A 69,563-nucleotide genomic window follows, 5' to 3' on the forward strand; every position below is an offset into this window, starting at 1 on the left:
CAAGCAAGCAAATCTGTAGAAATCTTTTAGATCGGATCTGCCTCAAATCTGAAGCATACCAAAGGTGCATGTGAATTAAAGAGTGAAAGTCACCAGTGTAACTGCAGTAAAGATTAGGCTACGGTAATGTAGTTGCACAGATAATACATTTTGATTAATGTCTTTGATGACATAATAGAAGAGTATGGCCTTATCAACAAGCCTGACTGTACCATAAAAGATAACACAGCAGTGCCTCTAAAGTGAAGGTGCCACAGCAGTCTGTTGACACAGCAGATGACAGTGAGGACGAATTGGACAACCTGGATGATGAAGATTTGCGGGAGGATTTAGAGGACATTCCAAAGGCCAGCATACACATAGCCAGGTCAAGACAGCGATTATCTTGTGCTTTGCCCACCTCTCTTCAGTTGGTTATTGGTGATGGATTGAAAGAGGCTAAGTCTATATCCCTGGCCATAGCAAAAGCATCCAAGCTCACATCCCCACTGCATAGTAACACAACTCTCAAGGACTGCTTTGAAGTAGCTTTGGCAATGGGAGGTCAATACCAACTGCAAATGCTACAGGAATTCAGCTTTTCAAGCAACTGCAGGCTATCACAGCTCTTGACCGCAGAACCCTGACAGAAATGTGGTATTGACTGTGAAAACGTAGTTTTTGCCTTTCAAGAGTGGAAGAAGCTTCAGGAGTTGAGGGCAATTTTTTTTGGACTATTCTCAGAGGCAACAGACTTAACAGAAGGGGTGTTTGTGTGACTATGAGTATGTTGGTTCCTATCGCCTTAGACCTGAACACTCAATTCCTGAGAATGGAATAGATGAGAAGCCAGTGCTTGCCATTGATTAAGGGGCCTTCAAGCATCTATACTAAAAAGATTCTCAGTGATCTTTGTGAGAATAAAAATGGGCAAAGAGAGTGAAGGTCCTTCACCTTTCAGCCATGACATATACTTTCATGCTGCCATGCTTGACCCACAGTTTGGTCGTAACTGGACTGATCTACACATTACCAACAACAGTAATGGAATGTCACTAAAGAGAATCAGAGAGATCATGTGAGGAAGACGCTGACAAGGTTAGTGGAGGTTTTTTTTTTCTCGCTTATACTACAGGTTTTGCAATTGAGTAGTATGCAGGCTACCATGTACTGGTTAACATCAGTGTTAGTAGATATTTAGTTTAACATGGATGTCATGTCATTCTTGTTCATGCACCTCTAGATATGAAAGTCCTCAAGGTAAAATTTTATCATATCTTAATCCATTATTTTTGTTATGCTGTTTCATGTTTTCTAGTTACCTTGATCAATGCAGTTGAAAGCGTGCCAGGTGGAGACACTTCCCAGCATTCATGTGGAAAGGTTTCTACATCAAAGGATATTCCATCAGTCAAATATCCTCAGCTTTTAGCCCGTTACCAGGCCTACAAGGGCCAACGCAACTTGACAAGGGATTCCAGCATCAGAGATCAGATAAGAAAATACATCAGTGCAATCCAGAACTCTCCATCTGAATCAGCAGTTGTCTTTTCGACTAAAATCCATGAGAGATTTCCAAATCTGCATACACTAGCATTAAAATTGCTGTCATTCACTCCCTCCTCAGGACCTGTAGAGAGAATATTTGGCTGGGGAGGTTTAATCATGAGACCACACTGTGCCCATCTGGATGACAGAAAGGTCCCTGCCCTCATATTTTTGAAAAATAAATATACCCTACTATAGTAGCCAAGAACTGCAGAGGACAGTCACACATGGAATGATGAATCTGTTATAATAAATGCATTACTACGAGTTCCTAAGTTAATGGTTTAGGTGTAGCAGCAAACTGTAATCAACTGTTGAAGCTTGGTTAATATGTCAGAATGTTCTGTTTAGTCCAATACTTAAATGGAAGCTAAGTTGATAATGTAGCTACTGTAGCTGGTTTAGAATGCTGCTGCCACATTACCACATTACACCTGTTTGACCACATTACACTTGTCCTGGCTTCCCTTCATTGGCTCTCAATTCATGCAAGGGTAGATTTAAAGTCCTCTTATTAACATATAAAATTTTACATGGGCTTGCATTGGCCTACCTATCTGATTTAATTACACCCTTCAAGATTCTGGACTATTAGTCATTCCAAGAGGTAAAAAGAAGTCCACTGGCAACAGAGCCTTTTCCTACCACTCTCCCTTCCTCTGCAATGGTTTACCTACAGAAATAAGGGAGGCAAACTCTCTCTATACCTTTAAAACCAGGCTAAAGACTTACCTATTTTCTCTAACTTATGGATAATATAATTTTGATTTGACTTTGTTATAGATATGTAGAGTTTTGAGACTATAACTAGTGATATTGGGCTCTAAGTAAACTTGTATTATTATTATTATTATTATTATTATTATTATTATTATTATTATCAAGAAGTTGCCATCTTCTTGGTGTGTGCTGGCACACTGTTCACTCTGCAGCACGTATAATAACACTACATATACTTAAGATATTCCATTAATTTCAGTTGCTATTATCAACTGGGCATGATTTAAACCAACATGGGTCTAGATAAGACCAGTGATGAGTTCCATTACATTATTTGATTTATGAGTTGGTTGCCAGCTTTTGATACCATTTTAATAGAACATTTGTGTTAAAACTTTACATTTGGCAAATTCATGATGGTGGCATTACATTTATTCAACTGTTCAACAAACGGTCTTGAGTTAGTCTTACCCCAACAAACCTATTCCCAGATTCAGTCTCATTGAGGACTTGATCCTTTCTGGTCTCGGACTTGTCTCGAACTTGACCCCTGTGCTGCCGGGTCGATTCAGACTCGGACTAGACGACCAACACAGTTTTGATACACTTGGATTGCACATTGTTAATCAACACTTAGATCAAAGCAAGCTTTTTATTCATAAAATATTTTATTTCAAGGATTATCTACAAGTGTCTGGTCTCAAAAAACAAGCATGAAATCAACAGATAGTAAATCATCAATATTTGTCCTACTTGTGGAAAAAGTGTCAATATTTGAGATGGTTGCAGTTCTGTCCTTTATCCATTTGAGGCTACTATTTCTTGTTTTCATTTTCACTTTCACTGTAATCTCTCAAATCTCTTTCATTATAATTGTTTCAAAATGTGACAAATAATATTTTCTGAAAAGTTACTAATGGTAATGCTTTGGAGTTTTGTTCAGATCAGAGATATCTACTAGGTCACTTTTGACAGTGTTTGACATCTCATCCAATTATGAAACAAGCATGTTGTGTCCTCTATGTCAAATATAGATACTATCCATACAAATAAATTCACAGTGCTCAGTCTTATGAAAGAAAGGGCTATGATGTAAAGATAGGCAATATAAAATATTTCAGCTAGAAAATAACACATTTAATTATATTTCATCCAACCCTAAACAATGAGGTTGTTCCACTATTTATGGTAGGGTAATGCAAGTACTGTATACTGATAGGTATAATGATAAATCATTGTCACCCGAGCAATTGCCAAACTTTCAGGTCCTGCACAACTTTGCATCCAGATGGCTCTTTGATAATGAGGGCTACATATTTCATAATACTATATGTATCAATATTGTAACATAATAAGCATAAGTTTTGTGCTTAACCGTTACCATCTCCAAACATTGCACCTGAAGTAATTACTATTTTCAATGACCCTTTGCCCTTTCAGTGCTTCAAATAACGGGAGAAATGAGCAACTGGTGGGCCATGCTTAGGGCAGTCTCTCTGATCATTTCAATGGTAGTCCAGCAATTCTGATAAGAGAATAAGAAGAGGAAATGTATTATTTTTGGCCCATGCTCCCATTTATAAGTCCTGTCTCTTATCAGTGTGGTTTAGTCGTGACCCGCTTAACTCTGTCCATGAATTTATTGCCAGTAAAAGTCTGCACTGCAGATTTCCCAGCCCTGCGCTTTCAGAGAGGACTTCTTCCCCCCACCCTCAGGGGACTGATAATACCTCACACTTACGCTTAAAGTTGGGAAATTTGACGGAGATTCCCAAATTGCTTTTTTAAACTGTGACTATATATTATATAATTTCAATACTCCAAGGGCAAACCACAAACCCTTTGTGAACTAATGCATTTCTGTAAGCAGTTACTTCTGAAAGTTTAGCTGAGCTTGACAACAAAACATAGGGTTTTAAAGCCCTATTGTGTAAAAAAAAAATACTTATTTCACTCAGAGTCGTGGACCTGCTGTTTGCCATTACTTTGGTGACTTTATAAGTTTGGTGTGATATTGGGATGGCCCTGTGCACATTTACATAAAGGACTGGTTTTGTATGATTCATGTCAAGTATAAGAAAATATTAATTTTAGCATTTCTACTTAGTTGAAATACAAATCACCAGCCTCCCCTTAACTGAGGGGGTCATCCTGCAAAAGAGGTACCTGAAATGAAAGATTTAGAACTCTACTGCTAAGAGGAGTTTGCTTGTGACTTTTTAATTTATTTTTTATCATGACTTAACTGGGAATCTCTTAATACCTATGTATGGAACCACAAGCCGGATCATCCAGAGGTCAAGGGGGGTTATATTCTTCGTGGAAGCAAAATGTCTTAATGCACAGGTCTTCCTCTTTCAGCACACCAGAGTGATGACGGCCTTGTTCTAGATAAGGCCAGATCCACTGGTCTGATTTGTTGGCAGTGGAGCAATTTCAATACCCGTCTTTGAACTGATAGATGAGGCCTGCGTTTGATAAAGAGCCAATTTGCCATAGGGGCAATGGGGATGGAATTGCAGTAGTTGCCTCCTCAGTTTAGAGTGAAATAGGAAGGCAAAAATAACACAATGAGGCACAGGAAAAAGAAAACTTAAATTGCAATGCCTTCTTATCTGTGCCAAATACAAAGCTATTTTCTTATTAATCGAGTGTTTGGTTTTGGTGGAATTCTTCGCGTATTCAGCTCAGAGCCACGAAAAGCACAGTGAACAAAAAGGATCCCAGAGAAAGTGAGACCATTAGATAATATTGATGCATTGACAATCTAGCAGGATCATAATGTGACAGGAAGAATGTGTGTGGCTAGAGTTCACAAGACAAGACATAGATATGTCTCACTGCATATTTTTCAGTGTATTCAAATGGGTTGAAGGCCATAGCTGTGCATTATATATTGCCCAATCAGATGAAGAACCAAAGAGAGAAACATTAGAATGAAAAAGAGAAAGATGGTGGTAAGGGAATATCATGGTTGTAATATGGCATATTTAGGTTCATAATGAAATGTGCCCTTGTTAAAACAGAGGGATGAGAGACAACAGTATTAATGAATGTGAGATGCTGTATGAGTCTGAAAGCAAAGAAGGTGCAAACAAAAGACCTCCCTTTTTGTTATCAAGACAACTCTTCTCTGAAAATAGCTTTTCAGTCACTGAGGGTTAAACTCAAATTTTTTTTATTACCGCCATCCGTAGCATGCAGTCCTCTCCCATCTCATTTTATTTCAAACTCCAGTTTGAAACTTTGAAACTCCAGTTTGGAAGTTGCATCTTCCATAAAACTCAATTAACTGTCATATTCAAAATCAAACAGAGCTGGTTTTTTTAATGGGTTGGGAGAGAAACCACATAATTCCTCTGATTTCCTGAAGGTTTAGCAAGCCTGTATTTGCTCACACAAGTATACTTTTCTAAATCCTTTTTGTAGCATTGTGGCAATGCATTTACAGTACATCAGGCTAATTACAGCCCACAAATTGAGCATTTTTATTTACTGATTCTACTGCATAATATCCAGATGAAAACATGATTACAGAGTAATTAAGAAAATTAACAACAACAACAACAAAAATACAAACAAAATATAAAACCAAAACAGCTTGATCAGTGGGTATGCTCTTTTAACTGAAATCCTGAATAATTTTCGGCTTATTCAAAAACATCACGCTTCCTAACAAACCTAGAGAAAAGCTTTAACAAAAACCTTAGTCTTTAAATATACTTGAATTCAGATTCAGAATATTGTAAGATCAAAGCGCCAAGTCTGCCTAGTCTGGCACTGGTCAGAGTGTCCATCTAAAATGTATAATGAAGTAAAGATGACTGATTAGGGACGTTACCAACTTATGGATGTCCATGTGGAAAGCATGAAAAGGCAGGTTAGAGAGTAAGAGACTGGTTTGTTTGGGGCTTTTTTGGGGGTTTTTTTTGGGGGGGGGTCTAAGCTCAGGGATTTGAAGAGATTTAAATAAATAAAACAAATGCTGCCTTACTTTCAAATATGTGTCTTAAAGGAAATCAAAGTACAGCAACTGGGTTCCTTCAGGTTCAGATATCATGAGACAGCTTATGGCATTATCAGGCAGTCACTTCAAGTCTTTGAAGTCTATCAGGTGAGGGGATGCTGAAGGGTTATGTAATGCACGGGTGGAGCAGAACCATATTAATTCTCAGTTGGAATGAGCTGAAATTAAAAAGTGGATGTTGTAGATTAATCACTTGCACATTGCCTAATTTCCCGGTTGTGCAAAGTGTTCCAAGGGTATTTATGAGGATGAATGCACTTGTATGAAAAGGGGTGTGAATACACAAGGCAAATTACAGAGCCATTTCAGGGAATTTTACATAGTACATTAAAAACAGCATAGAACATAAAACTTAAAGAGCATAGACATACTTAATACTCATACATGCATGCCCACACCCCCCCCCCCCCCCTCTCTCTCTCTCTCTCTCAAACACACACACACACACACACACACACACACGCACGCACGCACGCACAAACGCGCGCGCGCGCATACAGTGGTGTGGCTCACCGTGCTAATGGGAAGGACCGTTATCGTTAAGAAGGCAACACTGCCATCTATCGCTGTAAAATAGAACTGCATCTGATTTACAGATTTGAGAAGGCTGTTGCTTTACGCAGATTATGGAGTTTACAAATAGATGTGATACGATTGGTGTTTATTTTGTACACAGCCCAGGGAACTCATAAAAAATTAACAATTAATAAAATATGTAATTTCGAGGCTGAACATAGGTTATGAGAGAACGTATTATGCATTGAAAACGAATTCATTACATCGGGGATACGGAGTTTCAGTTTGCATTGTTTCTTTTGAAGGACAAGCCCTTGGGCTCTCCTAGCGATGGCCCCACGTCCAGATCAAATAGCTTTAAAGTTCGACTTAAGCAAAATATGAAGACACACTGGGGTATTTCTCTAAGGAATCGTAAAAACTGAAAAGGATACATGATCTTAAGTAATTATACTCTTTTACAGAATTTTACATGCAGTAATTCCAGTACACCAGTATCTCCATCTATATTTTAAACCATTAGTGTCGCTGTTTTCTGTCCTATGCATGTGCGAGGGAGCACAGCTTGGGGAAATGACGTAATAAAACAACCATTTCCATTTTCTTAAGATGCAAACGCGGTATATTGGAACTTGGTGAAGAGGACGAAACCTCAACTTCAGCGCATAAGTGGGAAAAGGTGAATGTGAGCTCAGTTTCCATCACTTGTCACTATCGTTGCCATGATATAGCGACTAGGACATTACTCAGTAACGTCTTATTGTCGACTGATGTGTTATTCATCCAGCTAGGTTACTAGCCTTTCAGTTAGCTTTTTGCTCTGCATCTAGAACTACACAAACGCTACAGTTAGCTTGCTAGTTAGCAAACCCAGATAATGAAACTGAAGGTTGTCTCGTTAAGCAGTCTTTCAAGTAGTCACTTACGGTGTTTACTAACACTTTTAAAATAGAGAACACTTTAATGTAATTTCATAGCAGATTAATTGTTATGTAATTATTTCGATAGCAGGTTTGGTTCCATCAGCCACATTGTTCAGACTTAAAGTGAATTTACTCTGCGCTGTTTCTGCATTGCACATTGTATGACGTTCTTTTTTTCTCTATCTGTCAGGTGGATTGACTGTTAGCAGTGGTGTCGAGTTGGCTGAGCATTGTTAACGGTCCAGTGTCCATGGCCGCCCCTGTTCTACAGCAACCGAATTATCTTTTGGTACAGAATTGATATAAAGTTACTTTAGTGATGAAAGTCCGAGGATTACAAGGCACATTAATCTAGCTCACTTTTTACTTCTTAATCGTAGGCTAACTTGAAAGCTGATTGGACGGCAAAACCTTTATTCCAGCGATGCCAAGAATTAGCAAAGGTTATAGACGACTACCCTGCTAAGGTATACCATTTAAGTTTTCCATCATATGTAATTTGTGAGAAGATGGGTAAAGCTGATTGTTTGAAATTCAAAATTTGGTGGATAATGTGAACGAGACCTTTTGACCGAAAGCAGATTTTAGCAAGAAACTGTTGTTGGTGAAATAAGGTGGGGTGTGTCATTTGAAGTATGTGTCAAAGCAGCTGTCGCTGTGTTACGAACAGTACATCAGAGATAAAAGGAATTGGGATGGCTGCTTCCTCATGGCACGTGGTAGGAACCAACAGCTGCGGGCCTCCAGGCACCTCTGTGTGTTTTGCACATGACTGAACTTTGCGCCGTCTGTCTAGTATCCCTATTATCACAGTGCTGGTTTTAGAGTCAAGCGATGTCGTTTGTTTAAACGCTGAGCCAATACTCCTGAGTGAAGTGAACATACGTGCATGTTTATGTGTGTCCACATGCCTGTCTGATTGAATAATCCTGGAGGAAGCCCACTGAATCACATGGATCAGCTAAACGTCCCTGACCCCTGTGCCTTCTCTTGTTTTCTTTTTTGTTGGTGTCGTATAAACCCTGTGGATGATTGTATGAGCACGATTTATTTTATTGGCTAGGAGCTGCATCCGATCTTCCCATGGCTGGTGGAGAGTATCTTCGGGAGTCTGGATGGGGTCATAGTGGGCTGGAACCTGAGGTTTCTGCAGACCCGAATGAATGAATATGCTATTGTCATGAGCTTTCTGGACCCCAGGTTAGCAGTTGTGTGTGAGCAAGTGGGTTCTGTATGAGTGAGTGACCTTATTTCAGTGTCTATGTATTGTGTTACCGTTGTCGTTTAAGGTGGAGAAACAGTCTGGAATAGATTCAGTAAAACAGTGGAGAATGTCACACAATCTTCTGAACCCAAATTTTGTACCTTTCAGCGGACCAATGATGAAACTGGTGTACAAACTGCAAGCAGAGGAGTACAAGTATGAGATCCCCATTAGTTATCTGCCTGTAAGTCCAAATGAAATGATTCACTTTTATCTAAATGTGTTTTTTGCCATTTCTTCATGCAGTTTTTATAAGGACTCTATGCTCTGCTACTTCAGTAACAGATTTTTGTCGTCGTTGTTGTTGTTGTTGTTGTTGTTGTCACTCAGGGTCCTGTGAAAGCATCAATTCATGAAGGAGTTCTCCCAGATTGCCCACTTTTTCATAACAAGCTTCAGTTTCCAATGTCGGGCATGTTGTCCCTGAGTATGTGTCTCTCCCCACTCCGTTAAAATCTTTACACTTGTACTTTACACTTGTTATAAGTTTATGTGCGGTGTTCAGGCTCATTTTGACAAAAAGTCGTCCTCTTATTTTCTCCAGATCCATTTGAGTATTATATGTTCAATTTTGCCTACTGTCTCATCACACCAAAGGTGAGTGATTATATAATAACTGCACCTAATATTAAGAATAGCCACTGAGGTCTTGATATTACTTTATGGCATGTTAACTAAGTTCAGTAGTGAAAAATTCAGCTCTTTTTAAACACAACTTGTTATTCAGTAAAACATCTGTGTCTGTAAGTCACTTTTCAAATGAAATCTTTGAGTTAACTGGTTTCTGTGCGTTTCCTGTGCAAGAAATGAAAAAATTGTTTGATGACCTTTCCAGAACTGTCCTCCAGGGCTGCATGTGAGTTCCTCAGACACTGCTTACTTTGTGCTGGTGGACACCTACCTCAAATACTTTCTGCCTACTGAGGGCAGTGTGCCCCCCTCCCCTTTCTCTGACACAAGGGGTACTGTGTCTCCTCCTGCTCCAAGGTACTGAGCTGCAGGATGCTCTTTTGTTGTTTCATGTTTTCTAAAAAAAAAAAAGAAGAAGAAGAAAAAAAAAGCTTAGGCAAGTATGTTAATTTGGTTGTGTTTGGGTTGTCCAAGGTCTCCCGGTGTGCCTTATTTAGGCTATGGTGTCCATAGCTCCAGTCTGTTGAAACGCCACATCTCCCATCAGCCCTCAGTCAATGCCGACCCTTCTGCTCAAGAGATATGGAGGTCAGAGACACTACTACAGGTAATGCTCGTAATGTTGTCCTCTGATGTGAATGGAGGGGGAGGGGGGGGACTTGTCGGTAGCTCATGTGTGTGAAATGTCTGTTGTTCTGTTTGTTTGTTTGTGTTTTATTTTCGTTAAATCCATAGATGTTTGCGGAGATGTGGCTGCATCACTACTCTCTGGAGATGTACCAGAAGCTCCAGTCTCCCCAAGTGAAGGTAAGAGTCTGGCACAGGCCGCTAACCCCAGGCTTCCACTCCTCTACCACCTGCACTTCCCAACCGCACGGCTGATTGGCTGAATCCACCACACCACCCTTCTCCTAGTATCCCATGCTGCACTGGGACCACTGCACAATTTCCTCATCGATAGCCATGTGCACACTCTTCCACTGTCCCCCACCATCACTTCCCCCAACCCCTAATCCAGTCCACCGGATCCCTGCATCCTTCACATCCTCTCTCTCTCTCTCTCACACACACACACACACACAGATTCTGAATATTGTACATAAAACACACTCAAATCATTTCCATTCTTAGTATGAGCTTATTTTCTTTCAAATGTTACCGCAATACTGATAACGCTGATATGAGGCTTTTTTTTTTTTCTTACATGTCGGGTTTTCTGTATGCACACAGAAACAGTGGCCATCCATTGTTTTTTGTGACTTTTTACTTGTAAAGTAGCTATAGGGGCATCTTGCTGGTTACCGTTTCTAAAGCAATTTACCGCAGTCTTTCCTTTCTGGTGATTAATTGCCGTTTCAAGCGCTCAAATCAAGTTTTGCTTATCAAAGAAAAAGAAGACGTTTTCATACCCCCCCCCCCCTTTGAAAACTTCTGGTCGTAAAGGCAAAGGCAGAACAAACATTACTGCACCAATGTGGGCATGTGGTTCTGGTAGTAGTGCTTTTGCTTCCTCTGTTTTCGTTTGTCTGCATGGTGTGTGTCTCTCTAGCCCCTCTTGTCTGTTGTTTTTTTTGTTTGTTTGTTTGGGTTTTTTGTTGTTGTTTTGTTTTGGTTTTTTTGGCTGTTGATTCTTCTAAGGCCTTTTTTTTTATTTGTGTGCCTGCTGAGCTTTGTTGATGAGTGCTTTATCTATTTTTAAGCAGCATACAGAATGGATACCAGCTCCCTCGCTTTCAACCTCAGTCCTGTTAGAAGTTGTACCTCCCTCTCTGTAGCGGTCACTGTGCAGCCTATAGTTAGTCGCCAGTTTATTTTCAGGATGAATTCGTTCTTATGTTTGCTTAACCGAAAGAGAGGTTTGGAGGGGGGAAAAAAAATATGACACCATGACATCTGGAGTAGTGGTTATGTAGTAATGATGTATGAATGGAGATCCCCACCCAGAACAAATTAAGTTAAAGAATTTTGTCCAGTCATAAATAAACATCCAAAAACTATAGTAATAGTATATACTTTCAGTGATTTCTTTCACCATCAGAGGGAACTAATGCTGAAAGGCTTATGGTTTAAGTGAATGGATGGTTGAATTAGGACACACTGGAGTTTGTGGGTATTTACGTATGATTATAATGCCAGGCATTCTGAGTTATCAATTTGGTTATATTTTGCTGACTGAATTTTGTGTACATGTTCCTGCAGCACATTTTAATACAAAATGCTTTGTCAACTCTTTAAGAGTTCCTCTTATTCAAATTTCAAGACCCTTTGTTCACAAAGATACAACAATTTTAAAAAAAGAGTCTTTCAGTCAAGAGCAAGCTGTAAACTGAGGGTGATAACATTCTGAGATGACCAGAAACGACCGGTTTCAGTGAATCTCCAGCCAAACTAATAGCTAGAATAAGTTAGGAAGCACATCACCATCCGATTCTCCTTAAATCATTTGATGCATCTAAAATAAACTGGCGACTACATTGTGTACTGTAGTTTCTCTGTAAAGAAAGAGATGCAGTGTCTCCTTTTCCTCCTCCTCAATAAGATCTCACATCCAATCAGATTCTTCATGATCTGTTGATGATCTGTTACATACATCAGAAGTCAATACAAGAGGCCTAGCTCTGTTTTACCATTAGTTTAAAAATGGCAAAAGGAGCAGTACCCTTACAACAAAAAAAAAAGACTATGGTATGAAAAGGACTACTGCATCGTTAGAGTTACCATGGCATTTGTGTCCTTGTGGTCAATGTGTCTTTTTTTTTTCCTTTTTTTTTTAATCTTCTTGTTCACTCCCATTTCAATTCTTACTACGTCCAACTTTTTTTCTTGGATTGCACTCTATCCTTTTTTCTTTCTATTCTCATGTTCACCTTCCTACTCCTCTCCTCCTTTTCCCCTCTCTCTTCCTCCACTCCTCTTTCCCCCCCCACCCACTGTATTCCCTCTCCACTTCTCCTTCCTCCCCTGGTTGTGATGGGTCCTTCAGCTGGCGTTGCTGCAGTACCGCCTCAATATGTCCAGCATGCTGTGCCAACCCCCCGCCCCACCAGGCTCTGGGACCCTCCAAACATACCAAGTACTTTTACCTTTTCATTCAGTTCCATGGGCATCCTGGAGGTAACCTTAGACTAACCAAGAAGCAGATTATGGGGGTTTTTTTGTACTCACCTAATTCCAAGAGTAGTTGAGTTAATCGAATGATGGAAAGAATTTGCATTTCAATGGCATTAGCATGTATTAAGCTTTTTTTTTTTTTGCTTTTTTTTTTTTTTTTTCCTGAGTGTGAGTGAGTGAGATGTAAGTTTGCACTGCCAATATATTGCTCTAAATCCGCTGGATTTAATGTTTGTGAAGAGAAAAGCGTTTCTGTGGTGTCATTTCCTAGTTCCAAAGCAACTGGTTTTGTTAATGTGGTGTTTTATTTGTTTGTTTGTTTGTTTGTTTTTTGCTTTTTTTTTCCCTCCCATCGTGTTTGTCTTGATACTTGTGTGTGTGTGTGTCTTTGTCATGTCTCTTTGTCTTTTTTAGCAAACACTACTACTCAGTGTGCAACACGTCCAGACCAAATTGCCCTTTTACTTGTGTTACTGTCTCATTCTTTGTGAAGGATGAGACAGTCCAGAATCAAGATCAAATAACATGGGTCTGACCTGTCTGATCTCAATAAAAGCTGCAGAGAGAGAAACAACCATAAGTTGTTCAATACTGTTCACAGCTCAACTTAGACCAGAGGTGCAATTGGAAGGTTTTGTTTTTGTTTCTCTGTGTTTTTTGGGGTGGGAGGGTTTTGGTGGTCAAGGAGAGGCTGGTTATAGACTTGTTTACAGATGCATGTGTGTGATTGGCTCACTGCTTTTGGATTATGCGACAGGAACCTTTTAGCCCTTCTGAGGAGCACGTCCTGGTGGTGCGTCTCCTGGTCAAACACCTCCACGCCTTCTCCAACAGCCTGAAACCAGAGCAGATCTCCTCCTCTCCTTCTGCACACTCGCAGGCCAGCCCCCTTGAGGAGTTCAAGAGGTATGGGTGGACATGGATATCGGGGCGTCTGAAAATGCTCCACCGTAGACCTTAAACCCTCAGCTGGGTAAATCTGGATCAAAATCTTCATCCCAGTCTTCTCTCCCATAGGGTGGTGGTCCAGAGGTTTGTCCAGCAGAAGCTCTATGTGTTTCTTCAGCATTGCTTCGGTCACTGGCCTCTGGATGCCTCGTTCAGGGCTGTAAGTGTGTCCGTGCTCTTTAGCGGTGAACATTTCTATAATTTATATTTTTCATAGATATCCAGTTTCCATGTTTCAGTGCATTTAATATTTGGCTTTGTGCTTTTTGGCTTTCTACGCAGGAGAAAAAAAATTGTTGATGCTGTAAAACATATTAGCTCTTCTGTTTTCACCAGATATTTTTGGACTTTAAAATATTGTGTGTTGACTCATTGGAGAGAACTATATTTGAAGATTTTGATGTAATAAGTCATATATACGCCGCTTAATTAGTTTTTATCGCATTGTATGACACAGTAATAAAATTCTCCATCTTGGTTTCATTTCCTAAGGTGTTGGAGACATGGCTGAGTTACATCCAGCCATGGAGATACACTGGAGACAAGAGTAATCCACCAGCAGATGGCCAGACCAGAAATGTTCCAGAGAAATGGTAATTACTGTATCTGGGGCAAGATGCACAAAAATTGAGGGCACTCTTCCAGATGATATCCATACTGTGGCATAATGAGATGACTCACACATAAGTTCATTAATGATTCCTCCTTCAGTCAGATCAATCAGAGTGTCTCCTCCACAGGGCTTCTTTTGTGCAGGAGAACCTGCTCATGTACACCAAGCTGTTCCAGGGCTTTTTGAACCGGGCCGTACGCACAGACCTTGTCAATGCCAAAAATGCACTGATGGTGTTCAGGGTGGCCAAGGTGTTTGCACAGCCAAACCTGGCAGAGATGATCCAGAAAGGTAAGTGATGTAAATGATTAACATTAGTGTTCGGGATGTTAATCTCTGAATTTTTAACACCTGACAAATTATGGTCTTTACTGAGGCAAAGACATGAAAGAAATGAATATGAGTCAGCCCATAAAGTGTATTTAAGGTTTTTAAGAATATATGAATATCTTAAGACCCCAGAGACATTACACAGTCTTCTCTAATGACGTTCTGCAAAAAAAAATTTGTCTTTTAAAAAAAAACAAAAGAGCCGTGAAAGCTTCAGTCATATACTGAGGGAGTACATCTCTCTCTGTCTGGAACCCTGCTCTTAAACCATACTGCTGTGTGTGATATCCTCAGGAGAACAGCTGTTCCTGGAGCCGGAGCATGTTCTTCATCACCGCCAACCCAGGGGCTTTCTCACACCAGCACACGGTGGCAGCTTCCTGTCCTCACGTCAGCCCATGGTTACTGATGCCGTGTTTAAGGTCAAGAGTCACGTCTACGGTCTGGAAGGTCAGGACTGCCAGTACAAGCAGATGTTTGGGAGCGAGCTTCGTGGCGCGGTAAGCCAAGGGACCGGCACGGGGATGAAATTCAATATAAATGTTAATGTTTGACATTGGAATTACTGATGTATGAGTAATTCGTGGAGGCAACATTTTTATCTACTTATTTCGTTCATAGCCCTTGCCGTAGCTTGTGTAGATAGTTGGCTTTGAAAGTGGATCTTTTCCATAGCTTTAAATCAGAATATTCGTTTTTGGGGGGGGTGGGGGGGAAACAGGTGTTAAAACTGGTCCAGATCATCGGCCAAGCAAGACAGACAGCAAAACGAATATCAGACCAATCTGCTGAGGTGGCTGCCAACAGTTCCTTCCTGTCCTGGTTTGGCATGGGCTCCTCGGATCTTAACAACACCTACACAGGAGGAGAAATGGATGACATGGGAGAATGTTCTAAAAAGACTCACGAATTCCTGGACAAGGCTCTGGACTACTTCTGTCAGATCTTTCGGGTTAGTTTTTTATCAAACCACGTAACCTGAAATGAAGGCACCTTTGAAAACAAAGTAAAAATAAGAGACTGCTTTGACTTTGAAAATATTGTACTAGGTCACTGACTCTCAGTCCTGCTCCTCACAGTTTCCATCTTTCCCTGCTCTACCTACCTGACTGAACTCATCAGTGGCACTTTTGATTAGCTGAGCACACACGATTTAATGAAGAGCATGTTAATCGCACTAATTTCAGTCAGGTGTGCTCGGAGCAAGGATAGATAGAAGACATGCAGGACAGGGGGGCTCCGGGAGTAAGATTGAGAAACACTGTATTAGGTGATCATTTTACATTTTGTTGAATACTTGTTGAGTATTTTCTCTTTTTTTTTTTTTTTTTTTGCCTTGTCTAGTTGAATGCCGGGCAGCTCTCTCAAATGATGGAAAACTTTGCACTGATACAAGACGACATGGGCTCTAGGCAAATGCCAGACTGCATACAGGGGGAGAACGGACCTGTCCTCACAGATCTGGGCAGGATGCAGGTTAGTTTAACATTTTAAAGTTTGGATAAGAAGTAACGCTCCTCAAAAATGAGGAGAGGGACGCGGCGTAATATTTATGAAGATCGATTTAAGCTTTAAGTAGCTTTGGTGCATCTTGTTTTTGTAGATCATCAATGGCCTTCGCAGATTTGAGATTGAGTATCAAGGAGACCCAGAGCTGCAGCCCATAAGGAGCTATGAAAACGGCTTTTTGGTTCGCCTGTTGTTCCAGCTTTCCTCATTTATTAACGAGCGGGTAAGTAATGTGATTATTTTTTGTGTGTGAGGAGACGTGAGACTGCAAAACAGACAGTCCCATTCATAATTCTGTCTCTGTTTGAAAGGATTATTCTCATTCTGTGTCCATGCAAGGCCTTGACATCATTTTTTTTAGTGTCATCTCCTGAGGTTTGATTTTTCCTGTTTGTCTAAGAGATGGTATTGTTTGTCCTGTCCACAGTTAGGAGATCGCATGGTAGCACTTTGCGCCCGACAAGACGTCCTGGGTCGCGTTGGGAGACATTTCTTGACCGGCCCCTCGGTCGCGAATGATCGACGGCGGAAAAGCCCAGTGACGCATAGAACGGCACAACCCCTCCAGCGACCCCGTCTGAGTCTACGCGTGCTGGCTAGCTACCGCACTCTACTCACGATTCTGCTGCTTTACCTGGTTTTAGCTCTGATGTCCTTCGGCCTGTTGTCCAGCACTGGACTCATCCTTATTGCTAGCCTTCTCTATGAACTCCTTCTGAATATGCTTGCCGATAAACTGAAGTCGCAGTAGCTGATGATTTATCCAGCATTTTTTTTTCTTTCTTTCTTTTTTTTTTTTTTTTAAACTCTGTAGATAGAACTATGACTGTTATTATCTCAGCCAGATGCTTTCGATATTTTTAATCTTTTTTTTTTTCTGAAATTTGAGAGCACATATAATATTTATTAATGTCTGACCCAGCAGCTGAACAGGGATTTGATGTTGATGCCTTTTTAGATTAAGAGAATGCCCATTTGCTCTTACGAGTTTTCATTCAGGTTGTTTAAAATCATGAACAACTATTGTGGACAAATCAAACATGTATACATTATGGTCTGGCATTTTCCGTGTTCTCCGGCTCATTACTGCCCTCTCAAATGTACCACACATGTTCAATACACCAGAATTTGTGCTTGATCGCTTGCTTTTTGGGGGGGGAAATGTTCTGCTCTGGGTTTGAACAAGATTCTGAACAAAATGGTCTAATTTCAGTCTCTATCATTTAGTGAAGCACCTGCTCACCAGTATTCAGCTCTAAATACAGTTTTGTATGTTCCCTTGAGTGGTATTTTGTTTTGTTCTGCTATGTTTCATTCTGCTGGCTTAATTCAGTTGGGTTACCAGTATTTAGCAGTGGGATTTGTGTGAATGACCAGATAAACAACCGTCGTGATTTAAAATTCCCATGTTGTGAAATTTATAAATGGGCAGCTGTGGAGAACCAGGCTTGTGACTTGACCCTAACGCTCCCCAGGTGCAGAGGAATGCTGCCCACTGTTGTGTGTGTTCACTACTGGTGTGTTGGATGGGTTAAATGCAGAGACAAATTCACTGCTCACTGTTCACAGTGTGGGTGTGCAATTACAGAGAATTTAATTTTTAATTTTAAAGAACAATACTTATTGTCATTACTCATTATATCAGCCTTTCAAGGCAAATATAAGTAGTGCAGTTATATCTTATTGAAAGGCCCAAAGCCAGCCACTTTTAAAAGGTCCATTTGTTCCTAGTTCACTAGTCCCCGCAGTCTGGACATTGTAGGTTCACAGCAACTAAGACTGAAACCTCCTTCAGTGTAGTCCTTTGTCTAACAGATCTTAATTTACCTGGTTACTTCACTTGAATGGCAATTTTAAGACAAATCCATAAGTAATCCTAAACCCTTAAGACTTTCTACAAATGTCAAACAGTGCACAGGTGATGAATGATGGATAATAATAAAAAAAAATTTGAATTACAGTGGCCTAAAAGATCAAAGTCAGAAACGGAATCATCAAAATATTTTACCTTTTAATGATTAGCAACTAATAGTTTACTTTTAAGTGTCTATGGCAGAAATGCACTGGATCAGAAACTGATGCTAAATTCTGCAGAATTCATGTCTGACAAACTTGCTTAAGAAGAAATTATATATTTAGCATAGGCTAACTTCCACAGGGGAGAACGGCGGAGTTAAATTCCATTTTTTCCTCAGGAAGACTTTATATGGAAGACTTTATTAAAAATTGAAGAATTTGGAAACTGTGCGCCAACCGCGATTCGGACTGTTTGAAGGCGAATCATCTGACGGGTTACTGTGGAAACGTTTATGGTGCTTGGATTACTAGTTTTGCCTTGCTAGGTAAGTTCAGTGTCATGTAAAATAAAAGTAACACGCTTCTTCTTAGCAACAATTTATCTGTTTTTTATATGTTTAACTAAGTTTTCCCTATTTGAAGCGGCAAATACCCTACACAATCCGAAATCTCTGCCATAACAGAGATTTGTGTGACTTGTGTGCAAATTCAGGAAACGTGCAAGACTTCGAGCAAACATACGGACGCAATTTGTTATGAGTCCTTACAGGCAGACAGTTATTTTAATGTTGGTGTAAAACCTATGTATTTGAGTACGTCGTTTGTAAACCATCGCTGCGTATGTATAATGATATAAAGGACGACAGTCTATCCACTGTAAGACACTTGTACACGTCGTCACCTTTCCTAACTGGTGTCACAGTGCAGCCAGGTGAACCTGGGCACCGACAGACTATCAAGGACAGATTTCAAAACCCCACGACATGGATACGCATATCGCATCCCTGGAGAACACTATTCATTTCTTGCAAGAGCGACACAGGGGTACGCTTGAGCAACTTCACCGTGAAATAGATCATCTGAAACGGAAAAATAAAGGCAAGTTGTTCTTATATTCTTTGATCAAATTTACCATACCGACTTCCCATGAAACTCATATTTTTGCTTAATTGATCGTCTAACCCACCCTGGGGTTAAAGAGCATTTCTAGTTTAGGAGCAGGAATAGTTTGCTTTTCACTTTTTAAAGAATCTTTCACATTGTTGCTTTCACAGAAAAAATACAGATGCTTCATTCATATGATGTAGAACTGTTTTGATACACTCGAAAATGTCATAGGCCTCTTTTACAGTAATAATTGAATCGCAAATAAATTGTGTTTCAGCTAAATGTTTTATTTCGTTACTGACTTCGTTGTTTCCCAACTGAACTGAAGATGGGGTGCCTGCTTACACAGGTGACACCTTATCGTAGTGGTTGCATGGAGACGCGAAGTTATTGAATGAGGAAAATGAAAGAATGGTGTATGTAACCACGGTGGGTGGCAAAGTGTAGTGTCGCCTTACTGACCAGACGAGCGTCTCAATGGCTGTTTAGTGCCCTAACCCCACTAGGAGATTTCAGAACAATCGAAAGGATCATCTTTCGGTTTCTTTTTCCTGATGACCGAAGGATGACAGACATATGTATCATTTTTGTTTAGAGAGCCTAATGACATGAGATTAGATGCTATTAAGCACTACACTGCCCTTCTTTCACTGACTTTCCCCCCTTCAATACGTGATTACAGATCTGCAGTTTAAACTCATTATGGAACCACCGAGAACATGCAGAAAAGGTAAGAGTCGTCTTTCCAGTGAGTGGAAACTTAATATTGTGAGGTCCTTGTTTACATGTAATACCTTGTCCATTTCAAACCTTATTACAGAGCATTTAGTCACGCGATATAATCATACTAATACCTATTACTTCATAGCACCAATTATAAATGTGTTAGTATGGTATTTTTTTCCACTTACTGTTTCTAACAGAATTCAGTAGGAGAGGCCTTAAGACATGCACAGAAACACAAACATTCCAGTCAGAGAGAGGGATCTACCTAAACCAGACACTTGAGGACGCCTGCCTGCCACCAGACACTCATCTCAGGTGCCGTGCTAAAGCAATTTAGTTTGAACTGTTTAGGGCTTTTCACAGTAAACACTGTAACTAAAGTCAATAGCATGGTCCTGGGCCTGAGATCTCAGTCAGCAGGCCTGAGGCGATGGAACAACTCCCTTTAGCTATTAAGAGGAAGAAACTTTAAGAGTAACTATGACTAAAGAATGCAGATTCCTTTCTTTCTGGCTGGCCTGAACTAGTTGGAGGTTTGGAATTGTACTTTGTATTGTAAGGAACTAGCAGATAAAAATGACAGGGAGGACACTGAAATGAGAGCATTTATTGCAGGTCTTGATGGAGTAACCGTATCCTGTTTTTATCAACTGGCTTGATTCACTGAACATGCTGACGGAACAATGCCAAACTGTCCTGGTTGAATATTCATGATTGGTTGAGTCTTGCTTCCAACGCTAGCGAGTTATTGACCATTGGTGCACTTGCCAGAAACTTTTATTACATTTCTCAATCAAGCATAACGTTTGCTATTATCACCTTTCAGTGAAGGGAACAAGGAGACACCCACACCTAACGGTTTGAGGGGTGTGCCAGAGGGAAATGGGGGACTCATCACTTCTTTAGAACCTCTGCGGATCCACAGTGACCCGTCCCTGCCTCCCAGAGCACCCACCCTAAAGGAATGTGAAGTCATCATCCGGCAGCTGTTCAATGCCAACAGTCTGCAGTCTCGGGAGGTGAGACCATTGTTTATTTCCAGCAGTCAACCAGTCCCCGTCTCCTGTGTGGTTACCTCCATTTTAATTATTAAGTAATACAAGAGAGTAGATACACTGTTTTTGAGTGCGTGTGTGTGTGTGTGTGTGTCTTTCAGATTGTACGCATTAAGGCTGTTCTTAGAGACATTATCGTCAATAAGAGAATCACCCCTGAGAATTACATACTGACAAAAGCCTATCTCGCTGGTGACAGCGGGTAAACAGGACTATACCCATACGCTCCATTTTCTTCACTTATATCCTCTTCACGCTGAGCCTCGGAGCACTATGAAACCATTCCTTTGTTTTTACTTTTATTTTGACAGAAATGATGAAGATAAGTTTCCAAAGCTTCCCCTCCGGCCACTACCTAAAAGATCGTAAGTCAGAAGCATTACTTAGATTTAGTGAGAAGAACCAATTCATAAGTGAGACATTCACCTGTCTCTTGTTTTGTGGACAGGATAGTATCCCAGGCCTCTGTGGTAGAGAGAGTCACCCTTCCTGCCCTCAAACACAGCCACAACACGAGTATAGCAGACAGACAGAAGAGGATCCAAGCTTTGCAGAAGAATCGACTGAGGAGGACAGTGCGCTCAGTAAACAAATCTTTATCTTTCATTTGATATGCAGAGTGGGACCCAAATAGGTTGGATCCTGCTAATAAATATTCTTTTGTGTCCTGTTTTATATTATTCCCTTAACACACACACACACACAAAAAACATGTCTAAGACAAACGTTCTCTGTTCAAGGTTTTCAAAGTGTTTTTAATGTAAACAAAACAAATGTGTAAATAAAAAGCCAGCATTTACATACTTCTACTCATACATAGCAGAGGTCTCAGCATTGCGTTTTACTTTTTTTTCCCTATTCATCCCAAATAAAATTCCACTATAAACACCACCCTTTGACACCAGAGGTAAAATTCATTCATGCCCTCTGTAACACGACACTGTTGGTCAAATTCATTAACGGCATCAGTAACATGGTCCTGGTGATTGCTTGAGTGGAGTCTTAGGGGAGCTTGATGGAGTTCAGTTTGGGTGGGATGACATGTTGAGTACAGTCACTTTAGGGACTTTAAGCTGCAGAGAGACATGCCTGTCTCACACTCTGAGCCCAAGTGTTTAGCAGGGCTGTCACTGAGTGTTTGTCAGGCAGTTGTAGAAGCTTGGATGTCATGTTCTTATGCACAGTCTGCAGGAAGGGGTTGGCAGCTGGAAAGAGAGGTAGAAAGAATGCATCATTATGTTTATTCTAGAAATGCAACCGCAGCCTAGGAGGCTAACCTCAATTCTGACCAACTGTCATGAACACAATATGATTTTTGTGACCCATAAATTTGCTTTGGTACTTAAGTGGACAAGACCAGTGTTGAATATCCACTTACTATACTGCTGACCATCGTCTGTCCACTGAGGACTCTGTTCAGGGTAGTCTGCTGGAATGCTGAGTTGGAGAGGAGGTACACTGGGAAGGTTCTTATCATCTATGAAAGGACCAAAAACCATAATCACAGCCACATCACTTTATAAGCAGATACACCTACACATACTACCATGCGTGATGCTCCTCTGAACTCCTGTTCCTGAACTCACCCAGTTTGCAGATTAGGTGCACTGTTCCATTGTTGCTACAGAAGGATGGGTCGAGGTTGACCAGAAATTTGGAGTTGAGGCGAGCTACTTCCCCCTGAAGTATATTGGGGATGGTCTGGCGTTCGTCATCCTCGTGCTTCCGTTTCCGTGCTGGGATCGAAGGCCCGCTGTACAGAGAATGAATAAGTACTCATATGAATGTTGTCTGGGAGACTGCGACTAGAATTAAAACCAGGTCGTTATCCGGACCTACGGAGTAAGGCATGGTACGTAAGAATGAAGTGATGAAGCGCATCCCAACGTGACGTCTGGATTTCCAAGCTCACTATAAAAACGGTGAAACAGTGCCGTTTTCAGTAAGACTTACGTGATTGGCGGGCCGTGGATGGCGGTCATAGCAGGGGCAAAAGTGCGGTACAGGGAGTGGTTGAAGACTGGAGAGCGAATGTTTGCCATCACAGCATCTAGCAAGGGCTGATAAAGGTACTGTTTTTTTGTCCCGGGTACTATCGGCGGTGGTGGGGTTGGCTATGGAGAAATGATTGAAATTGTGATTGATTAAAAAAAAATTGTCATGGAAAGACTGGTTCAATTTAAAAATAACAGGAGGAGGAGGAAGAGGGAAACTCACCACTGCCATATCATTCTTCAGTTTCTCTAAGGCAATCTCACACTTCTGTAATGTCTTAAGTGGACACCTTGGGAGAACATGGCAGTGATGGTAAATTAATCACTAAGCACAAATGTGCTTTGCTGAGATGGTAACGTACATTATACATTCTTACCTTGTATTGGGGTCAGTGAGGATATTCAGTAAGCTCTTCATCTTGCTAAGATCCTTCTTCCTGTCTGTTGTGAGTAAAGGACAGACTTAGGCACAGAGCTCAGACATGACAAGGTGCATTCGCATGCCAGATTAGTTCGCAAAAACACGTACCTTCATTTTTGTCGATTTTATTGATCATCCTACGCAGTGGCTCAATGTATTTGGAAAGCTGCTTCAGTTTGTCCATATACAACTGGTCCTCTGATTGTGTGGCACTTGCAGGGCTCATCACAGAGCTGGGGTTGCCTTCAGTCCCAAAACGAGAAAGTAACGATTTAATCTACATCACATTTTAATACAAACCGTACAAGGCTTTTGGCCCTTCTCTCACTATAAAGCACTTAAGGACAGAAAGGTGCCAAGAACAGCACGCCACTTATATTTAGGCAGGTAACCAAACAACCATTAAATATTTACTGTTACATGAGGCAGATACAAGAGCTTATCTCTAGTAGAATACAGCACTGGTAGAGTAGGGGCTGTAATTACCTGGGGTGTTGAGAGGCCCGGGAGAGGGTACCTGAAGTGGGTAGCTCTGGGGAGTGCGCGCCGTGGCTGGACTGTGGGAAGGCTGAGGTGAGGGACTCGGCTGGAAGCCGCCTGGAGACGGTGTTGGACCGGAGCTGGGAGGGGCGAGCGCCACAACACCGTCAAAAAAAAAAAAAAAAAATCAGTATCAGTGTGTTGAAAAGTTCAAAGCGAACACTATCTCCCCCTTCTGCAAATGCAGTGCACCCAGTGGAAAAGGTCTTCTTATTTATCTTATCTTCCCTGGCGTCTTGGTTTTAATTGTTTATAATTTCATAGTAATTAAGTAATTAGTAATTAATTACATAATTAAGCCATCATGGGCCCTATACCTGACAGAGTTGGGTTGAGAGGAGGGAGGCTGTGGGGATGGCTGTGGTTGAGGTGGGGGGGGCATAGGCTGTGGTGTCTGCATCTGTCCTGGGGAGGGAGAGGACATCGGCTGGGTCTGGTAAAAAAAAAAAAAAAAAAAAAAAAAAAAAAGCGCACAGACAGAGAAAGAATCAAATCAGATATAAGGAACGATTCCAGAGGCAAACTCTAACTCAGTAAGCTCACAAAAAAAATCCAGACTGAGGTTAACCATCTTCAGACAGAGAAGGACCAGGTGGAGGAATTAATCAATCTGATGGTGGCTGCCCAGTTCCTCTCTTTCCTTTCATACATGAATTGCAAAGAGAAATCATTCACATCTCTACTTACCCGTAAACATGTGTTTCCGATGTTTCCTATCAACCATATTATTAACTGCAAAAGTGAAACTACAAACCTCATTCAGAAATAGAGATCTTCCCCTCGTAGCTGAACTGATAACCTTCACCTAATACACTGGTCTTTTCCACTACTCTGCTCAGCATCATCAGCTCAAACACAACTGAAATGTTCTATTCTCTCTATTTTGTCTCTTCTTTTAACCCTATTATAAAACTGAGATGTAGTTCATTCCAGGTAGGGAAAGGAGAAAGGAAAGACAAGGGGATCTGCTGTGTTTAGGGTCACACACGGACAGCCCTTAAATGTGGGAGAGAGCTCCAATATGAAAGCCATAAGTCTGGGCTCTCACTTGGTCACAGTGCTGGGACACAGCACACAGCCCTAGAGTAAATACCTGAGACATTTGCTGTGCTCCGATTGCAGCGGGGTTTGGAGGAATGGCAGAGTTCGGGGTGACGCGGGGCAACCGGGGTGGTTGTATCCCAGGGCGGGGCATCATCTTTGAGGAGGACAGAGGGGACAGACATGTCACAAGCAAAACAATAAATGCAGTGCGTCAGCGGATATGAGAAGGGAGCCCATGCTGCCATGCACAACCCTCATGAGGTACGCAAGCACGGATGCACAAACAAACATGTATAAAATATGCAAAACAGATCCAAACCAAAGAGGCAGAAATTTCAAAAGAAAATTAAAAGGAGAAAAAAAAAAAGAAAAAAAAAAGAGTAAGAAACAAATATACTGCAACACCATGCAAAAAAGTGGCAATCCTCAATTCAAAGGGACCCTCAAATTTTCAAACTTGTTTGCAAACTCGGTACATGCAAGTCACAGCTCAATGGATAGGACACTCTTTCCTCATAGCCCGGGTCCATGCAAGGCAAAAGATGAGATGCAATGGAAAGCCAAAGGCCTTTGTGTCTCACTCATAACAAGCTACACCAAACTTGCTAATCACAAGGTGTTTGGTAATAAATGTCTATTTACTCCTCTGTTTAAATGTAAAAAAAATGGTCATATACACTTTAACAGGCCATAGTATAAATTTACTATTGTGCCACTGTTTGTAAAACCTAGTATCCTAAATAAGTTGAGGTATAAATAAAATCAATATAAAAATACACATATTAGTATTAGCCAGTCTTCTCTGCTTTACAGTTCATCAAACATACAGAAGTATGGCTGAATCTTGACAAGTCTCTAAATGCGGTGAGGTCTTGTAAGTTCAGAAGAAGCATGCGATTGTATCATTAGCCGCGTACATACACACACACACACAAAATGCATGGGGGGGGAGGGGAGAAACACTGCTAACCTGGGAAACATTGCTTTTGGTCAACAACAACACAGTTGCCATAAATGTCACACTGGCAAATGGTTCTAAATATCTCTTCTCTTGAACTTTTTTTTAAAATCATTGCTATATCACACAGCAGTTGATCTGTGGGGGTTTTGTTTTTAATTGGATTGGGAGGAAAGGTATGGGACAATGAACAGATGAGTGCAACATAAAATCCAACTCTGTAATTCGGTGAGGTGTGACCACAGGGGAGGGAAACGCGGTAAAGAGCAGGTATGTGTGGTAAACCCCTGTGAGCCGTCTTTCAGTTGTGTCAACTGTCTTTCAGTAGTATCTTTCACCCTCATCACCTTTTAACTCTTGCCCTTAAAACCAGCTTTACTTTTATTTTCTCTGTAACACCTGCCAAGAGATGAGTTGTAATGCAGACTTAACGATTACTGCAACTCTCAAACGTAAACCCAGAGTGTTGGAAAAAGTAGATATTTCACACTACTAATAGAAGCCCTGAGCCCTTTTGCTGTTTTAATACTTAAGAGGCCCCAAAAGAGACTTGATTCAATCCGTCGGTCAATTAATCCATAAAACAAAAAAGAACACCCCAGAAGCCGTAATATAAACACAATTCTTGGCATAATTACACATTACAACCCTCCACCGAACTTCCAAGCTTTATTCCAATCTTGAATGCTTGAAGCAGAAAACAAACTGCTGGCAACAAAGACATCACTTTCAGTATACAAAAAGCTAAAAAAATAAATAAATAAATAAAAAACAAATAAAAAAGCCACCAACTGTGCCTTAAGCAAGGAGAAGAGTATTAAGTTGCATAATTGGAATCTGAGTTGCCTGTACTGGGGATAAAAAAAAATCCATTTTTTATTCTTGTTCATTTTTAGCTTGAAAGACTGCTCTATTCCCTATTCGTTGAATTGTACCAGTGTACCCACTTTTATGTCTGACATATGATCGGCAAGACAAAAAAGGCAAATGTTTCATAGATGGTTCAACAATTGCACTACCTTTGATTTTCCCCGCAATTATTAAAAAGCACGGTATCTGTGCTGTACCCGTTAAAAGGACTCCTCGGGGCGACCAAACAAACATACATCCATCCATTACAATGATCAATTCCAAAGGCATGCATTCACTCCAGGCTCAGTCCCCGCACCAGTCTACGATGCTCTTACCGGGTTAGGTAATCCAGGGAGCTGAGTCTGATTGGGCGCTGGGATCTGCTGAACCTGCTGCGGCTGCTGCTGCTGCGGCGGCTGCTGCTGAGTCTGTTGCTGCTGCTGTTGCTGCTGTTGTTGTTGTTGTTGTTGCTGCTGCTGTTGTTGTTGCTGCTGCTGCAATACTCTAGCCTAATTAAACACACACACGGCCACACACACACACACACACACGCACAGTCGCATACATACACACAATCCCACGAATGTGCGCACACACACACACACACACACACACACACACACACATAAACCAAGCAAGCAGAGGGGATATATAAGAAAACGTAAGCTTGAGTCCAACATGAGATGCATGCGCAATATGCGGGTTTCAGGTTTCACAGCGGAGCTACACTCTGCAAGACGGGACGGTTATATGTTGTAGCACGGACACTGAGATCCCGATTCGGATAAAGGATATTGTTTTACCTGCATGTCCCTATGCAATGCCTGAAATGCCTTCTGCTGTTGCTGCTGGTTTAGTGAGTTCATGGCCTGATGCTGTCCTGGGGGCATCTGCCCGGGTAGAGACTGGGGCACAAGGACTTGCTGAGCCTGTGAATGGGGCGGGATCTGCCCAGGCTGGGCCTGCGCCTGCTGCTGCAGCTGTTGTTGTTGCTGTTGCTGCTGCTGCAGGTGGATGTTCTGGATGTTCTGCTGCTGAAGCTGCAAATGAAGCTGCTGCTGCTGTTGAAGTCTTGACTGTTGCATCTGTGGAAACACAGCAATCACAGAAAACACGCGACGTCAACCAGACATTGCACCAGCTTTTGTTGTTGTTGTTGTTGTTGTTGTGGTTGTTGGTAATGATGTGTTGCTTGGTAGTGTCAACCAACGTGACCACTGATTTGGGTCTGACCTGGTTCTGTTGTTGCTGCTGCTGTTGTTGCTGTTGGGTTTGGACCTGCTGCTGTTGGTTTTGGTGTTGGAGCTGCTGATTTTGATGGTGCTGCTGCTGGAGTTGATGAAGCTTCAGCTGCTGCTGGGCTTGAAACTGTTGATGAATGGCGTTCTGTTGCATTGCTGTTTGCTGTTGCGGCTGCATGGCTGTTTGCTGCGATGCCTGGAACTGCTGAAACTGAATTGACTGCTGTTGATGTTGTACCATCTGCTGCATCTGTATCTGCCCTGGACCGCCAGCTGCAGCACACATCAAAAAGTCATTTAAACTTACACACTACAGAGGTAATGGCCCAAACAAAGAGGCTGTTAACAGACATGAGTCGCAGAATATTTTGAAGCACTTTGGTATGGATTTTCACCCCATCATCTGGATATATAAATGTGTGTGTGTGTGTGTGTGTGTGTGTGTGTGTGCAGCAAAATTCACGACAAACTACAACAATGCTTGCCTAACCACAATACGCACATACAGACAAAAAGACCCTCACCAGGCTGTGGATTTCCGGCTACTCCCTGCATGGTATGTTGGCCAATCGGCATCTGCCCAATGCCACCCATGGGGGCAACAGTTGGACGTGGTCCCATGCCAACAGCTCCAGACCCACCCACTCCTGTCAGATTGTGCAAGGCATTCATTGGGTCTTCAGGAAACAAAAGGAAAGGGAAAAAAAGAAGCACATGTTATTTGGTCTTTATTTGGTTTTGTACACACTACAAGATCCTTACTTCTTTTTTCTTTTTCTTTTTCTTTTTTTTAAGGTCTTGCATATTTTTTATTGGTGGTGGTTTTATAGTATGGTGCCATTTTAAACAACAACAAAAAAAGGATTAGTTAATTCCCTACCTGGTCCTCCTTGTGCCTTCTTATCTAAAAAACAAAGTCGGGACAAAACATTATTCAACCTTTCCTTCAGATATTAGTTAAAACTTATAAGGCTGTAAACTCATGGAAAAATGGATACTTACGGATATCTCTGAAATGGATTATCAACCTTGCTACCAGGGAAAGATACTCCTCCTATTTAAAGAAAAGCATCTCTATTTGACTAATCGCAATGAAACACTGTACTTGTGTGTATATATATGTGTGTGAGAGATAGATAGATAGATAGATAGATAGATAGATGTTATTGTTCATACAAATAAAAATAATACATATTAGTGTCTACTTTATTTGCACATGAATGCATCTCATACAAATAAATTTCTACTTTCTGTTTTAGAATATTGTTACTCACTCTGCTTTTGGCCTTTATGAACACATGATTCTCCATATCATTGCTAGATTTGGTATGCGCAGTGCCAGCTTTTCTCATAGCCTCCTCACTGCAAAAACAACAAACCAAATTAAATGGATGGTCCTCGACTGGCATGGTCGGCTCCTGGATTTTAAAGCCCCTCAAAACTGGGATTGCACTCACACAGTTGGAGCTTGAAACATTAAAACCATTAAAAGGTTTACTTGTAGCTTGGGTAAAGCTGGTTTTGAATTCAATATTTATGCTTTAAAAACGAATGCCTCTTAGGCAGAAAACATATGTGACATAGAAACTACTGATGTATGATCAGTGTGCACCAATGCGGTGCCACAAGTTTTGCTTTTTAACTGCTACTCATCTCATTCCACATGCAGAGAAATCTTCAAATACCCAGTCATAAACAACCAATATTTGCACCCAGAAAGTGCATACTTCTGAGGGACTGCTTCAAAAGAGAGAACTGTACATTTCAAAATGGATTGGTTGTTTACACAAGAAGGGAAAGAAAGAGTTGATAAGAGCGAAACATCAGTGCAAACCGTAATAGTAAAAGGAGAAGACCAGAGCCAGACCAGGCTCCCAGCTGAGCTGAGTTTGCTATACATCCAAATGCATCTGAGGTCAGAACTCAGACCTTCCTTTTGTGAAATTTCCTAACATTTATCATTATCAGTTTTTATTGTTCCACCACTACAAGCTGCAGTAAACCTGGCTTTTTTTGCTTCATCCTAACGAAGCCCTGCTTTCACTGTTCACGAATACTCTGATACGTACAATCCTGTGATCTCGTTCCACACATAAGACTTAAAATCTTGTAACATGTCAATAAAAAAGGGCCTGCACTACAAATCGCATTATTAAGCGATGACACAAACGTGTGGCTATCCATCGGCTAGCTAATACTAACAAGCGACACTCTTCAGTCCATTGATAATTACAAATTGCAGAAATTACGTACACCGGCTTATACTGGTATCAAAAATACAGTGAACGGACGTGACTGATTAATAACTTGGACTGTTTCGCGCCGTCATAACGCCAGTTAGCTGTCTGCTTTGATAGCTATTCCAGTATGAGTAGCAGAATTAAAGTTAGCTGTAAAAGGGACACTTTCCGTCTGATAGTAAATATGCTGGATGATAAGACAGCTTCGATAATGAGTAACGACTTTATCATGATTAAATTCAATTGTGTTCACATCAAGTATCTTGGTGTAAAGAAACTCTTAAGGTTGATGACGGCAACTACACTTAGCTACAGAGCCAGCAAGCTAGCTTTGCTACATACTTACATCTGCGCCACTACTTTCTGGCGAAACCCAGTACTCCTCCAGTCGCTGTCAGAGCCCGGGACCTCCATTCCTGACATTACTGAATTAATTTTGCTGTACCTAAACGAAGGAGACGCAAATAGAACAATACGAATATATCTGGAAATAACTAAAACAGATCTGCGACAGATCTGATATCCGCTCTACGTACTTCGTAAAGCTAGCAGATGACTCCGTCCGGCACTGGTAGCTCGGGTATTTCCGGTCTAATTGCGAGAAGAGTTTGGTAATGAACCGAGTGAACGACAAGGCTTTTGGACTCGAACAATTAGTTAAAGCTGGCATTAGTTTAGACCCGGACTATTCGGTGGCTGGCCAGAGTACCAAGTCCAGCCCAAGAGCGATATCCTGTGGCCCAGCGGCGATCGGAGTCAGAATGAAATAATACAGTAGTTTGTAATTTGATTGGACAAAAGGCAGTCCTGAAACACTGAAATATAGCCTACTGTACAATATAACAGCACAGGGACGTTTTGCCATATATAAAACTCATATCATAGCTAACCACATAAAGACAAGAAGATAAATGTATATATGTGAAAGTTAATAGGCTGCTAAGTCAAACCTATTTGAATCTGTTATTGAATAGCCCTGATTTAGACATTGCATTCATAATGGTTAAGGGACAGGATTAAGGTGGCAGAAACTGCTCTAAGATTAAGTTTGTTTGAGTTTGCTGTATATTAGAAGTGATGAAAAATGAGAAACAAACTTTTAATTTGGCCAGAAACGTAAAAGTGATTGTTATCCAGCAAAGATTTACATATTCACCATAGTTCTGTTAAAACTCATAGTCTCAGCATTTTGAAACAAGGCCTTTGACTTGCTTTTTTGTGCTTTTATTAACTTGGTTCCAGCGTAAACATGCAGCCAATTCCATTTGTTTTTCTTATGTACAAATGGACTGATATGACAGCAGTTTTTCTTTTCTTTTCTTTTCTTTTTCACTCCCCACTTATTGCCAGTCATCACAATTTCAGCATCCATCAGAGTCATATATGACAGAAGGATTCTTTACAGTTCTGCACAAGCTTTTCTGTGGGTAATGGATTTAATTACAGATAGGCAGATAGGCAACAGTTCAGAAGTGTTTTGCAGTCGTGGTTACACGGCAATGGCTACTTCTGTGAAACCTTGGGTGACATCTCTTCAGGCAGCTTCCGTCACCCTCGTACATGATCTGCGTTTGCTATTGCAGATACTTCCTGTTCATTCATAAATGTCCCTGGTTCATCATGTTTCTATTAACTGGGGTTTTTTTTTCGGCTGATTAGAATGGAGAAGCATTTCTGACTTAGAAGAGTAATACAGCTCCAGTGTGTGGGGGTTCAGCTACACCAGCTCTGGTGTTACAGTGCTGTTATAGAGATTGCCTTTGAAAATTTAACTGTCAAGTTAATAGAACATTGCTGTTTTACAGAAAAAGTCTTGCTATGAGGGTGAAGTTGGGACTTGGGACATTAAATGAATTCACCATTGTTCCTATGAGGTCACTTCAGGGTAGCTTTAGTTTTGTACTGTACCCAAGTTTCTGTTCAGCTGAAATATGAATTTCTGTGCTAGTTTCAGGTCTGAAGATTTCCCTTATGGATTTGCCTGGATTGAGACACTAAAAGTAGGAAATGGGCCTTCTAGTTGCTCCCCTCAGCAGTTTTCTCATTTTCTTGGAGCTTAGTTTAATGTCAGTCCCAGTCACACCAGTTTCTAATATTATTTACCATATTCTGAAGGTCTTTTTGACCAACTCTTACACTTTATCCCTGTGTTAATCAATGTCAAAATCAACTGTTCTCTTTAGTGCTCAATGTATTTTTGTCAGTTCAGTACATGACTAAGAAATAATAACAAAACCCATGGACCATTGTTCAAATCTTGGCTGATTAAAGCAAGTTTTTAAAAAAAGATAAATATTTGTGCCATCCAGAGATTTCAGACATCTATTAATAAATTAGAGTTTATCATAATGTATAAACCATGATTCAGTATAAAAATTCCAGGTAGTTAGGCCTAGTATTTAAACATTTCAAACAGTACATTTTCATTCTTGCATCTCTCTCGCTCTCTCTTTCCCCCACTCTGTGTGTGTGTGTGTCTGCGCGCGCATTTCAGTTCTGCTGTAGGGAAGAATCTTTTAATTTAGGTCATTTTGGCCTACTTTCCATTACCCTCCATGCCACCCCAAACACCACATCTTTATTTCTGTATAATTATAGGATTTAGTATTATCGCACTACTGACCCTCCTGCGATAAAAAAGGACAGAAAAATTGCTTCAATAACAACTGTTTGTGAGATGGAAGACGACATTTCAGTGTTTGTACTCACCTTAACAACAGTGAGCTGAGTTAAGACTACGGGCACTTGTGGTGCAAGCCATTAAGATGCAATGAATGTAAATTCATTAATATTCAAGACTGCGCTGGAGGGACGAAATGAACTGCTATCGACTCAACTTCAGCTTTATGTAGTGAATGTGAGGTCTTCAATATTGGGAGTAAAAGTATCCGTAGATTGTCATTTCTCTCGCCGAATATCTGTTAAACTATGAAGCTTTGAGACGGTTTCAAACCTCCTCGGCAGATTTTTGAGATTTACAAAGGTGGCTGTGTCCTGCATTTCAATCTTGTACCTTTTCATTCTGCAGTCACGGAGACAGTTTGAAATTACCGTGTAGGAAATGATGGTAAACAGATAGTGGATAAATCCTGAAAACCCGTACAATGGAATTTTTGTTCATCTTTTATAGATTCTGATTTTTGATTTTGCTCTACCTCCAACTTTTTTTTGAGGAACACCAGTTTGAGCCGTGTGTGACGTTCAAGCAGACAGGAGCGCGCAGACCCGCCCTCCAGACGCCATTTCTCCCCTACAGATTCGGATGGTGAAAGGACCATAGCCGACTAACCAACAAGGGAAAGAAAAATAAAACAGATTCAGCCACCTTCATTTCGCCAGGTCAGAACTTAGAGACGCGTGTAACCAAAGAATATCCACTGTCGGACACTTTTGGAATACAGTACAGAGACTCGTACACTTGCAAGTGAATTCATTTTTGTGTGGAGACGTGTTGAAGGCCGCCATTTTTGTTACTGCCTTTCAAGTCTGTCGGGAGTCAAGAAAGGGAGAAGAACTCTAGATTTAATTTCTTGCTGTAAAATATTTCAAATTTATTTTCGATGGAAGTTCTGAGAGTAGATCATATTGTATCGACATGACGACAGGTTTATTGACATAAAATGGCGACCTCTCCTGTAGCGTGAACTGACAGTGCCTGGAGTCGGCTAGCTATCGTTACATTGTTTCATAAGCTAGCTAGCTACTTTCTCGGAATAGGGGACGGAAAGAGGAACTTTAATTTGCTAATTGTAACATTTAGCTAACCATCTGACTTGCACTTTTATTGTGTGCTTTCGTGCTAAAGAGATTGTAAAGCCTGTAGCTAGGTCGTTTATTGATGAAAACATATAATGCATCATAGTTGGTACATGCTAGTTGCAGCCTGTGTCTGAAACGTCAGGTTGCGTTGCAGTCGCCACTTGGATAAAACGTTAGCTTAAGTTGTTGTCTGGATATTTTTGTCAGTATCTAGCTAACACTAGTTACCCAAACCTGCAACATTTTTTGATTTTGTTGCATTATTAATTTATTGTTCATTAACAGATAGTTTGTAATATTTTATTTTACCTCGTATAGTTTATTTATTTCAAGTTAAACATGTCATCTGCACGGTTCGATTCATCCGATCGGGCCAGTTGGTATTTCGGACCGGTATCGAGACAGGAGGCTCAAAATAGGTTACAGGGACAGAGACATGGGATGTTTCTAGTACGGGATTCAGCGACTTGCCCCGGTGATTATGTATTATCGGTGTCTGAAAATACCAAAGTGTCTCATTATATCATCAACTCTTTGCCGAGTAAGAGATTTAAGATCGGCGACCAGGAGTTTGAGCATCTACCCGCGCTTTTGGAGTTCTACAAAATTCATTACTTGGACACAACTACCTTGATAGAACCTGCCCCCAGGTAAGCCGTTGATACAGCCACTCACTACTAAACTTGATGTGCTTTCTGTGGTGTATTTGAATTCCGGAATTTTTCTTCTTATCTTTATTATCCCGTTAAGTGAATTTCATGAACTCTTCACGTTGAGTATTTATTACTCTAGTACACTGCATGCTAACAGACAACAGTAATAACTACGGTTAAGATTTTCTTGCATTAAAAAGGCAAACGTGTTTCACAGGTGTGATAGCATACATGGTAAAGAAATGTAAAATAAATAATGGACATGGGAAGTAAGATGAATGAAGAGTTTATGACAGAGAAAAAAATAAGAATTAATGTGGATACAGACTTGTAGTCTCATAGGAAAATAGAGGGGAACACATAAAAAACATACTGCAAAAGTGTTTTCAGCCATTTGTAAAAACCCGGAGTCTGGCGTCGATTTCCACTGTTATGGTTCATAAAATGACAGTACAGTCTGGCCACTTCTTGTGGGTTACTTACAGTGGGTACATTTAATTAGGTTGCTTTGAAAAATCGAAGACAACAGGTATACATTTAGACAGACTTTCTGAGATGTGTATATGTCCTAGGCCATGAAAAGCTTTTAACCTAAATAATGACACTTTAAAGACTCTCCTAAATGAGACAGGAAGGCAGTGCATTATGCAGAAGTCGTTGTTTGTCACAGTCTTTTTTTGGTACCCCTTTAGAAATAGTTCTTTTCAAATACAGATGGTAGCTAAAACAGCTAAGCTAGGCACAAGTCAGCATCTTGTAAAGTGAGACGGTTTAATCTGTGAAATGTTGCTAAATAGGGGCAGAGGTTGAGTCACATTAGCTTATTGAGGTTTGAGACCAGAATGACCCATACAGTCTGACTGTTTCAGGCTTTACCCAAAGACTAATTTTGCCCATAGGTTTATGCCTCTTTGAATGGGAGGCGATAAGGAGTTTGGCGTTCTTAATTTTGTTCAGTTTCTATGATACTTCTTTAGAGGCAATTTGTAAACAAGGTTAGGGCACAGGCATCATCTGGCACTGCAGCCAATGGTGTCAAAAGCAACACTTAAGTCTAAAATTATGAGAGCTGAAACATGATAATTGTTGGCGTTAAGTCTCAGATATTCATTGCTCCTACCAGTGCCGGCTCTGTACTACGGTTAATTTTCGTTGGAAATTGCAAATAATATTTTTACCTGTTCAAAACAAGCCAAAAACCCTACTTTTCTGATATGATTTTTAAGAAAGGAATATTACACATAGATCTAAAATTGCTCAGGAGAGAAGACATCCAGTATGGTCTCTGAAAGATTTTACCTTTGCTGTTGTTAGATTGTCTGCAAATTTGTTCATATTTTGGGAGACATATCCAATGTCTAGAACTCTTGAAATCCAAGGACACCTTTAAAAGGTAGTGGACTGGAATCAAGGGAACAGATCAAAGATTTTTTATTGCTCTGTTTTTTCCTGAAATTCTGATCAGTTTCTTTTCCAAGTTGTCTGTCAAGAACCACCTCTATGGATCAAATGGTTAAGAATACAATACATTAGCTCTGTTATGAGTAATTTTCTCAACAGATGATCAGTTGTTCAAAAACCACTCAAAGGCATCTACTGTTATTAAATTGTATTAGAGTGAAAAATCACCCCTGAATGAACTGTGTGGTTGTAACCTCAGCAGCTAAAATATGAATGCCCATAGAACATTTTTGTGAAATATTTGTCCTCACTTCCTCCTCTGCTGTGCGACTGTCTCTTTTCAGCAGATGCACATCTGTGTTTCTTCGTTATGTATAAGTTGCTGTGTCTTTCTCTTTAGTTTTTATCCAGGCAGGTGTATCAGTGGCCAATTTCAGTATGCAGCTGAAGCTGTTAAGCATATGGCAAATATTCACCACAGGCTGGTGCTCAGAGAAGCTCTGCACAAGGCTAGAGATTGAAGCTACTCGTATCACTTCTCGATCACTGATCTTATTTTTGAGTGGACAGGCTGTTCTACGAAAAGAAAAAAAAATCATAATGGCCTGACACATTGCTATAAAGAAACTTCACTGCTGCAGCTCTCCACACCCTTGAAATTACAAGATCATGGAAATGTAGCTACCTGTCAGTTGAGAATGGAGGGTGATGTAGAAGGGGAGTGGAAATTACACAAAAATTCCTTTGCCTCACAGTTGGCACCGGTAACCACATGAAAGTTAACACCACCAGCTAAGAGAATCTTAATTTGTAACACAAATGGAAAATAGCGCTCAGGAGATGGTTTAACTCACCGATACCAGTTCACCTCCCCAGCTTGCTTTGAACAGTTTTAAGCTCGATAAGGGATTACGATTAGTTCCCAAGGTAGAAAATGGCACCTGAAATTCAGCAGTATGTGACACAATTATAGAGCAGTCATTATACAGCTGCAGAAATGAAGTCCTCAGGTGATGAATGCAGTATTGCGTAAGACCTCATATGGGGCCCCGTTGAATGCAGAAATGAAGGGGTGTGTGAGTTATGCTGAACGGTATAGCAACAGTTGCTTTGCTTATTTCTTGATTGACTTTTAAAGGACATTTGTGTGGTTAATAATTGAACAACACTTGCCTATTTTTTGTAAAGAGAGTAAGGGATGGAAAAGACATGGAGCTTCATTTTCATTTCTTTGTCAAGGGAACGTAATCAGCTTGTGTTTGTGTCACAGGTATCCCAACAGTAGCGGCCCCATCCCCACCGGAGGGCAGGACGAGAACCAGGAGTATGTGCGGACTCTGTACGACTTCACAGGTAGCGATGCAGAGGACCTTCCTTTCAAGAAGGGGGAAATCTTGATCATCCTGGACAAACCTGAAGAGCAGTGGTGGAGCGCTAAGAACAAGGAGGGGCGTGTAGGCATGATCCCCGTACCCTATGTGGAAAAGCTGGTGCGGCCCTCTCCTCACCCCGGTCAGTCAACTGTCGGCGGACGCAACTCGAACAGCTACGGCATCCCTGAGCCAGCTCACGCCTACGCCCAGCCTCAGACGCCATCGCCGCTGCCCCCTGGCACGACTGGCGCGGTCATCAACCCGCTGCATTCAGTGCAGAATGGCCCAGTCATGGCTAAGGCCATCCAGAAACGGGTGCCCTGTGCTTATGACAAGACTGCTTTAGCACTGGAGGTACGACTTTTCTCTTTTAACCCAGAGACAGGGAAATAAATCATTAGATTCTGAGTATTCTTTTTGGGCTTTGGGGCTTGGGGCAAAAGGCCAGTTTGTTTCATGAGGCAGCATTACCAGAACTGTCCTCCCACTGTGTTTCATGCTCATTTCTCTGTTTTGATTTACGCTGGAGACAATGTAAGGTATTTAGAGTACTAATTAAATCCTTACCATTCTTAGAAGAACCAGACTTGTATTTTGGATTTTATGCTCCAAAACCTCAGGTGACCCCAGAGGGTGTTTTTTCATATGTAGGGTTTTGGTTGCGCCAATGCCGACTCTACCTCGACTCTGCCGTTTGTATATGTACCATTTCATGTGTGGAGGTCCCTCAAGAGGTAAAGCACTTGTGGGAGTGTGATAGTAGAGACGTGTGATTCATTTACACATCATTGTGGTTGAAACTGTGTTCTCTTTTTTATAGTTAGCCTGAATTATGCCAGTCCTTACCACTTGTTTAAAGTATGATCTTTGACATTAGTGTTGTCTCAGAGTCACATTTGTAGTGTTTTTGAGGTTTCACACAGTGGAGCTACAGGATTTGGAAATGTTCTCATAACCTCAAATTTTATGTAGCTTTTTTAAATGAGTAAAATTAGTCATCACAAGAAAACGTGTCATTGATGTAAAACTTAAATGTCATAAGATGATGCTTAAAAATATCACAAAGCTCTCTTGTTTGTTTCCTATGAACTTGCTCTTAAAGATGGCCCCAGATGCTGGATAATGCCACGCTACTTGTCTTATGGAGTAGCCGAAGGCAACGTCGCCCACATTACTGGTTGATTGCGGTTTTAGGTTTTGCCAGTCTGGTTTGACATCTCATTGCGAGCAGTTTGGATGATGTAGTGCAGAAACGAGGCCGATTAATGCTAAATTGTAATGAGATTCTTGTTAACTGCAACCTGTGGTTATACGAGAGGCTTTTTTAACGCGTGTGAGGGGGACTCCCCCCACCACCACCACCACCACCCCAACCCCCATCCTCACCCTTTGCAGATATTTGCACAAACTTATCAAGCCTGACTAAGCTAGGGGAAGCTCAAAATATCTGCTGAAAACATTTTTTTTTTTTTTTTTTTTTTTCAGTATCATGGTTGTGTACTTCAATAACAAGCCAATTCCCTTAGAAAGAGGGCAGTGTGTGAATAACTCAAATTTGCATGGTCTACAGCACTCCTTATAGATTACCTTGATATCAGCCCTACCAAGTAACAGTAATGTCTAGGGCCTTGTAGCACTTACACCGAGCCGTCTGCGTAGGGCCAAGATCACTCTATTTTTAGTTGTGAGGAAGATGATGCTTGCCTGTGGTGTAGAGTTTGGGGCTCTGTTGGCACAGTGCCTGATGGCATTGCCGGCAATGTTTTTAGACAATTTGACTTGTCAAGTTCTGGTCTTCCTCTCAGTACAAAAAAAACAGAGTCTTTTTTTTTTTTTTTTTTTTTTTGCGTTTACCTGTGGAGCAGTACACATACATGCGCGTTGGTGTAAATTATCTGTGAGTTGCAATCACACATTCTATGGAATTGGATAAAGACCTCAGAGCCGTTTATTAGCTACATCTCTCTTCTTTCATTTAATTCTTTATTTTTTCTTCTTCTTCGTCTGCTACGCCGAGAGAAACCTCTAAATGAGCGAGGCTATTTTAGGACCTGTGTTCTGCAGGAAATGAGGACCTACTGAGTGATCGGGCTCAGTCGTAGCCGACTGAAATGAAGGCGCCTGTCTCTTTTGAGGAGAGGGGGGAAAAAAAACACAAACCACCAAAAATGAGGATGTAACTGAATGTGTTGAAATTATGGTTTGACCCAACGTCAGATTTGGCTAAAAAACCTTTTCAGCGCTTCGGTCTGTAACCGTCAAAATCTGGTCACGTTACAGACATCCTTTAACATACAAGGTCTCTTATGTAAATATACTGTGAAATGTACTCCATTACAGGCATGTTAAGCACTGTGTGATTTACAGGGTCTGGGTACGAAATGTTTTTAACAGCACATCAAAGCTTGCAGCTTCCTCATGGTGGTTTTAGCTTAATCTGTATCCTGACAGTGTGAAAGTTATTGTCTTCAATCCTTTACATTTGAACTGTACCTCTACATGGTTGATGGAGATTGAGTATGACTTCAGAAGGATATCTCTTGTTTAAGTGTTGAACCATTCTGTTTTATGCCCCCTTAATATACACTTGTACCTCAGTGGAACAGGGCTTCATTAACAAGGGCAGTAATTTTATGATGTACTTGGATTGTAAAAGGAAAATGCCTTCACTAACATATAAGTCAGGATTTTTTTCAAGGAGAGCTATAAATATTTTTCACCATCTCTTAATCATATTAGGACTAACGATACCTGTTTCTTTCTCTCTCCCCCCCCCCCTCCTTTTATGTAGGTGGGTGACATTGTGAAAGTGACACGGATGAACATAAGCGGTCAGTGGGAAGGAGAGGTGAATGGACGAAGAGGTCTGTTTCCCTTCACCCATGTCAAAATAATGGACCCCCAGAACCCTGACGAAAGTGAATGACCTGGGCCTTGCTTTGTCACCACTCTTTATCAACCTGCTGGCTGCCCCACTTTATCACATTTGGTGTTGTGCTTGCCTGCCTGGGGATTTTCACAGCAGCAGCAGCAGCAGCGCCTCTCAAGCAAAACCATTGCGCAGCTTCTGACTGTTTAAAGCTCCAAAATGAAACAGCTCCTAATCCCCTGCCCGGTTACAGGCGAGTCAGTGGTTTTTTTTTTTGTCTGCCCTTAGTGTCCTCTTATGTCCATGCCATTGGCCATCTGCCCCTGTGCCAAGCTGAGGTGTGAGTCCTGTGGCTCCGTCTCTGAGTTGCCTAGTCTTTCTTGTGCCACCCCTCAATTACTTTGCCTCTTTCAAGCTATCTGTCACTGTGTGCAAGCCAAACCTCTCTGGTTAGTAAAACAGAAAGGGAATAGAAATCCACAGAGATTGCAAGCTGATTATAGATACGGTTTGCCAACCCCTTACCTCTGTGGGCCAAATCATATTTTTTTGCGCTTTCTTTCTAATCTTTCTTTCTCTCTCTCTCTCTCTCTCTCTCTCTCTCTCTATTGCGCTTTCTCGCTCTCACTCACTCTCATGCCCTTTGTCTGTGCTCTTCATGTCTAACCATAGTGAAACTGCTTGTGTGTGAGTGTGAGGTACAGGACTCTGACTGGAAATCAGCATGAGACTTTGGCAGCTGCTGTGAGAGCACAGCACATTGTAAGGAGCCTTATGGAATATTATTCTCGCGTCACTCACAGATTTGTACACTAGAAGCAGCCTAGCTACTGAGATCAAAGTTATTTGACAGCAAGTAGAATACGAGGACTGAAAGTCCGCAGTGAGTCTGTCTGTCTTTTTTTTTTTTTTTTTTTCTCCTCGGGTTCATACGCCATTAACATCAATTGCGATGTGACTGGATTGTTTTTGTCTCTGAAGAATTGACCCTTGATGATCTTAACTAAGGTGACACTTGAACCCTGTTGAGATTGTTGTGAGGAATAAACAGAAAAAAGAACTCCATTCATGACTTTTGGTACAGACTGCAATATTCGCACAAGCAGTCATGAGGTAATTCATACAACTCTGGATTCAGTGTCTAACTAAGCACGTTTTTCTGCCTTGCCTCTTTGTCCGTTGTCTGAGAACTGTGGATGACTTGATTTGTCATTAGCTGATATAGTACAGTACAGTGCCATATCTCTGCTAAACAGATTACCAAGAGTGATCCCTTTTGCCCTGAGCTTTCTATTCTGTAGAGCAAGAACATCATTATTCTTGTTTTTTTTTCCAAATGTAACTTTTTTTTTTCCCCCTTTTTTGTAGCCAGCTGTTGAATCAAGCATTCACTGTGTGTTGAAATAAACTGTTGTAAAAACTTTGACCTAAGGTGACTTTCTTAAAAAACAAAACTAAAAAAAAAAGGAAAAAGGGATACAATACCTGCTGGTGGCCTCTGCATGAATTTTTGGACTTAAGGTTTTTTTCCTCTAGGTTCAATGCTGCTTTCTGTCACATCTTACTTCTCCTCTAGACCTGTATTTGAATTGGTTTACCAGTTACATCAGTGAAAATGAATTCACATGCAAGTTTTTGGTTTTCCACCCAACATCAATTTAGGCTAAACTTTCTTATTAAGCAATACACCGATCCATATAATCTTTTAAAAGTGCTCAGATAATTTAAGTTTTTCAAAACTGCTTCAGTTTTTTTTTTAATGGCATTAACAGTATTACTTTGCTATTGTTTTACTTTAGAAAGCATCTACGTGGTCTTAGGTGAGAATGAAAAATTGTGCCTTTTTATTTTCTTATACCATTTACATGTGTTAAATTTTCATGGTTAACCCCCTTGCTGGTATGACCCCTTATGTACATAACAAGTAAATAAAATCTACGTCTACTTCTCTTACAATGGCTGTGATGGCTTTGTTGTGGACAAGCAAGTGTAAATAGCTTCACCATGGTGTTCAGTGATGTGAATGTTCAAAACAAGTCTCACAGACCTGCTCAGAACCACAAGATGGGTGGGCAAGGGGACTTTGTGTTTAGAAACAGGGCTGTGGATCTGGAGCAGGGAACAGTTGCCAGTCTCTCTTGAGTTTCTTTTAGAGGCAGTTTTTTGATTGTGACTGTGCCCTGGAGATGGGAATTAATTAGTGAATCTTAATGAGGTGCTAAGAAAAGAAGCCTGCACTGTGACGACCTAGAGAAACTTCTCAAGGTTAAGGTTTGTTTCCATTTCACTCTCATCCTCAAAAGCTCTGTGTCTATTTAAAAAAAAAAAAAAAAAAAACCTGTCCCCATAAAAGGAAAATAATCATTTTTCGGCCATATCATTTTTGGTTCTAACTTTGATTCTTTTAGTTTAGGCGCCTTGTTGGTTGTGTTGACACAAAATAGAATAAACTAGATAAAACCACAGAGAAGAGTGCCTTGTTGATCTAGAGTGTTTTCCTCATCCACTGGAGTTATTTTGACATCTATTTGTGAGTGCTGACAGGAGAGGGAGGTGCGGGCAAGAGTCAAGGCAGTACTTGTGTTCTCCTATTTGTTGGCCTGGATGCAATATGGCAGTGTGCCTCAACTATTTGAGAAAACTTTGTCTAGCAACTGATGACACAAAAGTATAATGTACTGGGTGAGAGTGAGTCAGTGTGCTGCCCCCTGCAGGACAGTTAGAAATAGCTGTGCTCCTGCCGCCAGTTCTGAATGCCACATTCTCCGTGTACACGAGCAGCACAGTAATCTTAATGTTAATACTGACTGATGATGTATAAGAAATGAGAGCTTTCACAGAGTAATTCATAAAACACACATTTGCTGTCTGATGAGATCATGGAGATTATGCTCAAAGGCCAGCTCTCTGAAGACAGCTGACAAGATGACGTCAACAGTACAGTCACAGATGGGCTGACGGATGGCTGCTGAGATTCACTGGAACAGGCTCCGCGATTTATGACAGCTTCTGACTGAGAGGAGGCGGCCAATGACACAGATTGATTTGCATTACATTGATCTGTCTAAAAATGCATAATGTATAAATATTTGATTCTTTTTAAACGGAACAAGCACGGCTGTGTTTCTCTTTGAGATAACAAAATAGGGGTCACTTTTCTTTCAGCTGCATTTGTTGAATATATAGTTTTGAGATACTTAGGAGCACTGCTATTAAAGGTATCGTGCAGTACTGCATTCAACATCTCACATAGATAAGGGGCTAGATCAGGGGTGGGCAAATCTGGCCCTGGAGGGCCATGGTCCTGCTGTTTTTCTTGTCAGCTAACTAAATACTATCTGTGATTGGCTGAAGAGAGTGCACACCTGTTTGCAAGGTGAAAATCAACAGGTAACTAAGAGGTGAAAACAAAAACCTGACAGGTTACTGGCCCTCCAGGACAGGATTTGCCCACCCCTGGGCTAGATGAATTAGTATTGACCAGTGGGGGGCAGCGTTTTGCTCGACAGTTTCTTTACCATTTTAACTAAGAAATGATGACTAAAGAAGCTAGAGTTATGTGTCACATATTGCAATTTACATTGTTGTGTGATTTATTTGGGAAAGAATAAAGCTATACCAGTGAGCTTTCTGATGTATTATTTAATTAACGATGAAAAACTTTTACGTAGTCCAAATCAAGTTATCAAAGTATTTTTTTTTGGTGTGTTGATAGCTCTATGAGAAGTTAAAAGCCTCATGTCTTTAACCATAGCAACAGCGATAGATGAATACTTTTGTTGGCTGTCATCATTAAAAATGACAAATACAAAACCATGCTTGGCACACTGTATTGTGTGTTTCCAGTTTCACATTTCACTCTAAACCCATGATCAAAGGCATCTGCCCCCTTGGGTGCAAATCCCTCTTCTGCAGATCCTCATGGACTTCCAGCTTTCCTTGCATCACCAAAACAATCACAGAGCTTCCCACTCCTGACATGATCAGTTACCTCTTTATTGCCATGAGAAAAGATGAAAGTCAAGATCTCCACAAAAACCCCACATGTTTCAAACCTGCCACCTATCCCTTTACCAAGTGCATTTCTGCATAGAGACTAGGTGTCCAAATGGCAGTGGGGGTGGCTACAGAGGAAGAGGCACTGACCTCGATCAAAAGGCAGTCAGGAGTCAGCAGATTGTTTCCTGCCCTCCCCTCCACACTCCACACAGACACAGCTCTCCCCCCAGTCTGTTCTGATTTCTCTCCATTTGGCCAAATGTTGACACATAGTACAAACCTGTTACTACATGTCCTGGGGCCATACCCACTATACTCCCCTCTAAATATGCATGGTCCTGTAGCACTGGTCAGCATAGCGCTCTCTCTCTCTCTCTCTCTCCCTTCTTCACTGAAGTAAGTATTAGACAGAACTACATGATTCCTGAATGACTAACCTGTTTGGCTGAATGTGAAGTGTGTGTCTAACCTTAACATTACAGCTGGCAGGAAAGTTGGGGTAATTAAATGGCCTTCTCCGGTTATTTGTTTTGCACATATTAGATTTCACTGAACTGATAGAAACTGATCATCCTCACCAGGCTTGTCTCATAGTGAAAGAATTCTCCAAACTACTGGTGCATGGGTCAATGCAGACCCATTTTCAGTCCATTACCAGTGCATCCGTAAACTAATTCCACTATTATAGATTTGTGCACACAATGACAATTGCCTGAGGTTCTACTTAAGTGATAGTTAGCTCCCACTTTCATCAGAAAAATAACTTATACATATGAAAGATTTTCCATTCTTTTCTCATTCATTTTCAGTAAGTCATAATCCTTCTGCTCTCAAATCATCTCGAAATTCGACTGACACAGCTCCTTCAAAATCATATTGTATGAGATGGGTCTAGATGAGAGAGGTCTTCTTCTATTGCCTTACCCTCAATTACGCACGGGCCACTACTGCACCATCACTGGGGGGACCTTATTGTCTCTTTTCGGAACGTTTATGTAAGTGATGGGTCTATTTTTAGTCTGTTTCGATTAGTCACGGTCAGCTGATCCATCGTCACATTCGAGAACGGTACCAATATTTGAAGTTTTTTAATAGGCCCAGTTAGTTTTACGAGTGTCTCAGTATAATTAAATGGGGGTAATTATTCCAAGCTTCTCCCTGAATCTTTACGAGGTCTGTCTCACACAAACAAATTTCATCTCCTGTGCATCACAACGCGTTCAGATGGCTGCCGCAATTAGAAGCATGGAGCTTCAGCTAATGTTTAGAGGATCTAGTGTAGCCATCTACTTTGTGGATCGTAATATTTTAAACATTAGGGGCCATGGACGGCTTTAGGAGAAATTTTCCTCATATCCAACGGTGTAAAGCAGGTTACTCTAAAACATTGTCGGAGTCCTCTTGCCCCATTTGCGAGTGCTGCCAGTTTAACATTTACAGGTCAAACGCTGCCTTCTGCAACGGAAATGAGGGCACGCTGTGTTAGCATTACTGCGTTAGCATGGCTCAACGACGCCGGCATCTAGGGCAGCAATATGGCAAAGCTGGGCTTGATATTGTCTCCTGAGAGCAAACTCGCTACTTTTTTCCCCCTTATGTTTTCTGTTGTTAAAATTAGAATGACTCACTCATAACAGATTTTCCCATAATCTATATTAAGACTTTTTGGAGGGTATGATTGCTAAGGGTGGAATTTAGCTTCTTTTAAAACTCTAACAGATGGAATTAGCACCTTCTTAGCCAAATGTTGATGACTTCTGCTACCTTATTCAAGAGCGTGTGACCTACAAGGAGGACATTTGATCTAACTTAACTGAAGCACATATCCAAACCACACTAGAGTATTTAATTCAGTGTCCTTTATAGTGATATTCTGCATTTTTTTTTTACATACTGTTACGTCCCCGCGAGTAAAATCTAGGGACTGGGGGAGGTAACATAATAAAAAACTCAAAAAGAAAACAGGGATATGTGGATTGTTAATTTATTAAGCCAAGAAAAGAGAAAGAAAGGGGTTACAACAAAACCAAAAAAAATAATATTCAAAACTACTTAATCACGTCATCCGAATTAAACACACAGCGTAACTGCTGTAACCAGCCAATATACACACAGGGATGAAACACACAGCGATATATCCCTGTTACAAGACACACGCACACGCACACCCGCGCACGCGCACACACAGCATTAATCCTGCCGTCTGGCCCACTGGCCCCGTCTATCTGTCTTCCCAGGACTTTTAAAACAGCCGGTTCCGGTGAACAATTAAGCACCCGCGCTGTTAACCATTCATGGCGACAATGAGGACAGGGTAGGGCGGTGCCTGGAGAGAGACATGGAGAGAGAAAAAAAAAAAACACACCCCAACACCACAGCCGTAACACCCCCTTCCATAAGAGCGAACAGATATTTCGCTATAAATATACGAATGACATCACATAAACACAAACCTAACATGTACACCATTTCATTTTTTTTTTTTTTTTAAAAAATGGATACTTTTACCCACGAGACAGTGCGTCAGCAACAACATTGTCTGTCCCTTTTTTATGTCTGATTTCAATGTTGTAGCCCTGCACCAGTAGAGCCCAACGCATCAACCGTTGGTTATGGTTGTACATCTGGGACAAGAAAACAAGGGGATTATGATCAGTGTACACAATTACAGGAGATGAACTGGAGCCAACATACACTTCGAAGTGCTGAAGGGCAAGTAGCATGGCTAAGGTTTCTTTTTCAATAGTGGAGTAGTTCAGCTGATGACGTTTGAACTTGACTGAGAAATAGCATACAGGATGGCACACATCATCGTCCCCATCTTGCAGTAATACAGCACCGGCTCCCGTGGCACTAGCATCAACCTCCAGCTTGAAAGGAAGAGAGAAGTTAGGTGCAGCCAGGACCGGAGCGCTACAGAGGAGAGACTTAGCAGCATCAAAGGCATGTTGACATTCATCATTCCATTCAAAAGGAACAGCAGGACTACACAATTTGGTGAGGGGAGCAACAACCACAGAGAAGTTTCTACAGAAACATCGGTAATAACCAGCCATGCCTAGAAAACGACGCAGTTCACGTCTGGTAGTGGGAACTGGGTAGGACAGCACTGCTGTGACTTTGGCATCTACTGGACGGACCTGCCCCTGACCAACCTGCTTCCCCAGGTAAGTGACTGTGGCCTTACCGAACTCACACTTGGCAAGATTAAGGGTGAGGGAGGCCTCGGCAAGTCGCTGGAACACCATAGTTAGACTGGCAATGTGGTCTGCCCAGTTGTTTGAGTACACCACTACATCATCCAGGTAGACATTACAATGGGGAACACCCCCCAACACCAGGTGCATCAAGCGCTGAAATGTGGCAGGCGCATTCCTCATGCCGAATGCCATAACTGTGTACTGCAGGAAATGGTCAGGTGTCACGAATGCAGAAATGTCAGATGCTCTGGGTGTTAAAGGAACCTGCCAGTACCCTTTCAGGAGATCAAGCTTAGTGATAAACACTGCTGGGCCAATGCTGTCAATGCAGTCCTCCATACGAGGCAACGGGAATGAATCTGGCACAGTAACTGCATTAACCTTACGGAAATCTGTACAGAAACGATGGGTGCCATCAGACTTGGGAACTAGCAAGCATGGGGAACTCCAGGGACTGCAACTGGTTTTGGCTAAACCATTTTCCACCAAGTACTCAACCTCTTTCTTCATTATTTCCCTCTTCTGTACAGGACAGCGGTAAGCATGTTGTTTAATGGGAGCAGCACTACCAGCATTGATGTCATGGCATATTACATTTGTGCGTGACGGTACGTCATTAAACAAAGTGGGGTAGGAGTGAAGTAAAGTGACTACATCATCCCTCTGACACTTGGGAAGATAGGATAAGTGGGTTTCTATTTTAGACAGACACTCAGAATTTGAAAACCTACCACACTGCTGACCATCAGTTGGCCCTCTCAAGCCATCCTCAGACAAAGATCCTACACAAACCAAGGAGGCAGATGTCTTACCAGGGGCAGCAGTCTCCGGAGTTTTTTCCTGCTCCCCCTGAGCAGCTTCCCTGGAATGATAGGGCTTGAGCATGTTAACATGGCACAACCGTGTCTTTTTTCTCCGTTCAGGGGTGTAGATGATATAATCTGTGTCAGACACTTTACTTTTCACCACATACGGGCCTGAGAAACGGGCAGTAAGAGCAGACCCAGGCATTGGCAATAGGACCAAAACTTGATCACCAGGCTGAAACTGTCGCTCAACTGCTTTCCTGTCAAAGCGCTTCTTCATACTCTCCTGCGAGGAGGAGAGGGCTTCTTTTGCCAGAGAAAATGCATGATGCAGACGTTCCTTACATTGAGAAACAAAATCTCGCACGCTAGATTTTGGAGAAGCACTCAACATAAATTTCTCTTTTAATACCTTGAGTGGGCCACGAACATTGTGACCGAATACAAGCTCAGCTGGGCTAAACCCAAGGGACTCCTGTTTTGCATCCCTTATGGCAAAAAGAACAAAAGGGACCCCCTCATCCCAGTTTTTCCCTGTATCAAGACAGTACTTCCGTAGCATCGACTTCAGCGTTTGGTGCCAACGTTCAAGTACGCCCTGCGACTCTGGGTGATATGCACTAGACACTGAGTGAGAAACACCCAAAGATTGCAAAGTCTGCTTAAAAATTTTGGAGAGGAAATTAGTCCCTTGGTCTGTCTGCACTTTCTTCGGTGAACCAAAGGTGGTAAAAAACTTGGTCAAAGCATTTGAGACAGCTGATGCTGTGATTTTCCGCAAGGGAACAGCCTCTGGAAATCGAGTGGAAACACACATTACAGTTAATAAAAACTGGTTTCCAGACTTTGTTCTAGGCAATGGGCCAACACAATCGACAATAACATGCTCAAAGGGTTCACCAGCAGAAGGTATGGGGTGCAGAGGGGCTGGAGGCACCACCTGATTAGGTTTTCCCACAATCTGGCAGGTACGGCAAGTCTTACAGAAGCGCACAACATCAGTCTTCATTCCTGGCCAAAAGAAATGTCTCAGGATTCGATCATATGTTTTAGTAACACCTAGATGACCAGACCACCAATGCTCATGTGCTAGTTCAAGTACATGCTGCCGATAACCAACAGGAATGACTACCTGATATACCGTGCCCCAGTCCTCACCAAAATCATCTGCTGCTTCACCTGGTCGTAGAACCCACTTGCGCATCAACATGCCGTTATCCACAAAAAATGACTGTTTTTCCCTGCACTCGCTAATGTCCGTAACAACTGCTGTGAAACACTTTGCTAATGATGGATCATCTTTCTGGGCCTCAATGAGTGCCTCACGGGTCAGTGGCAGTGATACCCCAGGAGCAGTAGTAGTGTCTGTAAAACCTCTAGGCTTTCTTCCAGTGGGGTTCAACTCACCAACTGGTAGCAGCCTTTCCTCTGACAAGACAGAAGCAAACAGGGAATCAGACAAATCAACATCTGGGGCCTGCCTACTGGCTTGAGCTCTCGTCAGCACACTAACTGCGAAAACATCTGGATGACACAAAGCCAGGTCATCATGTCCACCAACAGAAATGGGAGCATCTACCACTACAGGAGCAGGAAAAACTTTACCCCCAGCAATGTCATTTCCCATAATAAAGTCAATGCCGTCAATAGGAAAATGAGTGAGAACCCCTACTGGGAAGAAGCCAGTGATCAAATTAGATTTCACATGAATACGGTGGAGGGGTGCAGGCACGAAATCCATCCCAATACCCCTCACTATTGTACTCATGCCACAGGCAGATGTAGCACTCAAGGGCAGGACACTGGAGAGGATGAAAGACTGTGAGCCACCGGTGTCTCGCAACACTGTGACTGGACGCTGGTCCTCAGACTTTCCTGTGAGAGACACAAATCCAGTGAATGTGAAAGGCTTAAAACACTCATCAGACACTTTTTGAGCGGCTGACTGATCACTGGGAGACACTGTTTTAATTACCCCCACACCCTTTGGCTGCCTTGAAGCTGAAGCCTGCTGTCTTCGTTTTAATGCCATGCAGTCCGCAACTACATGACCAGGTTTATGACAAAAAAAACACTGTTTCTCAGCCTTAGCACCTGATGAAGATACATGGGCCTGTGTGTCACCAGATCTATGGGCAGAACCACGATGGGAAGAAGAATCAGGTTTATTAAACACATTTTTGTGAGTGAGAGCAAACTCATCCGCCAGAGTGGCTGCCTGCTGTAGTGTAGTTACTTTCTGTTCATTTAAATAAACCACAGTACGCTCAGGCACACAGTTTTTAAATTCCTCTAACAATACCAGCTCACGCAATGAGGCCAGGTCTTCAGCCTTACATGCTGTACACCACCTGTCGAAGAGGATCCCTTTCTCTCTAGCAAAGTCAACATAAGTCTGGCTTGAACTTTTCCTAAGACCTCGGAAACGTTGTCTGTATGCCTCTGGCACTAGCTCATACACTCGCAAAATAGCACTTTTTACTCTCTCATAGACAAGACTGTCCTCAATAGAGAGAGAAGAACAAGCCTCCTGAGCCTTACCAACCAGCTTACATTGCAAAAGTATTGCCCAAACATCTTTAGGCCAATGCAGAGCAGCAGCGATGCGCTCAAACGCGCCAAAATAGGACTCAACCTCAGATTCTCGAAAAACCGGGACCAAAGAAATATTTTTACTCACATCAAATGTAGCAGCGGGATCTGATGACAACCGCTCGCCCACATTAGAAATCATCGCCGAAGTAGGCTTAAAGTCTGCTTCACCCCTCTGCAACTCTAACTGACGCATTCTAATAGCTGTGTCCGCCTCCAATTTCTTTATCTCTAACTCCCTCCGGAGCTGAAATTCGCGCTCTTCTCTACGAGCCAGCAGCTTTTCCTGCGCCTCCAACTGAAGACGAGCTAGACGCACTTTTAACCGGGCATCTAGCCTAGAGCCAGAAGACGAGCCCACAGAGAGAGGATCAAACCGCGGCAAGGTGAAAGGCTTTCCTTCCACCTCGCTCTTCTCTAAACCGGGAGTAAGAGTAACCGGCTGCGACTCTGTCGCTTGTCCTTCCTGAAATTCAAAGGAGGTTTCACCCGAGGGTTCCGCCATACTAATACGGCCCTCGCCTGTGGACACTGCTGCCATAGCCCCAGCCACCGAATCGTCATGTGAAGTGATGATACGTTTTTCCATTAACCCATTTAAAACAACAGCTTTCAGTTCCTTCTTAACAAGGGAAGTCGAGAAAGGAATACCATAGTGCTCGGCGATTATACATAAGTCAATTTTCCGACAATCATCAAGCTGACTCAGAGTAGGATTAAGCACAAACTCCTCCAAATTAAATGCTGCCATACTCACCACGAAACGAAACCGAATGCGTAGATCAAAGTTAATAAAACTAACGCCAAGCTAAGCTAAAAACAAGTAGCCTAGCTAGAACACCTCATCGATATGGATGACTTTAACTCACTTTCACTTTACTTCCACGCAATTACACTATTGTCAGATGTCACACACACAACACACAAATACCAAGCCAAGCCTTACCAGAAAAACTGCCCCCAGATCCTGCCTAACCCAAACTATACCTACCTATCTTCTGGAGCGTGCCGGGCTCGAGGCAACTTGAAAGGCTTAACATCAGCGGCCGAAGCCCTGAAACGCCTACCCCCGCCGGAGAACTTGATCCCCGCCCAGGATTTACCCCGAAAATAAGAAAGGCAAAATAATAAACGAGTGCCCGAAGGAGAGGCTGGTACAACCTAGCTGGACACTCACCTACCTAATCCGAGGGAGCTGTTTCAATGCCTAACGAAGGCTAATCAATAGATAAAATATTAACAGTAACAAAAACACTAATTCAAAAAATCCGCTCACCAATCACGTTCAGTTTCCCGGACGAGCCCCCAAATATGTTACGTCCCCGCGAGTAAAATCTAGGGACTGGGGGAGGTAACATAATAAAAAACTCAAAAAGAAAACAGGGATATGTGGATTGTTAATTTATTAAGCCAAGAAAAGAGAAAGAAAGGGGTTACAACAAAACCAAAAAAAATAATATTCAAAACTACTTAATCACGTCATCCGAATTAAACACACAGCGTAACTGCTGTAACCAGCCAATATACACACAGGGATGAAACACACAGCGATATATCCCTGTTACAAGACACACGCACACGCACACCCGCGCACGCGCACACACAGCATTAATCCTGCCGTCTGGCCCACTGGCCCCGTCTATCTGTCTTCCCAGGACTTTTAAAACAGCCGGTTCCGGTGAACAATTAAGCACCCGCGCTGTTAACCATTCATGGCGACAATGAGGACAGGGTAGGGCGGTGCCTGGAGAGAGACATGGAGAGAGAAAAAAAAAAAACACACCCCAACACCACAGCCGTAACACATACTCTGCTGATGTAGCCTAAGTGATACGTTCTTTGCTATTTTTTAAATTGTTACTGTATAAATGTACCATCATACCGTAAATGGTCTGTTTTTACAGGCAATGTATTATGTGATCGACTGCTTGTGGGCAGAGTCAGTTTCGCCCCAAAACACACAGCTAAATAAACAGCTGTCTTAATTATTTGAAGGGGCTAGGTCTCGCAGCCACATTTCCAGCAAGAACAAACTCACAACTACCCACCCCCAGAGAAGAAGACCAAGCTCAGGATATCATTTAATGGTGTCCTAATTACCACTATACATAGGGCCTATTCAGAAGCACACTACCACTTTTGTTATTAATGTTTTTTCTCCAGGTCCACATATTCTGTAAATTTAATTATGTGAATATGTGTGAGAATGCACATTATATGACCAGTGTTACAGGTTAGTTACAGTAAAGCTATGGCAATATTTATCATTTCTTTGCTATTTTACATTTGAAAGGAAAGCTGCATCTGTCCAACAGACACCAAGGATTTCAGACAATTCTTCATTGGAAAGAATGTCACAAAACTGCTCTTTTACATTTTTCACCTGTTTTAATAATCATTTCTAAAACAGCAAATTCTGTCAGGAAATCAGAAATATTTGAATTTAGAAGTACACACTCACAGGTGCACACACACACACACACACTCAAACAATGTCTTTAGGGTCTAAAAAGCAAATATGTCTGCAGTCCCTTCAACCCAGTCCTCACTGTAACCAAGATTTTGTTCTAGTTACCAATAAAGACAATGGCCTCTAGAGACATCAGTAGAAACAGATAATTCTGCTGCACCTCCTCCGTCACAAATGCAGCAAGGCCACAGAAAAGAACAAAAATCCTTCACGCTTAGAAGAAGGTTGATACCCATTGCTTCTTTACTAGCAAATTGTCCTGTGGCTGCTCCACCAGTTCTCACCAACAGGAGTAAGAGAAAAGCGGATATTGGCTCCAGTCTGCTACGTTACCATGATGATATCCAGGTGGATGCATGCCAGGTTCTGCTGTGACGTGGTGTGAATGGGGATAAGTGGGGCCAGAATACTGTCCAGATATGACTCCGCTCCACTGGGATAAAGGCTGTTCTGTGTTATAATGGCCATAGAGAGAGTGAGTGCGTTGTCCTGGTTTGTTTTTTGAGCTCACTGACATATTCTGGCTCATAGAAAAGTCCAAGGGCCTGCACTGGGAGCCCATGCCTACAGCTGGCAAAGGCCTGGTGATCTCTTGGTCAGGAACTGTGGCCACATCAGTTGCTCTGGACTCAAAACTATGACGATCAACACTGTCATCTTGACAAGAAGGTGGGGAGGGCATTCTTCCAAATTCAGCAGGTCTATAGACAGCAGATACAGAGAAAAATGCAATGAAGTTAAGAATTTTTAGTTGTTACACCACAATAAGCAAAGCTTGGTGCCTTAAGGATATGGTAACTCAAAGGGCTAAAAGACCGTTGCAGAACACAATATTTATTGATTAAAAAACAATTGGTGAATTAGTATCAGACAGATTGTCTCTGTGTGTGTGGACTCCATCTTAATTTCACACAGATATTTATAGTTTTAGCAAGAGAAGTGCATGATTCTCAGGTGGGGTTGCTGATCGTACCTGTAGAAATGGTAGGTCACTTGTCCAGGGACCATTTGCTCGGAGCTGCAGAAATCCATAGCAGTCTCGTTATGTAGGTTTTGGTCCTGCTCTCCACCCCATGGGGACATATGCTCATCTTGAGGCACAAGTTCCTCTTTGGTACCCATGAGAGCATCTTGCTCCTCTCTTTGTGGGTCATATGGAAGCCTTGGGAAATCTGTATGGGTTAAAGAACAGAACCATCATGAATAAAGAACGCTTAAAAATAACGACACGTAAATATATTTTGACCCTGCCGAATGTACATACATATGTATAAGAAAAATGTTCAAAGTTATGTACCTGGATAGCTTCTGCTTTCTGTTTCTTTTTCTGTGGACCTCAATTTCTTTGTTGGATTTTCTAGACAAGCTAAACTTTTGTTAGCTCTGTATCTGAAATATTGAAGGAAAATCATGTATTTCTTTTGCAAACACGTGAAACACTACTTTTCAATGTATGTAAAAAAGTGACATATCACCATTACCTCTTTCCATGAGTGCCCTCTTCCCTGAAGCCTTTGGCGAACGGGTTATGGTCGATCTTTAGCTTTGTGATCTAAGGGACAGAAAGTCATAGTTACTACCATTGCAGTCTTTCTTTTAAATGATCTGAAGTGTCCGAAGTTGGAGGATTTCTGAGAAATCCAACCTTGCTGTTCTGGTAAGCTGTGACTGAGGTGAAAGTAGTTTCAGCGAAGCTGAACGTCTGGAAGACGCTCCATCGCACACTGTAAAGGTCATCGGCCTGCACCACATGGAAACGAGGCTGGTAGCGGTGCATCGAGTGCAGGATAATCTGGTGAGAGCAAAAAGAACCCAACAAATTAAGAAATTATACAATCCAGTAATTTCCCGGAATTAAATCACTTAAAGTGCTGTTCATTCGGAATATTGTTGAAGAGTTATGGACTTACATGGCCATGCTGGTCCAGGGTGTTGTTAGTGAGTTTTAGCTTCAGGAATGAAATGGACTGTTTCATCCAGTGACTTCCTGGTGCAGGGGAATCTGGGTGTATGTATGTTCGGCAGGGGGGGTGTGGCTCTGCTTTCCCTGCTACTTCCCATTGTTCCTTATTCCACTGTGAAGATACGTGTGAGTGAACACATTAATGAATTCATCAAACAAAAGGTTAGAACTCTGTCGAGATTATGTAGAAGGAAAACATATTTCTTGTCATCTCGGACAACATATTGGTCTTTTTTTTATTTTATTTTGCTCTACAACAATAGATGTCCCTGTTTATAAAGACAAATGGCCAAAGTAAAACAGTCTTTTAAGGGGAGGATCACTTTATGCTAAGTGAGCTGATAGCCCTATGTTCACTTTGATTGCTTTAGAGGAGGAGAGACTTGAGAATGGAGGGAAACTGTGTATGACTGGGCCCCTTACTGGGGAAAGAAAAACAGGAAATGATAATGGCCTTTGATATGCATGGGTCTGTAGTGATTGGCATGTTGTAGGGGAATAACTGTCTAGTTGGCTCAGGTATGCCTTATTACAACATATGAAGTCAGAAAAGCAAATGTTTCAAATTTGAACCTCGGATTTGCTTACCTTGTATCTAAAGTTGTCTACAGGAACCATGTCTACCATGATGACGTACTTAGCATATGGCAGAAGTCCAGACACACTGACGTTACAATGTGGAAACATCCTCCTGAAATATCCGTAAACAACAGAGAACATCTGAGTAACCTTAGCAATAGCACTGTACTTATTACAACATGCACTAACACTGACAAATTTCACCAGAAATAGATATTTATGAGTACAAAGAGAAAATCTCCATGACATGCACAGTATTACTAACAATCAATTGTTATGCCTAATTATAGGTCAGAGTGTGGTTATAAAACAGAGATCTTTAAGAATATTTTGGGTGAGAGAGATTAGATTCCAACTGATTATTTGGGTGAGTTGGTCTTGATTTTTCTTGGGACATGCATTTCAAAGCTCTCTTTGGGTGTTAGTAAATTGGCACAATGTATATTCATGTACATTCGTGTCTATACTTGTAATGATAAAATAGCCCTTACCGTCCAGGCTTAGTTATGATCATCTCTGTCCCAAGTTCGTGAAAGGACTTCCATAGGTCCGAGTTCTCCAGGATCAGAGTGATGTGTCCCTGGTTGTACTGGTCTGTAGCTCCGCTCACAGTGGATGAGACCATCATACTGGATGTGTTCCTCAGTTCTAGGAACACATGTTTTACCACACAAACATTTTACCATGCAAACACCATCTTTACTATACAAACATTATCTAGAATATTCTCAATAATATTTTTATTATATTTCAAAATAAAAGATAGAATAATAAATGATTCCTTATGTATTACATAAAGGCACTCACCAGAAATATACTGCATTGTTCAGGGCCTAAGTCGTTCAGGATTCAAGTCTTTCCAATGTGCACTTGGACAAAATCATTCAAATCTCCATCAGATTCCTCCACTGCAGTGTGATGGATGCTTAAGATAAATGATAATCTCAGACCATGGAAAAAAAAAAAACCCTCAGCAATTAGTGCTAAATCCAAATGTGAAGTTGTGGTTGAGCCACCATCAGAGAGCAATGACACAGATGCTGAGTTCTGCCTTGAGGTTAAAGGTAATTTTACAAAGGGTGGAGTCAGTATCTCTGAGTGGGCAGGGTCTTATTAGCAAAAGTGAGAGGAGACTCATCAACAGTCTTTGAAGTGATTGGAAGGGGGGGGGGGGGGGGGCAGTGTCTGCAGTTGTTTAGGGTTTGTGGGTGGGGGTACATAAAAGACAAAACAACTATTGCTAACAGGAAGATCTAATGGACGGCGTATTGTGTAAGTTGAGTAGGGATATGAACGGGCATGTTACAATAGGGACCAGATGAGTTCCTGAATCACAGCCAACATCATCTCGCTGCGTTGTCCTAAAGTGAACCGACGGTTGCACAACATCCTTGGACAGCGTTTTTCTTCCAGAAATGAATATTCAAAATGAAAAGGGTTTTATGATCATGTCAATTTTACAAGAAAACAAAACAAACAACAACAACAACAACAACAAAAACAGACACAGTTTGCCCCCTAGTGTTTGTGTTTATCCTGTAAAAGAAAGTCTTGTCCTCTCTAAAGTAAGAGACCCAAATGCAAAATTCTCTGTACACATGCACACACACCTCTCACAATGCCAAGGTCGTGATTCTGCTCTGATCTCTTATCTTGTATATGGTAGCAATGGCTGACTTAAATCACTACAAATCTTGTCTCTCAGTCTTGCAGACACAAAAGAGAATGAAGTCATGGGCTCCACCCCCTCCAGACAGGCTAGATTGTGTATTGGGAAGTGTCTGCCTTTGACAATGGGAAGATGGGTCGCTTGATCCCATCAGTCCTGGTGCCCTGGTAGGAGAGGGCTTTTAGGAGAACCGGCACTTAGCAGTCAGTTACAGTCAGCAGGCATAGTGGAGGAAGGGAGCCCGCAGATCTGTGATCTGAGATGTGTCCTCCGCAGGCAAGCCATCCTGGCTGCTCTGATCTCCTAACAGGGTTGTCTGGGGCTCAAGCACCCTGTCTGGAACCCATACACATGCTAAACGCTCAGATAGAGAGGCCATGGAGCAACGTTCACACAGATTCAGTACATCCTCTCAGCTATTCAGCCAACACTGCAAATACAGCTCAATCTGTCATCTATTAGAAAACTATTCTCTACCTGAAAGCTACCAAACAGAAAAATTCTAAACAGCTGCGTTATCTGTAGTGTGATTTTATTTATTTATTTGTTTATTTAAAAATGAATAATCATCTGTAAAAAATGCTTGATACGTTGCCAAACATGGTTGTTTATCTCTTTTTTTTTAGGTAAAATGACAGAAACAGTGTACAGACGTATGTATATATATTAATATATAATGTACAACTTACAATTTACAATTTGGTATTTAGCAGACGCTTTTAGCCAAAAGCGACTTAGAATGAGTGCAACAGTATAATGTGAGTGATTCAAATGCTTAGAAGAAAAATGTCGTTCACTACACTTGCAATCTCTATTAAAAGGCTGACTTCCCCTCATTTGTATGGATTATCTCATTTGCAAAGAGAAGTGCCTGTTTGCATGAACTGTGTGACTATAGCCTTCCACAGGATGTGTGTGACCACAGCCTTTATACCTCAGAATGAAACTGTTACTGCGGGAGATTTTATCTCTGATGAGCCATTGCATCTCTGCTCTCGCACCACCCTTTGGAATCCCACCCCCCTTAAAAACAACAACAACAACAACAACAAACAAACAAAAAGTGAAACAAACAAGTAAAAAAAAAAAACCCTCCAAAAGCAGACAGCTTCACAACACAGTCATTTGTGTAACACGCACAGTATGTGTAAAAAGAGCTCGTATTTTAAACCTTGCCCAACTACCCTTTCTGAATAGTGAGCTGTAGCAGGCTCTTATCCTGATGTGCCTGACTTTCAGAGGTGTAAGGTAGGTATTACTCTTTGCTTCCTGTGTGTTCCTCTCTACGACTTCCTTGAATTGCAGAGTTGCTTGAGGGCTAATTCTGCAGATAATCTATCTGACAAATATATATAAAAAAAAACCAGACATAATGGTGACTCTGTTCTGCAAGCTAGAGAGGCAGACAAGAATGGGGTAGAATGAATCAAAGGAGAGATATTTTTCATGAAAAATTCAGTGACAAGATATGAGGAAGACGAAACCAGATTTTGCATACATTGGAGTATTCTAGAAACAGGGAGATTTTATCTGAAGCAGAAAGGAGTAAAGAATGAATAAAGAAGCATGTTCTTACAAAGACGAGCTGGTATATCAACCACATCAGGCACACTCATTTCAAGGGTCACAAACACATCCTAACAAATGATCCTAGCAAACAGGTTACATATACGTACCCCTAAAATCATAAAACCGCGCACCTTCAACACACACACAAATTAGGATCTATGCACAAAACACCCAAAAGCAGAAGCAAGAAAACATGTTTGAATAAACTGATAGATGGATCCCTGCTCCCTCTCCACACACACACACACACACACTTTATTTTTAACTTTGCATCCCTCTGTGTCTCCCAAGGTTAAAATGAACTGTTTTATGTATTTTCACAATAGTTTTTCCAATGAAAGAGGTGTTGCGTTACATGGTCCTGCCATGTACTGACCCCTTTGTGACTGCATTCCCATTCTGTCTCTGTCAGGACTTCTTTACACCATAGTGTGGCTAATTAGCCTGCATGCTCAAACAGCTACAGCAAATTAACCCACAGGACATGAAAGGAGGGCATGAAAGTTGGTTCTATGCGACTTTTTTTTTTTCTCTGTATATTTCATTTTGAGGTTCTTACCAGGCATAGCTCATACAGAGGCTAACATGTATAGACATCACACTCCCACTAATGTCAATCAAAACATAGGGCAAGAATTTACTTTGTGCCTGCAGTGCTAGACTCAGGCACGTGAATTATATCTGCCGAGAGAACACACGCAATGGTATTCCACATTTGACAAACAGCGGGTCTTGGTGGTTGGGGGGGGTGCAAAAATGACCATTTTATCCTGAGAGAACAATACTTCCTTAAACTACCATTCTTATTAGAGCTCACATCATTCCAAAACATTTGTCATGACTTCAGATGAAAGGAGAGGGAGGGCACACCGACCACAAGTGGAGACAGAGTGCAGTATACATGACTTGCAGATTTATAGGTGAAGAGTGGGAGGGAATGTACTTTGTGGAAGCATAGGGGTTCACCTTGTGTTTTGCTATACAACAGCACACGACAGGACGTACGCAATTCTACTGCCCTTGGAAACCTCCAAGTTATTAAAGGTTTGGGAAGGAAACTGTACCCTCTGCTGGCAAACACTGAAATAGCAATCACATCTTCACTGATATCAGTTAGGAGCCAACTTGTGTATGGCAAATTCACTGATACAACTAATGATGTATTCATGCCAGAATATCACGCACAAGCGAATTTCAGTGTAGTGACGTAATTACACATTTACATGTGAAAGCAACGTCTTCTTCACAGCCATGATTGTCATTGTGGGAGTCTGATGCACAGGGACATGGAGTACCACACAAAGACTTTTGCTCAGTCAACAGATGGCAGTGTTGCTGGGATTAAAAACAGCCATCTAACCATTAGCACGGTTTTGGGCGAATTACACTACCTACCAACACTACCTATGCCAATGTATTTTCAGAGCACTTTTAAGTTTTCCAAAAGCATGTATGCATTGAAATGACTTTAATTAGTTAAACTGCTTTAAAACATTGTGCTCGGTGAATTACATATGTTCACTAGAAAAAGCACTGGATCCAGAGCAGCAGTGCAGCACTCTCAGAGGAGCTCTCCTTAAAATTATGGCTGAACCACAAAGTTTACATGCTTCGGATAATGACTTGCACCTCTTAATTTGTGGAGTTTTGAATTAAACCTTTCTCCTTCGCTGGGGTCGTTACAATGTCAGAGCAAATTTGTTTTCAGCTAAGTGTGGAACTTACCAATTTATTGTTTGATAAAAGAGTCATCTAGCCAGGCTCAAATAAAGCCCTGCAAAACTGTCTTACGATGTCTTTTTCTGAACCTCCCTAAACACACCTGTCCTTCTCAAGCCACAGAAATTGAGCTGCAGCTAATCGTGGTCTTGGCCACTTGCCATAGCCCGACGTGCTCCGTCTAGCAGACACTCACTTGCTGGGAGAGGCCGCTAGAGGAACTGCTGCAACGCTACGGGATAGCCGCCAGAACGGACCCGCTGACCTTTCTTTGTTTGCCCTCTGCATAAGCTTACACAGCGATGCTCTGTGTCTGCTGAAATCACCGAATTAATGCAGTGAAGAAAGAAGGAGGATTGACAAACGCGAAAAGAGAAAAAAAAAGGGATTACACAAAAATGGTGGTCACTTTATTTGCTGTGTCAGAGTGAGGTGCATCCAACACAAGTTACTTTCAAATCTAGAGTGGGCTGTGCTTCCTGGTGAATGTGGATGTGTGTTTTAGGAGGGTAGTTACAGACAGGGCAGTGTATTTACTTTCATTCATTTTGAGAGTCTCAAATGGTGATGAGGGAAACCGTCCGGAGAGTGCTTTATTGGTCCTTGGACCAATGAGTAGCCCTTTCCCATGCTGGAATAGACTGCAGGTAGGAACATGAATGAAGGGAGAAAGCTGTCAGTCTCTGCATCATTTCCTGTCGCCTCACTTCTTCACCTTGCCCTGGGCTGCCACAGCTTCCATGGCCTTGCGTACTGTCTCCTCATCCCCAAGGAACTGCATGGGTTTGATGGGCTTCAGGTCCTTGTCCAGCTCGTAGACAATAGGAATGCCAGTGGGCAGGTTCAGCTCCATGATAGCTGCATCAGACATGCCTGCAGGAGCACACGGTCATAGGAAAGTTATAAAACCGGAAAGATGCAGACAGACACCATGATTATGTAGCCCACACCCCTCATATAAAGTGTTCAGGCAGTCAGAGACCTCCTGCTCTGTTCCTTATTAGAGGAATGACACAGCATTTCAGTTTTAATAGCTGTGTAGTTCACTGAGTGCATTGTCTTGACACATTTCATTTGGTGGTAGAAATGAAACGGGACGAGAGGAACCACCAGTTCGACCTGTCTTAAGTTCTATTTTGTATCGTGTCGTTACTTAATCTTTACGAGCTGTGTCGAAGAGGTGATACTTAGACTTGACCTTTCCGGTAGTTCTCTAACATTTTAATCCTAGAGTACAACTGTTTGACTCAGTCTGGTGACCGCGTGGAGAATGCAGAACCTTTTTACATAAAGGTCGTGTCTGTAACGGGAACCTCACCCGTGGCCTTTCCCTCTGTACATAAGAGGGGCCTATAAATAGATATACTGTCATCTGGGAATAGCAGCTTGTGGTTGGACAGATCTTATGTGTCTAAACGTCCACTCAGTCTCCTGGACCAGCTGGTTTAGCTAAAGCTCTGAGGTGATGTCGAAAACCTTATCTTTATGAATATCTAATCTGTGAGTTTGCTGTGTCACAGATAACACCAAATTAGTTTTTTTTTTCATCACATCACCCCATCTTGATTTGATATTTCATATTTTGGCTTCTCTGAGGCAATGAACAACCTCTAGCTGGTGATACTCACTCTCCAAGTGCTTCACGATGCCACGGAGACTGTTGCCATGGGCTGCAATGATGACGTTTTTACCAGCCTTGATCTCTGGGGCAATGACATCATTCCAGAAGGGTAGGGCTCTAGCAATCGTGTCTTTCAGACTCTCACAAGTAGGCAGCTCCCCTGGCTTAAGACCCTTGTAGCGGCGAGACTAGAGGATGCAAGATCGTCATCATTATCGCTGCCATAGCTCCACATATATCGTACTTACGCTAACTTACTTACGCTAACTTACTTACGCTAACTTACTTACGCTAACTTACTTATTCTAACTTACTAATGCTAACTTACTACTGCTAAGATAACAAAGAGACACGTCTCCAAGCACATTCGGGAATTATTTTTTAACAACATCACCGTTCTATTAAAAGCATTAAATACAGTGTTTCTGTTCATTTTACGTTTGTGTGAATATCCGCTCATTGATTTTTCACCAATGCCGTCCCTCTCTTACCTCACTGATGATCTTATGGAAAGCGTGGTCCTTATCCATGGGAGGAGGGGGGATGTCGAAAGAGCGCCGCCAAATCTTCACCTGCTCCTCTCCGTGCTTGGCTGCCGTCTCTGCCTTGTTCAAGCCGGTCAGGCCACCGTAGTGGCGCTCGTTCAGACGCCAGGTACGGATCACGGGCAGCCACATCTGGTCTGTGCCCTCCATGATTGTCCACAAGGTCTTGATGGCACGCTTCAGCACTGAGGTGTAGCATACATCAAACTTCATGCCAGCTTCTTTGATGGCATGGGCTCCGCGTTTGGCCTCTTCAAGGCCTTTCTCACTGAGGTCAGCGTCGAACCAGCCGCAGAAGCGGTTCTCCTGGTTCCATGAACTCTCCCCGTGACGCACGATAACCAGACGGTGAGCAGCAGCCATATTTTACACAGTTAAGGTTGTTTTTTTTTTTTTAAGAGAAATCCCTTTCCAAACCCCACCAGACACAGCCCTCCCCTATGGTATGCACACACACTTTCTGACCGACTGTGGGCTCTGAGTGCCTAAGCCACGCTCTTTTTATAGCCTACTGGAATGTGAGTGTGCATGTATGCCAAATAATGTGTCCTCGGAACCAATCAAAACTTTTCAGTCGCAGACTGGCGGCAGGGCTCGGCCAGTTAGGCCGGGCCTTTTTCGAGCAGACCCCGTACTCCCCGGCTTGGAAGGGCAGAGGTCAAGGATAGAGTTAAAATAGCAACATGACTTTTAAACTGAGAGCCGTGGAATAAAAGTGTAAATATCAGAGTTAGTACCGAAGGTCTCAGAATGTCTTAGTCAAGAAAATTCAACAGTGCAGCAAAGTAACCAATCTCAGTACAGTACTATTTACTACAAATGGATTTAACCTTGGTCAGTACACCAACTGTATGCTTCTACCTTGATATGAGTATAATGTCCAGCCAACCACTAAGGCTTGCTTTGCTTTAAATTGACTTAGGGTCATGGTCATATATTGCAGAGGTCAGCAGAGGTCTATTATAAGAGACATACACTGTATCAGCCTCATCTCAAGTGTATAATTACACCCAAGTTCCACAATCTTTTTTACAGTGCACATCCCCTGTCACGTTATCTCCAGACAGTAAAACAGAGCTGAATATAAATCTATTATCTTTTACATACACCCAAGGTTAGGTGACAGAGGAATTGAAAATAGGCAAATGCTGTAAACAACACCAGGTTAAATGTGACACCAGATCTGTATTTAATTCCAACTTCAATATGGCAGGGAAATAGATGCATGACTGGTCTAATATACATTATACAAAGTTCTAAAGTGATGTTTAGTATACGAAAAGATGATCCTCTTGAGTTTGCGTCGGTTCATGTGTAGGTCTTAAGATTTAAATTCTTCTACCAAAAATATGAAAAATGGCCTTGGAAAAAAAAAAGGTTACATCAGATTTGAATGGAGTTTGGGCTTGTTGCCAACAAAGCAATTAATGCAATTCAAAGATGAAACACAAAGAAAAACATATCTCACAAAAGCCTTAGAGACGGTATTAGCCTGAAAAGGTAGGCATGGAAGGATTGAGGACAGTGACTGTTGAGGGGCGGAGCCAAGGATGTCATGACAACACAGCCAACAGTACTCAAAGACTCAAAAGATTACGCCAAACTCTCCTCACACAGTTCATACAGAATATACATTTTTGTTGTGTGAAAAGAGCAGAGGATTGCCTGAGTCAAGCAGGGTTAATGGTGCATTGCCTTGTGTCGTAAATGTGCAGAGTCACTGTGGAGAACCTCTCTCTACAGTGTCATTCAACACTAAGAGACAGCATCAGCAGTGTTCTCTCCTCACTGACTCTCCCTAATCAGGATTTTCACATATTTGGCTGAATCATGACAGCCTGGAGCAGACAGTTTAAATAAAGTGTTCAAAAACATTATAGGTCTGTCTTTTTGATCTGATTATTTAGTGAACTGTTTCCAAATTCTCCTCTTTGGTCAGACGATATTTTTGATATAAATGAGACACTGTCTGATTCCCTTCACCACATGATTTGATTGATTTATTGTTTTTTTTTTCTTTTTTAATTTATTTACTGACAAGATATTCATATCTGAAGCATTCTTATTTTCAAGTAAGCAAGTAATCTTATCATTTCACTAATATGGTGTATGATAAGATTATGCATTATGTTTTAAAATAGCAGGCTACTGTCAAATATCATAAACAATGGACAATCACTAATGCTATCAACAAAACCATTAAAAACAATAATAAAAACAGTTGACTGAATCTCAGTGAATCTTTCCTTCTGTGTATATATGGTCACACAATAGATAAATGTTTGGTGACAAAATATCATAACAGAATTGTAGTAGTATTATTAAGGAGTGTCATTTAATCCATTCAGTTTTTCAGTGGTCAAAAAGAGAATAACAAGGTAATAACAAACCATAGTCGACTATTTTTACACTAAACATACAAAATATTTTTTCCTCAGTCTGCTGGTTACATCAATTTCCTCCCCTGATTCTGAATCCATCATAATTTCTGTTCACAGTGAAATGTCTGAATGTTAGAATAGCACCTTCAACCCAAAATGTGGCTTACAATTGTGCATTACCCATTTTGACCAGTAGAGGCAGTGTTGTACTATTATGAAGGCAAAGGGCAGAATAGTCTCTCTCTCTCTCTCTCTCTCTCTCTCTCTCTCTCTCTCTCTCTCTGTCTCTCTCTCTCTCTCTCTCTGTATGTGTCAGTAATAACTGCATAACAAACCAAATGAAATGAAATTGAAATTATACCTCAGTATGCAATTTTTTCTTGCAGCATCTTAGTTCATAGTCTCTTCAAAGCTGTGTGTCAACGTTACCTTGAATGACCTTGGAGAAGGTCAAAACTAAGCAGGATACAGCCATAGAATGAGGCTCTGAAAAGCTAAAACATCATCCTCTTCACACTCTCTCTCTCTCACACACACACACACACGCACACACACACACACACACACTTACAGCAACTCTCTCCGTCTCTCCCTTTCTCCCACTTTCTCTTTGAGGCTATTGATACTGCATAGTCAGATTTTAGAAAACCACTTGCGTCAGAGCTCTCCTTTCTGGCTATAAAAGCAGAGGGTACTGCAGCAGCAGCAGCAGATCAGTTTTTAGCTGGCTGCCTGCAAGAGGAACAGAGAGACAGAGCAGCCTGCTCCTGGAACCATGAGTTTCGACCCTTACTTCTCCTCTTCCTATAAGAGGTGGTATGTGGAGAGCAGCCCCCGGGTAACCTCACGGGGCCGATCCCATACCATGTACCCCAGCCACTCCTCCCCGATCTCCGCTGTGGCGACTCGTCTGCATTATGCGTCTCCAGGCCGGATGAGCGGCCCAGTCCGCTCCGTGGAGATGGACCTCACTCAGGCTGCCCAGGTGAGCTCTGAATTCAGGGCAGTTCGCACCCAGGAGAAAGCCCAGCTGCAGGAGCTGAATGACCGATTTGCTGGTTTCATTGAGCGCGTGCACGAGCTGGAACAACAGAACCGGGCTTTGGAGGCTGAGCTGTTGCTGCTGAGGCAGAGGCATGGAGAACCATCCCGCCTTCGGGGACTGTATGAGCAGGAGGTCCGCTCCCTGAGGGCTGCTGTTGAGGAGGCGAGGCTGGAGAAACAAGCTGCCCTCAGCCAGAAAGAACACATGGAAGAGGCTTTGAGGACACTGCAGGGCCATTACGAAGAGGAAGTATTGGCTCGTGAGGAGGCAGAGGGAAGGCTTCTCGACGGCCGTAAGGAGGCAGATGAAATCGCCCTGTCCCGGGTGGAGCTTGAGAAGAAGGTGGAGACGTTGCTAGAAGAATTGGCCTTCCTCAAGAAGATCCATGAGGGGGAGATCTCAGAGCTGCAGGCCCAGATCCAGTACGGCGCACAGCTCGCTGTGGAGACGGAGTCCGCCAAACCAGACCTGTCCAGTGCCTTGCGAGACATCCGAGCCCAGTATGAGAGACTCGCGGCCCGGAACATGCAAGCCGCTGAGGAGTGGTTCCGTGGAAAAGTGGGGCATCTGACAGAAAGCGTGGCCCAGCACAGCGACGCGGTGAAGAACTCAAAAGACGAGGTTCTAGAGTACCGCCGTCAACTTCAGGCCCGCATTCTGGAGATTGATGCCTGCCGAGGTCTAAACGAGTCCCTTGAGAAGCAGCTGAGAGACATGGAAGAGAAGCAGAGTGCTGAGGTTGCAGCCATGCAGGTCAGTGCTTGGACCAAATCATAAGAGAAAATCAGTGAGGACAAGTTATTATTTCATTTGTTAGACCTTGAAGATTATGTACAATACAGTGACAAAGATCCTTGCACTTTTATTGCATATATACAATTGTAACTCATTTCTGATTGATTGATGCAAGAATGATGAAATGGCACTTAAGCTGGTTAGATACTTAGAGCTCATTTGTAGTTTGTCCATTAACCAAATTTATCTAACTTCTTTTTCCCTGCCTCTGCAGGAAACTATTAGCCAGTTGGAGGATGAACTTGGAGCAACCAAGAGCGAGATGGCACGATATTTAAAAGAGTACCAAGACCTCCTTAATGTCAAGATGGCTCTTGACATTGAAATTGCTGCATACAGGTAAGCAGGAGGACAGGAAAAGTGAATATTAGTACCTTGGTATGTCATTCTGTGACCTAATTTTGATACCTTTTCTCCGTAGGAAACTCCTTGAGGGGGAGGAGTCTCGTTTCAACGTAGGTGTGTCATTGGGCGTGCCCAGTGCTTACTCTCATGGCTTGCCCGGTGCTACTACCTTTGCCCGCCCCATGTTTCCTCTACAGCCTGGCCTGAGCTCTGCTGCCCCCTATCTGCTCAGCTCTCGTCTGATCAGCACAACCTTCTTAGCGGATGAAATCATCACCGCTGGCCAAGAACAGCAAGTTGAGGCTAGTCCAGCAGAGGAGGAAAAAGAAGAGAAGGTAGAAGAAGAGGAAAAGGAGGAGCAGAAAGAGGAGGAAGAGAAAGAAGAGGAGAAAGAGGAAGAAAAGGAGGAAGAAGAGGAGGAAGAAAAAGAAGCACAGGAGGGTGAAGAAGGTTAGCTGCACCTCTGCTTTGGTGTTAGTCTTTACCATCTCTTTGGGTGGCAGCCAACATTTTCACGGATATATTATTTAAACGATCATGCATTCACCGTAATGTTCGATTTGTTTATTTGTTTGTTTGTTTGCAACAGGTGGTGAGGAAGAGGAAGAAAAGGAGGTTGGAGCCGAAGCTGAGGAGGAGAAAGAGGGAGAGGAGGAAGAGGGTAAAGAAGGTGCAGAGGAGGATGCAGACAAAGAAGGAGTGGAGAAAGAGGGTGAGGACAAGGAGGGAGAGGAGGAAGCAGTTGCAGAGAAAGAGGGAGAGGAGGAAGCAGGGGAGAAAGATGAAATAAAGGGGGAGGAGCAAGCAGAAACTGAAACAGATACAGTTAAAGATAAGGAGGATACTGAGCCAGCCAAAGTCAAAGGCAAGGCAGAGACACCAGAGACAGAAAAAGAGGCAGAGACAGAAAAAGACAAGGTAGAACCTGATACAAAAGGAAAAGACAAGGCAGAACCTGAGACGAAGGAAAAGGAGAAAGCAGAAGCTAAGCCAGAAAAAGAAAAAGCAGAACCCGAGACAGAAAAAGACAAGGCAGAACCTGAAGCAAAGGACAAAGTCAAGGCAGAAGCAGAGACAAAGGAAAAAGAGAAAGCAAAACCCGAGACAGATACAGAGAAAGCAGAACCTGAAGCAAAGGACTCAGCCAAGGTGGAACCTGAGAAAAAAGAAAAAGATAAAGCAGAACCTGAGAAAAAGGAAAAAGACAAGGTGAAACAGGAGACAGTTCAGGGCAAAGACAAAGATAAAGATAAAGTGGAAACTGAGACAGTCAAAGGCAAAGACAAAGGTGAGGAGTCCAAAACTGTGGAGAAGGAAAGCACTAAAAAAGAAACAAAGAAAGATGACACAGAAAAACCTAAAGGAAAAAAGTAATGAAGTAATGAATTCCAAACAGTCGAAAACCTGGATGCTGTCCCTGATTCCTCTTATGTCTCTTTAGCCTGTGTGCTAAAAATCTAGGAGCTCAATCCAATTTGCAATGCAATTAAGTTTGAAAGCACATATAGCTACAATTGCTTTTGAAACTGAATAAGCTATTCTGATTGTGTAACGTTAATGTATGTATGCCGGAGTGCCTGTAAACCAGGGTGTGATTTTTGGGGTGATGCTGCCAATTATCTGGGCATGTGAGACAAAAAGGTGTGTAACTATATCACAAATGCAATAAAAGATGCCGCTGTCAGAGCAAAGAGGCTTCTTGATTCATTGGCTGTTCTGTGTTAAGAACACATACTGCATTGGTAATATTATATAATCTAAATCTCTTGGAATGTCCTATTGATAGCTTTCGTGTGGGCTTTGTAAAAAAAAAGACAAAAATCAGAGGATGTGGTAGCTTATCACTGGCTTATCATAAAGCATTATAAAGTATTAAAGTGGCTTCAGTTTGTTATCTTCTCACTGTATCATACAGCTAGTTTAAAGTATAATTCAGGTTTGGGATTTTTTTTTTTTTTGGCCAAATACATCTCAAAAATGTTCTTAAATAATGGGAAATCAGAAATTATCCATCAATTATGTTGTGTCTGCTGTGATACACATAAAAGTAGCAGCGCTATCTATGATGATACATAATAAAAACCCACTACTATGACAACGTGGAATAAGTACATGTC

The 69,563-nt window shown here is 41.8% G+C and overlaps 7 protein-coding genes across 7 annotated transcripts; 4 read left to right on the forward strand and 3 right to left on the reverse strand.

The window, feature by feature from the left end:
* The first annotated feature begins 7,400 nt into the window (after window positions 1-7,400).
* Window positions 7,401-16,869, forward strand: smpd4 (sphingomyelin phosphodiesterase 4). Its single transcript, XM_030768025.1, has 20 exons — window positions 7,401-7,469; window positions 7,904-8,002; window positions 8,094-8,180; window positions 8,777-8,913; window positions 9,086-9,161; window positions 9,308-9,404; window positions 9,522-9,574; window positions 9,813-9,964; window positions 10,082-10,214; window positions 10,343-10,414; window positions 12,591-12,680; window positions 13,476-13,624; window positions 13,736-13,826; window positions 14,159-14,259; window positions 14,407-14,570; window positions 14,904-15,109; window positions 15,331-15,561; window positions 15,954-16,085; window positions 16,213-16,341; window positions 16,546-16,869. Exons 2-20 carry the CDS (start codon window positions 7,964-7,966, stop codon window positions 16,867-16,869), a joined length of 2,463 nt encoding a protein of 820 aa, XP_030623885.1. The 5' UTR covers window positions 7,401-7,469; window positions 7,904-7,963.
* Window positions 16,870-18,898: 2,029 nt separating this feature from the next.
* Window positions 18,899-21,414, forward strand: ccdc74b (coiled-coil domain containing 74B). Its single transcript, XM_030768026.1, has 7 exons — window positions 18,899-19,013; window positions 19,705-19,752; window positions 19,946-20,063; window positions 20,575-20,767; window positions 20,905-21,005; window positions 21,115-21,168; window positions 21,252-21,414. Exons 1-7 carry the CDS (start codon window positions 18,899-18,901, stop codon window positions 21,412-21,414), a joined length of 792 nt encoding a protein of 263 aa, XP_030623886.1.
* Window positions 21,415-21,599: 185 nt separating this feature from the next.
* med15 (mediator complex subunit 15) lies at window positions 21,600-30,623 on the reverse strand. Its single transcript, XM_030768301.1, has 18 exons — window positions 30,440-30,623; window positions 29,128-29,215; window positions 28,856-28,907; window positions 28,734-28,757; window positions 28,378-28,530; window positions 27,846-28,126; window positions 27,416-27,697; window positions 26,948-27,121; window positions 24,852-24,956; window positions 24,076-24,191; window positions 23,705-23,838; window positions 23,327-23,461; window positions 23,175-23,238; window positions 23,021-23,087; window positions 22,757-22,917; window positions 22,390-22,556; window positions 22,182-22,280; window positions 21,600-22,008 (listed from the first exon to the last, which is right to left on the reverse strand). Exons 1-18 carry the CDS (start codon window positions 30,514-30,516, stop codon window positions 21,872-21,874), a joined length of 2,316 nt encoding a protein of 771 aa, XP_030624161.1. The 5' UTR covers window positions 30,517-30,623; the 3' UTR covers window positions 21,600-21,871.
* A 2,715-nt stretch (window positions 30,624-33,338) lies between these two features.
* On the forward strand, window positions 33,339-42,071 carry crkl (v-crk avian sarcoma virus CT10 oncogene homolog-like). Its single transcript, XM_030769429.1, has 3 exons — window positions 33,339-34,502; window positions 37,177-37,633; window positions 40,071-42,071. The coding sequence occupies exons 1-3, from the start codon at window positions 34,192-34,194 to the stop codon at window positions 40,203-40,205; spliced, it is 903 nt and encodes a 300-aa protein (XP_030625289.1). The 5' UTR covers window positions 33,339-34,191; the 3' UTR covers window positions 40,206-42,071.
* Window positions 42,072-53,495: 11,424 nt separating this feature from the next.
* Window positions 53,496-56,580, reverse strand: LOC115808460 (T-box-containing protein TBX6L-like). Its single transcript, XM_030769851.1, has 9 exons — window positions 56,565-56,580; window positions 56,249-56,405; window positions 55,767-55,869; window positions 55,126-55,290; window positions 54,861-55,007; window positions 54,697-54,767; window positions 54,513-54,604; window positions 54,189-54,387; window positions 53,496-53,916 (listed from the first exon to the last, which is right to left on the reverse strand). The coding sequence occupies exons 1-9, from the start codon at window positions 56,578-56,580 to the stop codon at window positions 53,496-53,498; spliced, it is 1,371 nt and encodes a 456-aa protein (XP_030625711.1).
* A 4,711-nt stretch (window positions 56,581-61,291) lies between these two features.
* pgam2 (phosphoglycerate mutase 2 (muscle)) lies at window positions 61,292-63,243 on the reverse strand. The gene is made up of 3 exons (XM_030769261.1): window positions 62,827-63,243; window positions 62,343-62,523; window positions 61,292-61,587 (listed from the first exon to the last, which is right to left on the reverse strand). Exons 1-3 carry the CDS (start codon window positions 63,241-63,243, stop codon window positions 61,418-61,420), a joined length of 768 nt encoding a protein of 255 aa, XP_030625121.1. The 3' UTR covers window positions 61,292-61,417.
* Window positions 63,244-66,036: 2,793 nt separating this feature from the next.
* nefla (neurofilament light chain a) lies at window positions 66,037-68,820 on the forward strand. Its single transcript, XM_030768931.1, has 6 exons — window positions 66,037-67,059; window positions 67,316-67,440; window positions 67,523-67,896; window positions 68,036-68,304; window positions 68,407-68,655; window positions 68,713-68,820. The coding sequence occupies exons 1-6, from the start codon at window positions 66,037-66,039 to the stop codon at window positions 68,818-68,820; spliced, it is 2,148 nt and encodes a 715-aa protein (XP_030624791.1).
* The last annotated feature ends 743 nt before the right edge of the window (window positions 68,821-69,563 follow it).

Source organism: Chanos chanos, chromosome 3, assembly GCF_902362185.1.
Source record: "Chanos chanos chromosome 3, fChaCha1.1, whole genome shotgun sequence".
Taxonomy (NCBI): Eukaryota; Metazoa; Chordata; class Actinopteri; order Gonorynchiformes; family Chanidae; genus Chanos; species Chanos chanos.

Bases quoted from the DNA above. Each gene is read 5' to 3' on its own strand.
- smpd4 (XM_030768025.1), top strand. From the start codon at position 7,964: ATGGCCGCCCCTGTTCTACAGCAACCGAATTATCTTTTG. The intron at 9,162-9,307 runs GTAAGTCCAAAT...GTTGTCACTCAG, and splicing joins TCCCCATTAGTTATCTGCCT to GGTCCTGTGAAAGCATCAAT. The intron at 10,415-12,590 runs GTAAGAGTCTGG...TGGGTCCTTCAG, and splicing joins TCCAGTCTCCCCAAGTGAAG to CTGGCGTTGCTGCAGTACCG.
- ccdc74b (XM_030768026.1), top strand. From the start codon at position 18,899: ATGGATACGCATATCGCATCCCTGGAGAACACTATTCATTTCTTGCAA. The intron at 20,064-20,574 runs GTGCCGTGCTAA...ATCACCTTTCAG, and splicing joins CCACCAGACACTCATCTCAG to TGAAGGGAACAAGGAGACAC. The intron at 20,768-20,904 runs GTGAGACCATTG...TGTGTCTTTCAG, and splicing joins ACAGTCTGCAGTCTCGGGAG to ATTGTACGCATTAAGGCTGT.
- med15 (XM_030768301.1), bottom strand. From the start codon at position 30,516: ATGTCAGGAATGGAGGTCCCGGGCTCTGACAGCGACTGGAGGAGTACT. The intron at 24,957-26,947 runs GTAAGAGCATCG...TCCTCCTCAAAG, and splicing joins TCCCTGGATTACCTAACCCG to ATGATGCCCCGCCCTGGGAT. The intron at 22,557-22,756 runs GTAAGTCTTACT...TTCTCTGTACAG, and splicing joins ATCCACGGCCCGCCAATCAC to CGGGCCTTCGATCCCAGCAC.
- crkl (XM_030769429.1), top strand. From the start codon at position 34,192: ATGTCATCTGCACGGTTCGATTCATCCGATCGGGCCAGTTGGTATTTC. The intron at 34,503-37,176 runs GTAAGCCGTTGA...TTTGTGTCACAG, and splicing joins TTGATAGAACCTGCCCCCAG to GTATCCCAACAGTAGCGGCC. The intron at 37,634-40,070 runs GTACGACTTTTC...CCTTTTATGTAG, and splicing joins AGACTGCTTTAGCACTGGAG to GTGGGTGACATTGTGAAAGT.
- LOC115808460 (XM_030769851.1), bottom strand. The intron at 55,870-56,248 runs GTAAGGGCTATT...CGGATATTTCAG, and splicing joins ATCATAACTAAGCCTGGACG to GAGGATGTTTCCACATTGTA. The intron at 55,291-55,766 runs GTAAGCAAATCC...GTATCTTCACAG, and splicing joins TAGACAACTTTAGATACAAG to TGGAATAAGGAACAATGGGA.
- pgam2 (XM_030769261.1), bottom strand. From the start codon at position 63,243: ATGGCTGCTGCTCACCGTCTGGTTATCGTGCGTCACGGGGAGAGTTCA. The intron at 62,524-62,826 runs GTAAGAGAGGGA...TGCATCCTCTAG, and splicing joins TCCATAAGATCATCAGTGAG to TCTCGCCGCTACAAGGGTCT. The intron at 61,588-62,342 runs GTGAGTATCACC...GTGCTCCTGCAG, and splicing joins CATCGTGAAGCACTTGGAGA to GCATGTCTGATGCAGCTATC.
- nefla (XM_030768931.1), top strand. From the start codon at position 66,037: ATGAGTTTCGACCCTTACTTCTCCTCTTCCTATAAGAGGTGGTATGTG. The intron at 67,060-67,315 runs GTCAGTGCTTGG...CTGCCTCTGCAG, and splicing joins CTGAGGTTGCAGCCATGCAG to GAAACTATTAGCCAGTTGGA. The intron at 68,305-68,406 runs GTCAAAGGCAAG...GCAGAACCTGAG, and splicing joins AGGATACTGAGCCAGCCAAA to ACGAAGGAAAAGGAGAAAGC.